This window comes from Eurosta solidaginis, chromosome 4 (assembly GCF_040869045.1).
Source record: "Eurosta solidaginis isolate ZX-2024a chromosome 4, ASM4086904v1, whole genome shotgun sequence".
NCBI lineage: Eukaryota > Metazoa > Arthropoda > Insecta > Diptera > Tephritidae > Eurosta > Eurosta solidaginis.
In genome coordinates, this window is record NC_090322.1 from 34,543,047 (window position 1) to 34,615,135 (window position 72,089).

At 36.0% G+C, this 72,089-nt stretch overlaps 3 protein-coding genes across 3 annotated transcripts in view; all 3 read left to right on the forward strand.

The window, feature by feature from the left end:
- Positions 1-7,364: 7,364 nt before the first annotated feature.
- Positions 7,365-25,421, forward strand: Npc2a (Niemann-Pick type C-2a). The gene is made up of 4 exons (XM_067781223.1): positions 7,365-7,584; positions 22,690-22,803; positions 22,869-23,044; positions 25,245-25,421. The coding sequence occupies exons 1-4, from the start codon at positions 7,503-7,505 to the stop codon at positions 25,326-25,328; spliced, it is 456 nt and encodes a 151-aa protein (XP_067637324.1). The 5' UTR covers positions 7,365-7,502; the 3' UTR covers positions 25,329-25,421.
- A 26,674-nt stretch (positions 25,422-52,095) lies between these two features.
- Positions 52,096-54,013, forward strand: LOC137248447 (piggyBac transposable element-derived protein 4-like). Its single transcript, XM_067779382.1, has 2 exons — positions 52,096-52,940; positions 53,126-54,013. Exons 1-2 carry the CDS (start codon positions 52,650-52,652, stop codon positions 54,011-54,013), a joined length of 1,179 nt encoding a protein of 392 aa, XP_067635483.1. The 5' UTR covers positions 52,096-52,649.
- Positions 54,014-70,783: 16,770 nt separating this feature from the next.
- LOC137249590 (uncharacterized) overlaps positions 70,784-72,089 on the forward strand; it is a 1,773-nt gene continuing 467 nt past the window's right edge. The window contains exons 1-5 of the mRNA XM_067781218.1: positions 70,784-70,794; positions 70,921-70,983; positions 71,468-71,680; positions 71,739-71,895; positions 71,963-72,089. The exon at positions 71,963-72,089 is cut by the window's right edge and continues 467 nt beyond it. Coding sequence (XP_067637319.1) covers positions 70,954-70,983; positions 71,468-71,680; positions 71,739-71,895; positions 71,963-72,089 — 527 coding nt within the window. The 5' untranslated portion in view covers positions 70,784-70,794; positions 70,921-70,953. The remainder of the gene's footprint in view (positions 70,795-70,920; positions 70,984-71,467; positions 71,681-71,738; positions 71,896-71,962) is intronic.

Genomic DNA, 72,089 nt, shown 5'->3' on the forward strand with positions numbered 1-72,089 from the left:
AGCTCTAAATATAACCTTTATCAGCTATCTATGGAATATTTCAATAATTTTTCTCACGAAATGTTAAGATTCTTCAGTTTTTACTCAAAAGTGATAAAAAAAAACGACAACAAAAAATCGAAGTGAATGAAGCAAACGCGACCCAGAAGCAAGTGAATATTTTGACAGCAAAAATGAGTGTTCGTGACACTTTGCGCCGCTATATAATACGAAAAAAACGTAAGACAATCACCTGCAGTCACCGATATTCACCGAGAATCACTGAAGTGAATGAATGCTCTTATATGATTCGAATTTGGTTTCACTAGGGTGAAAGCGACTCCTCGCGTCGCTTTGCGTTATACATAATAACGCCGTTAACTACCCGTTTATAATTTTCTAGGTTTGTCTCCCGTATTATTGTCCAGCAATAATCTTCCATCATTTCTTCATTTCAAAAACCTTGGTAACGCTTTTCAAAAATCATGAGGTCTTGGTGAAACCTTTCACCATGTTCATCACTTTCAGCACCTAGGTTTGCGGGAAAATTATCCAAATGTGAATGCAAAATGCATTTTGAGGGACACGTTGCATTTCATAGCACTGTAGTTTTTCAACAAGGCTTTGACCAGCTCTCTATAGTTGGGATCTTTCTTGTTGCCAAGAAATCCACTAACGACTTGCCTAAAGCTGCCCCAAGCCGCTGCTTATACTGATGATATATGATTCGCAAAATTTTCGTCTTTCAGCAACTTTCTAATTTGCGGACCAACAAATATACCTTCTTTTAATTTGGCTTGAGTTATTTTTGGGAAAAATTTCGTTAGGTACTGGAAGGATGGCGCGTCCTTATTTAAAGCCTTTACAAAATTTTGCATTAATCCTAATTTGATGTGAAGTGCTGGCAAAATAACTCGTTCGGGATTTACTAAAGGCGGGTTTGCGATATTGAACCTACAACATAGGAGGGCTAACTTTTTTTCGTCCATAGAATTTTTCCGATTTTAAAGTGGTTAAATCTGAAATTTTGTAAAAAATTTCGTTTTTTTCCAACAATTTTTGAACGTTTTTTGGCATAGTGGCCAAACTACTGAATTTACTGAAAGGAGGTGAAGGCAAGAAATGTTTATGGGAATTAGTATAATGTATAATTCAACAGTTTAATAAATGAAAACTACAAATTTTTGCCGTACCTATATGAAGTAGTGTTCTGCAAAAATGGGAATTTTCATATTTTCGCCGATATCTCGGAAACTAGATCTGCCACAGGAAAATGGAAGTCATATTCGGAATCAGGAGAAAGTTTTACTTTAGGAAAGGCCTATTTTACTTTTCGAGATTTTTTTGTCGAGTAGTGTAATAGGTGGAAACGATTGAGACACTGCAGGATTTCTGTGGCACACGCTTTCTTAAATTACTTAGAACTAACGTGATCAATGCGTTTTGCCCTTTTAAGGGATCGTCACTCGCTCATTGCCACAATGACCAACCCCTTGGATACCTCCAACAATTTCAGGCAAAGAATTTATGGGCTCCTTTGATGAGGCGAAGAGAACATTTATTTTTAGTAGATAAACAAAGATGTGGGTAAAGAAAACTCAACACCAACCATCTCAATTAACCGACGTCTGTCTTGAACAAGTATGTAAATAAATAATAAAGAGCTTTATTAAATTACAAGCATTCTCAGAATAAGTAAACCAAACTTGGGATTATGTCATAAGAACTCATGAGAAATAGAACATACGCATATGAGCATGTGTATGTGTCTAGTAAGAAGATTCACTCAACTGATACAATTTCCGTAATGACATGTCGTATAGACCGCGCTACCCAGCAGTTGGTCTGTGAGATACTAGAATTCCCGTGTTAGTCAAGATATGTCCTACCTCAGGTAACTCAAATGAGAAATTACATACTATCATCAAAAATAGCATTTTTGCTTTCAAACAAAAAAAAAAAAAACAAAAGAAGTCTGATGTTGAATGATTATTAAACGGGTAAAAATGTTGAAGTTCTTAATCGCTGAATCGGTGAGGGACTTCGGAATTCGGTATCTCTGCCTCTACACTTGATTGTATAAACGTTAAAGCACGTATAATGGCTCAGCTATTCTGCCATTCTTTTGCGATGTCCACAAGCTGTTTGTAAAGTGTTAAATAGGGAACACAATTAAAAAAAAAAAAAATTCATGGACGAGAATTGCATATAATATGCATGCGTCCTGTCAACCAACAGCGGGCACTGCAAAATATACCCGCGGTAGGTATGCCTGTCGTAAGAGGCGACTAAAATACCAGATTCAAGGGGTTGTGTAGCGCAACCCTTTAGGTTGCCAGCGCAATATATACCTTCTCCAAACCCCATTGTCAACCTCACCTATCCGCGGCGAATCCTGTTTCACTAACAGACGAGGCTCTGGCGACCCCAAGCTCCTCATGGAACTTGAGGGTGGGGAGGGAGGGATGGCCTGAAGGTTTAATGTGGCCACATAAATCGTTCCCGAGATGGTCGGGCTATCACATTAATGGTGCAACCTTATCGCTACAACAACAACAAAGCAGGGTGTTGACTATTCACCTTTGATTATTTTGTAAGACAAGCTAAGAAAGTTCTAACGGCCTTAAAGCGGAGTCATTGCTGCCGTTTGTCGTATCCCTAACGTAATCAGCTTTTTATCGTTACGGCGATAAACCAAAAACCAATTGGTTGGCTACGATACGGTTACGACCTTAGCGGCACGAATAATCGATTGCATTGATTCCCATAAGGTTGGTCGAATCAGCTGTTATAAGGTTACCGATACTGTTACCGATAACGCACTAATGTCTGCAGCTTTATGTTATACGCCAATTAAACGGCTCAAGTATCCTTGTGCCAATTACCAATTTGCACAAGTATTTGCCCGCTGTGTGCAATGGTTGCGCTATTTGCGCAGAGAATTGCGCTAAAATCAAAACGATTTTGATATTAACGCATGTCTGCAAATATTGCACATGCTTTTTTCTCCGTGTGTGGTGAATCTTACACAGTTTACCTGTGGTTCCTGATAATATAACATCAGAAATTATTGCTTAAAAATGTTAATATCGAAGGCGTAAGGACCATCTCTAGCTTGTAACAGGAATTCACACAAATTCAATAATACATAATAATTTTTTATGCAATTAGAACACTGTTTCATTTGTTGCGCTAGTTGAAAAATGAATATTGCGCAGTGCTGCAATGAGTTGAGTTGGTCTTGCAATTAAAATTTTTATTTTATAAATACAATGGAAAATAAACGCTTCTGGTGCGAGTTTTTCGACTTATACCGTGAATTACCAGCACTGTGGAAAGTAAATAGTGATTTTTTATACAATTAGTGCTTTTTTATACAATTAAAGCACATGTTTCATTTGTGCGCTACTTTAAAAATGAATATTGCGCAGTGTTTTTGAGCCATGTATGTCAAAATTATCATTTGCACAAATTCCGTCGTTTTATATTTGCGCATGACTTTTGTGCCATGTATGGGCCGTCTTATTATATCCTAGTGTTCCCATACCATGTTGTACTCGATACCTGTAGAATCGCGGAAAGTAATCGATAACAATAAAAGTAACAAGGGAGAGTATTCGATACTTACTCATATCGTACTATTTTAATGAGTACGTTAAAACTTATGAAAAATAATTCGTTACTTTCATATAAAAGCAACTCACTTAAATTAGCTTCGTAGCCATGGCAACCTCGCAATGAAATATTGTTTTTAAGATTTAATTTCCCTGCATAGCTTACAAAGGACTTTGACCAATACAGCCACAGTCCAAACAAAACGCGTCCTCAGATAAAGCGACCCTTTTAGATAATGCTGTAGTTATCAAACGCGCCATAAGTTCTATATTTTGTGGATTTAATAAAGAGGCATAAAGTATTTTGGTGAATTAGCAGAGGACGAAGTACACCAAGAAAGAATAGGCGCGTTGGCGCCTTTGAAGCCACGTCACGGTTGAATGATAGAAATCAAACGCAAAACATCTCTAGTTCTTTTTGGAGCATTTTGATATGGGAACACAAAATTGCCAAATGTACGAAATCTTAAAAAAATCATCCTTATCGCGAAGTTCACGCCTTCACTTCTTTTGTTCGGGTGACCTTTTCCGCATATCGGCTATTTCGGGCGAACAAAAGTTCAATTCGAAACAGCTGATGCTCTATTAGCAGTGAACAAATAATTTACATGTAATTGTGTAAACTTTGTAACCAAGCATATATTTCCTTAAAATACAACAAAAATAGAAATAAAAAATGTATAAAATAATGTTTAGTATTGCACTTAGGTTGGTATTGATTGCGCGCGAGGAGAACATAAATGTGAAAGCGATTCGGAGGCAATTAAGGGACAGTTCTAACCCTTTGGAGCAAAGTGATTCACTGTAAGCTAAAAATTACTATTTTCAGCACTTTTGAATAACAAGTTAATTTTTTTTCAATTAGCTTTGGCCAATATTACAGGCTAAACAATCCGGAATTCTAATATTTGCTAGATATGTTTACCAACTCCTTGCCACCATTCAAGCAAAAATTTGGAGTACCACTAATTGTAAAGTTGAGTACATGTCTTCGTTTTTCTCATAGGGAAAATGCTTTGGAAAGGACCATGAAGTGGGTTTTAGCCAATCTTGTTTCAGTGAGGTGCTCAACGTTTTTGAACCGTTGCTTTTTCAACAATGGATAACTTGACCGACTGACGCGTTGTCATAGAGAATAGAATTTACATACTTAGCAATACAAGAATTTCACTTTTTTCCACTCAGCTTCCGATTGTACATTATTTATTGATTTATTTCTAATAAAAAAGTACATATAATTATAAGACTATCAAGTTGCAAAACAACTTACATTTTGTTTTCCTCTTGTTCGCCTGTAAAATATGAGTGCACAAATTTGGGTTTCCCCGCTGTTCATTTCGCCCGAACAAAGAGTTGCCGATAGGGTGAAATCTTTTTCGAACACGAAAAATTGTTTCGCCACCCTCTGCGATAGGGTGAACAAAAACTGTGAATATTTTCGAGTGAAAAATAAAACTCGCAATAAGGGTGAATAATATTTGGCGGGAATTGTCTGAGCATAACTTACAATAATACCAGAGGCGTTATGCAACATGAGTAATCGATACCTCCACTACTGCGCCCTTGTATTTGATACCTTAAAAGGAACTTCTTAGGAGGTAATCGACTGGAAAAATACTCGGTACTTGAGCAAAGTAGTCGAGTATGTACTCGTAGATACTCGTATCGGAGCAACACTAATACCACCATAGGGTCACAATTGACCATCAACTAGAGCCTGATATCCATACTTATGTGTGATAGTTTGATACATTTTGCTTAAAAAGATCCTAATAGCGCTTTGCATATCAACTCACCCAACTTTCCGTCAAAAGTGCTCTGAAATGGCGGATCGGATTAATGACGCGTGTGAGCCAGCGACAAATAGAATTCGTTAGATCATAACTTGTTATAATTTTTAGAAATAGTTTGACAGGTCCATAGTTGTCGTTTAAGTGAAAATAGTTTGCACTCACTGATCGTAAAACGTAGTACGAGCGCAGTACAAAGGACTAGTGTTGTTCTCATTTGGACATATTTGTCACTAGTCATAATACAGCTCACAAGATTTCCTTTCTACATTCCAGCGTACAGTCGCCATGCCAATACATAAATACATACATACATGAGTATTAAATTAATAAATATATACATATATATACAAGATATATATTTGCTACGAAACAAACAAAAAATTTAAAACGGCATTGTCGCATGAAGAATCCATTGCAAAGACCGTTTTGAGCATTATCGTTCATCTCATTACTCAATCGTAATTGCTGCCGTTCAGACTAGAGATGTGCTTTGGATAGCATCTCGTTCGTAGTTTTTGATATGCTATTTGCTCTACTCTAAAACACGGCGTAGCTCATAGCAGAGCCTAAGAAATGCTATCACTTTTTTATGCTACGGCTCTGTTCATGTTCAGAGCCGGTGTAATAGCAAAAAATTTAACTCCACAGTGTCGATAGTATTTTCAATCGCTGGAGCATAAGATTTTATGGTAAAAAAACAGATGGTGAACCTATGGAAATTATCTCTTAGGCCCACTTGCAAAACGACAACTTATATTTTTAATTCAGAGTTAGCTGCTCATAATGTGTTAAACTCATACATTTTTGAAACAGTTAAAGATATCTTGCCGTTCTGCAATTGGCATTAAGGGCTAATTGAACTTCCTTAACCCTAACGCCATAGTTGTAACCATACCCATGTCCATAACCATCTGCAATGTGATCGATTAATGGTGCCTTAACTTAGGTTGGTGAAAATTTCATAAAAATGAAGAAAACGAAAAAAATTACAAACATATTCCACAAAAAATAAGTCTCTTAGTCATGACGTATACAAAACAATGAATAAAATCTACAAAAAGTTACTAAATTCACCAACTCAAATATTTTTAGGTTATGGATATGGCGAGAAACCAAAAACCAATTGGTTGGCTATGGTATGGTTATGGCGTTAGCGTTATAGTATCGCACCATTAATCGATTACATTGATTTCCATAAGTAGGTTCGATCAGCTGTTTTATCTGGTTATGGTTTTATGGTTATAACCCTTCAAAAAATCTGTATTCATACAAAAAATGTGCTCCAATTAACATTGCGATGTCATAGGAGAGGAGTAGGTGATCCCACTCTCGCTTTGTTTGTGAGTATTCCATAGAGTACATACGTGAGAGTACTCTCCAAAGTACTTTCACTGTAGTACTCCATTGAGCACCCACAGAGGATCATATGCCAAAGTACTAAAGAGGAATTGTGTCGGAAAGAATTATCGGAGTGAATTTAATTTAAAATGAAGGTAAATGAAGAGGGGCAATACAACTTTTATATTTTTTACTACGAATATTCTTATGTTATTTAGCATTTGCGTGAATAAAGAAACTAATATTTCTTTATACTATAGTTTGTATACATAAAACCAGTGCGCGGCTGCATTTTATCAGAGTTGCCATAGTAAAATTTTATTATCAGTTATTGTATGCAATATTTTACTTTTGGCAACTCTGTCATCGTGTCGTGATCACGGTCGTTAAAAAACGAGCAATGATCGGCTGATGGTGGTCCGCAAACGCACTGCAAAGGAGTATTGTTAGAGTACTCCAACACGTAATCCAACAATTTTTGTGTCCAAAATTACAAAATATCCAAATTCTAAATCGGGTTCGGGATTAAAAATTCAAACTCGCACCCATCACTAGTACATACCCTTCTTGTTTTTTCTTTGTTTCAAATGACATAGGCCCGTTGCTAATATTTTGCATTTTCACGCATTAAAAAAATCAGTAGATACTTAGCGGTGCTAGCGAGCAGTTCGATTTTGGAAAATATTCCAAAAAAAAAATAGGAAAAGAAATATATAGTAAGGAACAAAACTAGTGATTTGAGACTTTTAATTAAAAAAAAAAAAAAAAAACAAACAAAATGAAGCAGAACATTTTATTTTTGCTGTTCGCTATAACTATATCTTCGAGTGTCGTATACGGTCTACAGTTTACTGATTGCGGTAAATAGAATTTTGTAAAACCAAATTATCACAAAAATCTCTTTATTTTTATGTATTGGACGAACCCAATTTTTTGATTGGTTCATAAGCAAAAAAGTAATTTCCCCGTTTTTCGAAGATACCGTTCAAAATACAGATAATATATTTTATTTGTTTGTATCCTTAAAAATTAAAAAACAAATTTCGCAAGCTTACTTCGAATAATGGAGAAATTACTTACTGTTTTGCTATGTATTTATCTCTTGATGAAATTGGTTTGTTCCAATACCCATCCGAGTGTCGTACAGTGTTATCAAAGCAGACTTATTATGGCCATGCCCACGTAAAAATTAAAAGCAGAGTAATGGTACGCGGTGCTCCGTGTAGTGCCTGGCCGTATAGAAATTAAGGCCTTTCACGCATACATACATATATGTATGCCACATCGACGGAAGTGAAAAAATTACCCATGTTTGGTTGCGGTGCTGGTTGGACGCAGAGACCGGGCCCAAGTAGCACTCTAGGCGCCATTTTGATGCACTTTCTTCTGGAACCAATTGCGTAATGGGTAAAAGTGTAGTTGAGGGGTCGACTGCTAATACGCTACCAAAAATATCGAGTAATTTCTTATAAGCGCGGCCGAAGGCCGCCAACGCAGAAAGATGTTCTGCACAAAAATACTATGGATACCACCCCCGGTTTCGCAAGGACCCACGGGTAATTTTTCGTTTTTTCTTAAATATCTTTTGAAAGAGCTAACACTTTTCTTTTCCGCCTTCGAATTATTAATACTGATGCCAAGACGCGTCGTTTGACACCTCTCTCGATATATTTGGTAGCGTATTAGCAGTCGACCCCTCAACTAGACTATTACGTCGTAATGTACCATGTGTGTTTACTCAAGCCATTTGGTTAGATAAATATACTCTCTGATGCCTTTTATGGAGCACAAAAATTGCCTACAGTTCGGAATCTCATGTGCGCCTGGGCTGGGCACTCGCAGAGGTAACAACCTTACAACCGTCCACACTACAGCTCCTGCACTTTTCGTTTAAAGGGATTCTCATACTCTCCGCGTGTGGGCCAAATGGCCAGTGTGCTGTTTTACTGGATGTGATCCTGAATATCTCTTTCCTAGGCATATTCAGTAGACTTTGTTCTTATCTAGTTATAGTCAGGCAATGATTGCGATTTTCTTGAGATTGATAAGAACGTCACTCTTTATTGATGAAGTGGACGGTGCACGGTGACTGCCTAAGAGATGTCTTACAATGCACCGGCCTATGCCAGTTCATCCAGGTGTGTAACATGTTTAGCGCACCCTGTAGGAGTTCGTTCACCGTTGAGGGAAAAGAAACTGCAATTACTACGTCGTCTGCATATGCCAATACCTTTACTCTATTTCTATCGAGTTCATGTAGTATCTCGTTCAGTACTACAACCCAAAGTAGTAGGAAAAGAACCCTACCCTGGGTTGTTGCTTTTCCCACGTTTCTGGTCTTTGTCACCGATGCATGCTTTAATAATTCGGGTTTTCAGTATTGATTGCGTGCATTCACAAATGTGGTGCCCTTTGCAGAGATTTGACACTACCGCTGGTTTCAATTGTGCTGAAAGCTCCTTCTATATCCAGGAAGGCAGCAAGATTGTAATGTTTGCAGTGGATTGATGTACAGAAGCAAAGAGCTCATGAAAGGCAGTTTCAGTAGACCTGCCCTGATCGCAAAAGAACAGAAAAAGAAAACCATCCAGAGCGTAAGGAAAAAGCCACAACCCTAATATCTTCTACTGTTCACCTCCCCCCAGAACATCATATACACAGTGAGGCGAGAATACTCACCATAAAGCAGAGAAATTAAAAGCTGACCAAACACTTTCTGTTCAATACCTAGAAAGCTGGGCGTCCGAACAGACATTTTATTGAAGAGGCCCCGGCTCACAGGAACTTAAGGGTTCATTCCTTAAGCACTATGAGGAAATTCGGCACTTAAGGAGTCAGCCGATTGAAGAAAAGAAGCAAAAAAGGCCCTCAGAGACATCAAAAAAAAAAAAAAAGTCGCCAAACTGCTATACCAACAAATGCAAGGTAAACCTCGTTCCCAAAGCCAAATATCCTAAAGCTCATCTTCGATCTGGATACAGTACTAGGTTAAACTCTTAATGTATGTCCCGCTTGTAACGTGTCCCTACATGACACCAACCATGTTTTCAATTGCAATGTGGAACCAACGCCTCTAACACCCATATCTCTTTGGTCTACTTATGTTGAAACTGCAAGTTTCCTCGGACTCCCCTTAGAGAGAATTTGAGAGTGATCGCATCTATTGGATACGACGAAGCACTGCTACAACCACGTTTGGTATTTAAATAATATATAGTTAGAAATAATAAATTTACGCTGCTTTCTAGTTCTAAGTTTACAAAAACCGTTATATGTAAACGGTGAAAAAAGGGTGTTGTAGGAACCTCACTTGACCATCCCTGCATACATCATCAAAACAACTATGCTTTGTTATTTAGTCGGCAGATTTTCATTCATAATACGACTAGTTTTAAATGAGCTTAATTAAATTAAATTAGGTTAAATGTGTAAATATATGAGGCACGAAAGGAATACTAACATATGGATGAACGCCTAAAATGTAACAAGAAGTCGTTGCAAACGGAACTATGCTAAATAAATAATATTTTTTATTTTACTTTCCCGCTATTGGCGCTCAACCGTCTAGACGTTAGTAATGGAAACAAAGAATTAGTTCCATTGCTATACTGAAATAATGGACAGGAGCATCCTTTTACATTCGCATAATAGAAGAGTATCTGACGACAGAAAGTTCGTTATGAACGGTGAAAATGTCTGCAACCAGGTTAACGATCCATGGTTCAAAAATAAATATTAAGGTTTCAGGGGTTGTCGTGACTACATTAAATATCACGCACAGTACTCTGTTAGTATCCGAAGATGTTATTAGCCGATCCCACTGGACTTTGAAACCAACTTTCTGAGGGTGTTTTTTTTTTGTTGCCTTGCTTGAAGAGGATGATCACACTAAGAACTTTCTACGTTTGAACCACGCTGTATGCTCGGAGCCCTATAAGTGCCTCAGGCTTCCAAAACTGTAAAATTTTAAGATATTGTTCGCGAAAAGAACGAAAACGGCGACCTTGTAACTGATGTCCAGAGATTACTTAGATTATGGAGGGAACACTTCTCTGCTCCCCTAAATGGAGGCAACGATTTACCGCACAGAGATGACGAACCCGATCCCGCAATCGATGATTATGGAATAGATGTCCCCCCACCTGATTATGACGAAGTCAGAATAGCAATAACCAGATTGAAAAACAAGGCCGCGAGCGCTGATGGATTATCTGCGGAGCTGTTCAAATACGGCGGCGAGTTGGTAAGGCGCATGCATCAGCTTCTTCGCAAAAGTCTGCATGTCCGACGATTGGAATCTAAGTGTTCTTTGCCCAGTCCTCAAGAAGGGGGATACTGCAAACTGCACCAACTATCGCGAAATCAGCCTTCTTAATATAGCATATAAGGTCCTGTCAAGTGTATTGTGCGAAAGATTGAAGTCCACCGTGAATCAACTGATAGGACCTTATCAGTGCGGCTTCAGACCTGGTAAATCTACCATCGACCAGATTTTCACAATGCGCCAAATCTTGGAAAAAACGCGCAAAAAAAGAATCGACACACATCACCTTTTCGTCAATTTTAAAGCCGCCTTCGACAGCACGAAAAGGAGCTGCCTATATGCCTATGTCTGAATTTGGTTTCCTCGCAAAACTTATACGGCTGTGCAAAATGACGTTGAGAAACACCATCAGCTCAGTCAGAATTGGGAAGGACCTCTCCGAGCCGTTCGAAACTAAACGAGGTTTCAGACAGGGTGGCCCCCTATCGGGCGATTTCTTTAATTTGATGCTGGAGAAAATTATACTAGTTGCAGAACTTAACCGCTCTGGAATAATATTCTTTAAAAGCGTGCAATTACTGGCGTATGCTGATGACATTGATATCATCGGCCTAAACACCCGCGCCGTTAGTTCTGCTTACTCCAAACTGGAAAAAGAAGCGGTAAAGATGGGTTTGATCGTGAATGAGGACAAAACGAAGTACCTGCTGTCATCGAGCAAAGATTCAGCGCATATGCGCTTTGGCAACCACGTCACTGTTGGCAGCCATAATTTCGAAACAGTAAAAGACTTCGTTGGTCACCGTGGTGTGATGGTAGCGTGCTCCGCCTATCACACCCCGGGCAAATCAACATCAAAATTTTAGAAATAAGGTTTTTCAATTAGAAGAAAATTTTTCTAAGCGGGGTCGCCCCTCGGCAGTGTTTAGCAAGCGCTCCGGGTGTATTTCTGCCATGAAAAGCTCTCAGTGAAAACTCATCTGCCTTGGGGATGCCGCTCGGAGTCGGCATAAAACATGTAGGTCCCGTCCGGCCAATTTGTAGGGAAAATCAAGAGGAGCACGACGCAAATTGGAAGAGAAGCTCGGCCTTAGATCTCTTCGGAGGTTATCGCGCCTTACATTTATTTTTTTTTATTTAAAAGACTTCGTTTATTTGGGAACCAGCATCAACACTAGCAACAACATCAGCTCTGAAATACAGCGAAGAATCACTCTTGCCAATAAATGCTACTTTGGACTAGGTAGGCAATTGAAAAGTAAAGTCCTCTCTCGGCAAACGAAAATTATACTCTATAAGTCACTTATCGTACCCGTCCTGCTAAATGGGGCAAAAGCATGGACCATGACCAGCAGATGAAGCGGCTCTGGGAGTGTTCGAGAGAAAAGTTCTTCGAAACATTTATGGACCTCTACGCGTTGGCGATGGCGAGTACCGACGGAGATTTAACGCTGAGCTGTACGAGCTATACGCAGACATCAACATAGTCCAGCGAATTAAAACGCAGCGGCTGCGCTGGCTAGGCCATGTTATGCGAATGAAAGATGACGTTCCGGCCAAGAAAGTGTTTCTATCGGAACCCGCCTATGGAAGCAGAGGTAGAGGGCGGCTCCCACTCCGTTGGAAGGACCAGGTGGAAAACGATTTAAACTCCCTTGGTGTGACCAATTGGCAGAGAGGAGCGACTCGTACGCCTTGTTAGACGGCCATAACCGCTTAAACGGTTAAGCGTCAATTAAATAAGTAAGTAAGATTATCGCGTGTTTTTTGATTCGATATTAATGGGTATCTAATATTTGTGTTGAATACATACTGAACTCATACTTTTCATCCGATATCGTGATCCTACCAGCTTTGCCAATAACCAGCCATATTTGTTGGATAATCGTTATTCGAGAGTTCGGCAGCACTGAAGAATCTATATTTACATTTACAGCTGTCAAAGAGTGAAGACGTGTTTTTTACTGCTCTTATTCTTTTATTGTTTTTGCGTTTACTTTATCGTTTTGCTTGCTATAAGTGTAGGGTTATATTTATATTCAACTTTAAATGTACCTACTTTAAATAAATTGAATTTTTGGTTCTTGTTAATTTTTTTTTATATTTCAATTTTGAAATGATCGTTTCAAAAATTTTCATTCTGGTATAAAATTTTTAAAACGAATTGTTAGCATACATTTAGGAGTGATTATAATAAAGATATTTTATAAAAATAAAATAGTGCGTGTACAATAAATAGTGGTATATTTAACAACTACCACATTGGCGATCAGCCAGCCTTTTTAAAAACGTACAAAACAACCAAGCAAACATTAAATAATAACAACACCGTGCAAGAAAAACAAGCAGCAACAAAAGCAAAAGCAGTAGCAGCAACAGCAGTAGTAACAACAACAGCAAGAAAGAAAAAAAATACGCTCCTCGTTGATTAAAACAAAATAGTTGGAGCCGAAAAATATATATTGAGCTAAGTGCGTAATCCTTGTCCATTTTAAGCCAAAATTGTATTAAAAGGCAAAAATTAGATACACTCAATAAGCAGAGCGATTTATTATTATTATAACATCCTGTATATAATTACAATAACTCCAAACTACAATCTAAATTTAACTAAAGAATTCATTTGAAATAAAGAGCACTGAACTACAACAACTACAATAGAAAGCCGGAACACACAACAACAACAACAAATGTAATAGAAACAACAGCTCGCCGTGAGTACAGAGAACGTGTGGGAAGGAACTTTGTTACGAAGTTTTGGGTCTTCTGGACAAACACCTTATTTCAAAATCAGTAAAAAATATACAATTGCGACAACTATCAACAACAAATAAAGGAATTTGGTGAGCTGTATCTAACATTTAGTTTATTTAAATTTATATTATTTATATGTATATGTATCAAATTAGATTAAACATTTTTGTTTTGTAAACGCTCCTTTCCGGACATTTTTATTTCTTCCTATAATATAATTTTTGTAATTATTTTTATTAACAATGTTTCATTCAATACACATACATCTACACCACGAAATCAAGTAAACGATTCGCTTATTGATTTGGATAATGAAAATTATCAAAATGATTTACCAAATCCATATGCGAATCAAAATAACGAAATTTTTGCTACATCGATAAAACTTCACCAATTTTGGACTAATTGCCCTGAAGCATGGTTCATCCATGCTGAAATGCAATTTAGTCGAAAGAACATTACTCAGGAAGGGACAAAATATGAATATGTCATAACTGCACTTACGCAGGATGTAATTATGACAATTCTTGATTTTATTCAAAATCCTCCTGAAGATGACAAATTTTCTGCATTAAAGAAAATTTTAATTGAACGGCACTCATTAAGTGAGAATGCCAAGTTAGATCGAGTGTTATCCGATTCAGAAATGGGAGATCGTAAACCTTCTGAGTTTTATCGGTCTCTAGTGCTACTCTCTGGAAACAATTTTAGCAAGGAAATTCTTAAAAAGCTTTGCATAAGGAAGTTACCAAAAAATTTAAGTATTATTCTTGCTAGTTCGAATTCGACTGAAATAAGTGAATTAGTTAAATTAGCCGATAATATTTGGGAAGCTTATAATAAAAATGAAATAGCTTCTGTTAGTAATTTTCCAAATTCTAAAAGCGAAAATACAATTATTCCAAATTTGCAAAAATTTTGAAAAATTATCATTAGAGATCAGTGAAATTAAAAATCATATGAGTCAAAATTTTTCAAGGTCCCGATCTTTTAGTAGGAATCGCTTTAGAAGTCCCTCTAGATATCGATCAAAGTCTCGTGACAACCCAAATTGGCTCTGTAGGTATCATTATAAGTTTGGTAATCAGGCTTTGAAGTGTGAACAACCATGCGCTTTTAAAAATAACAATAGTTCGTCAAACTAAAGTCATATATCAGTCAGATATTTAGACACCTTTACAAGTCGCTTATTTATTTTTGATAAAAAAAAAACAAACTGAATTTTTTAATAGATAGTGGAGCAGAAATTTCAGTGCTTCCGGTTTCAAAATCTTCATGTTCGAAAAAGTCATCAGATATTATTCTAACGGCAGCTAACGGTTCAACGATTTCGACATATGGTAAAAAACTTTTAAGTATAAATTTAGGACTGCGTCGCGAATTTCCGTTCACGTTTTTAATAGCAGATATAGCTAAACCAATTATCGGTGCTGATTTTCTGTGTAAATATGGTCTCTTAATTGATGTTAAACGCAAATGCTTTGTAGATCCGGTAACAAGTCTTTCAGTTAACACAATTTCATGTGTTTGTAATGTTTCGCTACCAAAAGTTTTCGCCGTTGATAACAAATTTACAAAGTTATTGAAAGAATTTCCTTCTTTATTTTCTGAACCAGATTATTCACAACCAGTTAGACACACAACAGTTCACAGACTAGTCACTGAAGGAAATTTGCCATTTTCTAAACCAAGGCGTTTAGACCCTATTAAAATCAAAGTAGCTAAAACTGAATTCGATTTTTTAGTAAAGACAGGGATATGTAGGCCTTCTAATTCAGCGGTAGCATCTCCTTTGAATCTTGTATCCAAGAAGGAGTTAAATGACTGGCATCCTTGTGGAGATTTTAGAAGATTAAACGTTGTAACAGTCCCTGATCGTTATCCTTTGCCCCATGTTCATGACTTCAACATGAATCTCATAAATCAGAAAGTATTTTCGAAGCTAAATTTGGTAAGAGCTTATCACCAAATTCCAATGGCAGAAGAGGATATCTATAAAACTGCAATCACTACGCCTTTTGGCATGTTTGAATTTGTACGAATGCCTTTCGGGCTTAGAAACTCCGCGCAAACTTTTCAACGATTTATTAATGAAGTAGTTAATGATTTAGACTTTGTTTTTACATATATTGATGATCTCTTAGTGGCAAGCGAAAATGAGGAACAACATTTTTATTTTAATATAATTTCAAAGATCTTCGCGTACTATTTCAGCGCCTCACGGAGTACGGTTTAAATATAAAACCCAGTAAATGTACTTTTGGCGTAACAAATGTTGACTTTTTAGGACATAATATTTCTGAAACGGGAATTAGGTCCTCGGAAGAAAAAGTTTTAGCCATTCGAAATTTTGATCGTCCAAAATCTATTAAGCAGGCACAAAAATTTATTGGTATGGTTAATTATTGCCATCGATATATACCAAAATTAGCAGAGTTTACGACAGTTATCTATGACTTAATTAATAGAACAAATAAGAAGCGAGACAAGATTTTAATTTGGGATGATATATCTAATAAAGCTTTCGAATGCATTAAAGAAAAGTTTGCATGTGCGATATTGTTAAATCATTTTAACAAAGATGCAAAACTTTCTTTAAATGTAGATGCATCCAATACGGCAATAGGCGGTGTCATACATCAGACGTTTAATAATAAATCAGAACCACTTGCATTCTTTTCAAAGAAACTGTCTCCATCCGAAATTAAATATAGTGCATTTGATAGGGAACTGTTAGCTATTTATTTGAACATTAAACATTTTCGTTACCTTCTAGAAGGACGTCAATTTACAGTTTTCACAGATCACAAGCCTCTAGTATTTGCTTTAAATTCAAAAAACAAAACGCAGTCCAAGACAAACTAGGCATATGGAATTCATTGCACAATTTACGAATGACATTAGGTATATTAAAGGACAGGAAAATGTTGTAGCTGATACATTATCTCGTGCGTTTGAAGTAGAAGCGATTAATAATGCGGACATTAATTTAAAAATTTTACAAAGTGAACAACAACAAGATTGTGAATTAGACAAACTTGCCTCAGAGCAAACATTTTTAAATTTGAAACTAATAAAAATTCCTGTTCTTAACTTTAATATATGGTGCGAAGTGTCAGGAGAAAATCCTAGACCATTCATTCCAAACAATTTAAGAAAAATAATATTTGATATGTTACATGGGATTTCACATCCTGGTAGTAGAGCTACACGTCGTTTGATAGTTAAGAAATATTTTTGGCCAAAAATGAATAAAGACATCAATACTTGGTCCAAAGAATGTATAAGTTGTCAAAAATCGAAAGTACATCGTCATACAAAATCTCCAGTTGTTAAAATTCCAATTCCAAAAGCTAGATTTGAACACATTCACTTAGATATTGTCGGACCCTTGCCTGTTTCAAAGGGATATCGTTACATATTAACTATAATTGATAGATTTACACGTTGGCCAGAGGCATTTGCGCTAAGAGATATTTCTGCAGTTACGGTTGTAAATAAATTTTTTAAGGAATATATTTCACGTTTTGGGGTTCCATTGGAAATAACAACGGGTCAGGGATCTCAGTTTACTTCAAACTTGTTTTCAGAATTAACGAAACTTCTTCGAAGTCATCAAATAACGACTTCTTTCTATCATCCCCAAGCTAATGGAATGATAGAACATTTCAATAATGGCTAGGAATGGGTCCAGGGATTGGTATGAAGAGTTACCAATAGTGCTTATGGGTTTGCGATCGATTTTTAAGGAAGATATTTCGGCAACACCAGCTGAAATGGTTTATGGCCAAAATTTACGATTACCTGGTGAATTATTTGTTTCAACTACAGAGGAGGTAACTTCAGCGGATGTTTTAAGTAGTTTGCGTGAACATTTTAAAAATTTTAAATCAAATTTGGAACATCATCAAAATTCTAGCGGTATTTTTGTTCCAAAAGATTTAAAAGATTGTCATTTTGTTTTTGTACGTGTAATAAACAAACATTCATTGCAGCATCCGTATGAGGGTCCTTATAGAGTTATTGAAAAAGATATTAAAAACTTTAAAATTGAGATAAATCATGAAATTAAATCTATTCCTATTGATCGTTTAAAACCAGCAATGATTGATAAAATACAGATACCTAACACAAAAACAAAAAAGAAAGTTACTTTTAATTTATTTAACGCTAAATCTCCGGAAGGGGGAGTATTGTAGGGTTATATTTATATTCAACTTTAAATGTACCTACTTTAAATAAATTGAATTTTTGGTTGTTGTTAATTTTTTTTATATTTCAATTTTGAAATGATTGTTTCAAAAATTTTCATTCTGATATAAAATTTTTAAAACGAATTGTTAGCATACATTTAGGAGTGATTATAATAAAGATATTTTATAATATAAAATAGTGTGTGTACAATAAATAGTGGTATATTTAACAACTACCACAATAAACAATGGATGATTTCTGTGGAAAGTGCAAAAAAGGTTTCGGTAGATCTGATTCTTTGATTGTTCCATGTAGTGGCTATTGCAAACAGCTCTTTCATCGCGCCTGCTGTGCAGGGCCTATCACCGAATATGACGTGAAACTGATGAAATCTAACCATAATATTCGGTACCTGTGCCCAGACTGTGCTAATGCTCCTGAAAAACTCTGTAAACTATTTGAGTCTGTGATTGCTACACAAAAAAGTGGGTTAGAAACACGTATGACTGCCTTTGAAATTAAATTCAAAGATTTGGCCGCGCAAATTGATACTCTAAAAGCTAATATGAACATAGTGCCGTTGCATTACAACAACGAAACCAATAAAAGTAATGTGAACGACAATAATGGTGCAAAAAAAAGCAAAAAACACCAAAAAAAGAGCAAAACAACACGAAAATAATCTTAATACGGCTTTATTAGCCGCAGCAATAAACGCCCTAAAGACAGTTGTAGTTAGCTCTTGTACTTTTAGTGCTAAAAGCAATCATAATATTAATATTATTAATATTGTGATAGTTGTCGCTCTGCAGATGTCGATTTCTTGGCATTCTCGCCTTTGCCCAGTACCTCACGCACTCTCCCTACTGCACATCTGGCTACCACTCCTGCTAATAAACCTGTTAACACTGATCCTAAAATTAATGTTGCTACAAATACAGCCAATAATAATACTGCCGCGATCTGTAGTGCGCCGTCAATTAACCATGCTACTAATACGGTTGAATCTATTTCTGCTGCTCCGTCTGCAGGGCCTGTTGCTGTTTCTACTGACGGCTGCCCTGTTTCTTCTGCTCGGCCCGTAAAAGATGCTGCTAAACTCAGCAAAGTTGCCTATGCAAGTGCTTCTTTATTTGCTGCAGATAACATTGTGGATGAAAGTATTGTTGAAATCGAAACTTCTACGTATGGAGACACTGCTGCAGCCCCGCCTGCCGACTTGGGCGGTGATTCCGATTCTCCGGCTGCGTCCCGACGGATGGACTCTGCAAGCATCATTGGCCTCCATTTCAATACAGCCTGCTGTTTTTCAAAATGTTCGAAGATAAGTGACAGCCGTTCCGCCTCGTAAAGTGATCTTTGTATCAAGGCTGCATGCATCACTATCGGAAGATGACATTTCTAATTATATCTGCACTAAGCTTGGAGTTGAAAATAGTGGCATCAATGTCTTCAAGTTTACTTTTAAATATGCGAGAGACATATCTTCCTTCAGGTTCCTGATAAATATTTTGATAAGGTACTGGATACTTCCTTTTGGCCGACTCATTCTGTGGTTCATGTATACTCTAAAAAGCATGTCAATACGTCAAAAAACTAAGAGACCTGTGCTGTGAGAGCAGCACATACCTTGATAGCTGTCTACCGTCCTGTTCAAAAGGTCGGGGAGTTGATAATATTTCCATAAATGGCACCCAAAAGCAGTTGAGTATCTACTATCAAAATGTCTCCGGAATTCGAACTAAGTCTAACGTAATGTACAATATGAGTTCGCTTGCGGACTATGACGTGTTCGTTCTTATTGAAACCTAGCAAATCCTGAGTTTCTTGATGCTGAGTTTTTTGACTCTAACCTGTATACTGTCTATCGCAAGGATCGCGATTTTTCCAAAACTCGCCTCTCTAGAGGCGGTGGAGTTTTAATTGCCATACGCCGGCACATCAACTCGTCGCTTGTGGAGCTGAAGGATCAAAACTCACTTTTGGACCAACTGTGTGTCTCAGTTCGCGGCATCTCTGAAAATTTTAGTCTAGACTCACTTTATAAGTCTCATGTAGATAATATTACTGATTTAGTTCGTTCTTGTGATAGTGGTAACTTTTGCATATTGGGTGACTTTAATTTACCTAATATTGAATGGTCTTACGTCGATAATAACTACTCATTGGTTCCGAACAATGTAAACACCACTTCTGAGATTTACCTTATTGACAGTTTCTCAAGTGTTAGTCTTTCTCAGATCAACGGCTTCACCAATCAACTGTCGGGAATTCTTGATCTTGTCTTTCTTAATGATAATTTTAGCTGTACGGTCACTGAATGCCTGGAACCGTTGTCGTGTTCTGGTATGCACCACATTCCGCTTATCCTCGAAGTAGAATTCTATAACTTCGAAAGTATTGGAACTCTGAATGAGGATCCTAGTTTTTATTTAGACGTGGAAATTATGACTGTATATATCAGGAAGTCTCTTCCGTTGATTGGGAAGCCCTTTTTCTGGGATGTGATCTTGCTCGATGCTTCAGCTTATTTAAAAATGTTGTAAATCAAATCTGCATAAACAATACACCTCAGAAAATGAAGCGGTGTTACAGAATACCATGGTATACTAGAAAACTAAAGAGGCTTAAGAATCAGAGGAATAGGTTTTACAAAAATTTCAAGGCCACTGAGCTAATGGCGTATAAAGAAAAATACCTGCGTTATTCCAAATCATTCAAAGCGTTAGGGAAGAAGCTCCATGGTAACTATGTTCGTAATTTTGAATCCGACACCCTAGGGCATTCTGGACTTATGTAAATTCCAAAAAACGATGCTCAAGTATCCCGGCCTCAGTCATCTATAATTCTGAGCATGCTTCATCAGCAGCTGAAGCGGCCAATCTTTTTGCAGCCTTCTTCTGCTCCAATTTCGTTACGCCACCGGAAGACCCGCAGGAGTTGCCCACTGTGGTTGACATTCCCATTAACTTTGGTGTGCTGACTCTATCGATTGAAGATATGGTCGATGGAATCCAGAATATTAAATCATCTACCCATACTGATATTGACGGCTTATCGTCTTATCTTTTGAAAAATTGTTTGGCTCTGGCATTCCCCCTCCTTTTCATTTTCAACAAATCTTTAGAGTGCGGCGAATTTATTGATGCATGGAAGATAGCCTTCATCAGCCCTATTTTCAAGTGTTGTAACAAGAACAATTTCGCGAATTATAGGCCCATTGCAAAATTATCATCTGTTTCAAAATTATTCAAGTACATCGTGAAACAAAAAATGTACTTTGCTGTTAAACCTCTTATCACTGAAAATCAGCATGGTTTTATGGCCGGTAGATCCACTGTAACAAGCCTATCTATCTTCTCTGATTTTTGCATATCTTCTTTTAATGACCGTTGTCAAGTTGATACTGTGTACACCGATTTCTCAAAAGCATTTGATAAAGTTAGTCATTCAATCCTGATTTCTAAATTGACTCGCTTGGGCTTCCACTCGATGTTTTTATCATGGATTAAATCATACCTCCACCAGCGTAGCTGTGTTGTGGTTATAGACAATAACTCTTCAAACCCATTCACAGCCACCACAGGGGTGCTTCAAGGTAGCATACTTGGCCCGTTACTTTTTGTAATTTTTATAAACGATATTTCCACCTGCTTCCAGCACTCAAATTTTCTATTATACGCTGATGACCTAAAGATTTTTAATACCATCGCAAACTCAGACGACGTGATTAAAATGCAATCTGATTTAGATAACGTTGCTGTTTGGTGTCGTGCCAATAACTTGCCACTAAATGTTAGCAAATGCTTTCTTGTAAACTTTTCTAAATCACGTGGCCTCATTCCCCCTTCCTACTCTCTTAATGGTACCCACCTCTCAACTCTTAACGAGATAAAGGACTTGGGTGTTGTCTTCGATTCGAAATTTTCTTTCACGACTCATATAAATTCTACTATTGCTAAGGCGTATTCACTTCTGGCTTTTATTAGGCGTTCCTGCACAGACTTCACGGATCCCTACACCCTCAAGTTATTGTTCACTGCACTAGTTCGTTCGAAGCTGGAATATGCCCGTTTTATTTGGAGGCCATATCATGAATGCCATATTGTTAGGCTTGAACGTGGGCAGAAAGCGTTTGTTCGGTTCGCGCTGCACTCGATGAACTTTTCTGAACCGATTCCATCTTATAAATCCAGGTGCTCACTTATCAAATTAGAGTCCCTGGAACGCAGAAGAACTGTCCTATCGCTCACGTTTATTTATGACATCATTAATGGTGTAGCTGATGCGCCTTGTCTCCTCAGGAGTCTCCGATTCCATATCCCTATAAGGCCTCTTCGTAATATACCTATTTTCTATACGGATTGTGTCCGAACCCTCTATGCCTCAAACGCACCTTTGCTTAGAGCTATGACCGACTTTAATCGCATCTCTGATTCTTCAGCTATCGATTTTGCTCTTTCTAAGTTTACTTTTAAAACAATACTTACTGATATCTTTTCAAACAGATAAATGTTCTGGTCAATCTCTTCATAGCATGTAAGTTTTATTGTGTCTATGCTCAATTTATGTACTGTACTATTAAATAACTATCTAATTTTAATTTAATATTGTTATCTAGTCTGTAAGGGCTTTAAATGCCATAGACTGAAATAAAGAAATATATATAATAATATAGCGGAAAATATTTACAAATATAGCAAAACTCGATTTCTCACTTAATAACTTCAATTTTTTCTTTCTCCTCCTCTAGGTTCAAAGACGGGCAGTTTTAGCAAAGTGGCCATATCCGACTGTGATACAACAAAAAATGAATGTATACTCAAGCGTAATACAACTGCATCGATAACAATTATCTTTTCGTTAAGTACGTGGTTTAGTTATCGATTTAGTCAATGAACAAATATTCCATAATTAAAAATATTTTTACAGATGAAGTTGCCCAAAACATAACGACTGTGGTGCATGGCAAGGTTTTAGGCGTTGAGATGCCTTTCCATTTGCAGAATCCAGATGCCTGTGTTGATAGCGGACTCAAATGTCCGCTGGAGAAGGGCGAAACTTACGAATACAGGGCAACTTTACCGGTGTTGAAGGCCTATCCAAAGGTATGTAAAAATTTATAAAGAATTCGTTTTGTTTTGTGGTAGAATCTCACTTTTGCGAAGAAATTGGTTCGGGATCGTTAGGCACACTTCCGATCAGATACAATTACTAAATTTTTGGGGCGACGCTTCTTCTTCGTCTAATCAGCAAATTATTACTTAAATTACAAAACTTCTACTATCTTCGTATCAATTCAGAGGCATACAAACTTTATTACCTCAGATCACCAAACATAAGTCGCCATCTATAAGGTGGACTTAGGCGTCTTTTAAGAACTCCCAGAGAGGTTCTAACAACTTAAGTAGCTCTATACGACCGACCCCAGAAACCCTCAATAAAAAACCTGAACTGAAAATGTAAACAAATTTGTAGCATATCACAAGCGGACTTTTTGATAGGAACACCTATAGCTCCATAACTACTTTGCAGACATGGAAAAGCTATGGGTAAAATTGAAAGCGCTGCTCACCGGGGCATACCGACAAAGTATTTATGTAACCAAAAGCTATTGTTTGCCCGGCACCAATCAGAGATAAACATTGCCATATTCTGGCTGCCGCTCAACGCTTCGTCAAAATCTCTTATAGTATAACTTATGAGGAAGTGTCAAAATGGTTTTTTGATTGTGGACGCAATGCAAACTCGAATATTCCAACAGCACGGGAGATCTACATGGCATATCACATCACGCCATGTCATGCAATACTATGATTATATGGCATCATATGATGTGAAATCACATCACATCATACAACGCTAAATCAAATACAGTTCTTGAAAGCAAAAACTTCTGGACAGTAAGCGCGATATCATGCTTTTAGATGTTTACGTGATCCGAAATACTGCGGTACTGTCTTTAAATCTTGAATGGGAACTAAACCGTGTACTCGAGTTGAAAACAAACCGGGCCTGTCATACCTTCTTCGGGATAAATGAAACAAGCTTGAAAAATTACTTTCACAACCTTAACGAATCTTGAACTTTTCACGCCGAGATACAAGCATTGGCTGAAAAGGTTAAGTCGAATGCCGGTTCCTTATCAACAATGACGTGGCAAGGGACTTTCCATTCCACCTAGAACGGCCAATATCCAATTAAATTGTAGTTTGGTTTTTCGTTAACCAACACTGGTTCAGCGCATATTGCATAGCATATATTTTTTCTGTGCAGAAGTTATGTACCTATATTTTGTTATTTATATAGTTAACTACCTACGTTAAGATGAAATGGTTAGATGGCATTCATATTGCGCTATAAACTCGAGTTTTCCCCACCATTTTCCACCCTATGTTTACGCGTCTCAGGATCATACTCAACTGCTAATTAACTTTTAATTCTACCTAGTTAAAAGGAAGATACCCCCTCCTACCCCAGCGGGTTAGGGGGTCAGAATATACCCACGGTAGGTATGCGTGAGAGGCGACTAAAATACCAGATTCAAGGGGCTGTGTAGCGCAACCCTTTCAGGTTGCCAGCGCAATATATAGCTTATCCAAACCCAATTGTCAACCTCACCTATCCGCGGTGAATCCTGTTTCACTAACAGACGAGGCTCTGGCGACCCCAAGCTCCTCATGGAACTTGGGGGTGGAGAGGGGGATGGCCTGAAGGTTTAATGTGGCCATATAAATCGTTCCCGAGATGATCGGGCTAGCATCTTAATGGTGCTGTGTTACCGGAGCGTACCGGATCTGTATCCGGCGAAGGACTATCACATCGATAACACTCCGCAAAGCCTTCGGGGAGTAACCTTATCGCTACAACAACATACGCCCTCCTACACAGATAATGACAAATGAAAAAATATTGCCAGTTTTAAATTATAACTAAATTCCCGAAACTTAATTGCCTTACCTCTTATGTGTCGATATGTCTTCTCAGAAAGCAGTGCAGGCCATTGAAAAAATTCTAGAATAGTTAAATAAATTTGACAATGACACTATTACAAATTCCAAACACATAATTAAACGATGAGAATGTTTACACTTGTCCTGTCCTTCTCTGCATCCGATTATCACCAGTTCGTAGGTAGGTATTAAACCTTTAATGCTAAACTGTCACTTTGCGTGACTTTATCTCATATTCGCAGCAGGGCATTGTCTCATTTCTTGGGAGGTGTGAACGAGGCTTTAGTTATAATGTTTAAGCCAAGATTTCATTGGCGTAAATTTGAATTTTTTAACCATCTCATTTTATTTTCAGGTGAAAGTTCTTGTCAAATGGGAATTACAAGATCAAAACAGCGAAGATATAATTTGCGTTGAAATACCAGCTAAAATACAATAAAAACGTATAAAAAAAAATTTATTAAAAAATTAACAAATTGTTCATATAAAAATTTACCTTTGATGGAAAAATAAATTTCGTCTTCAAAATTAATATTTGTCTATGCATTGATTGGAGATGAAGTGAATGTTTGAATAATTAACAACTTTCAGACTTTCTGTGGATATCGATTGACTTCTTCAGTGCCGAATTTTTTCATAGTCCTTACGTAGCTGAATTCCTAAGGGCGGGCTCTCTTCAATCAGATGTCTAGAGGGAAGCCTAGGTTTCTGGGTATTCAGCAGAAACTGTTGTTCAGCAATTAATTTCTCTTTTATGGGGAGTGTTTTCGCCTCGCTGTGTAAATAATGTTCTAGAGACATAAGAAAACATCCCGTGGCAATTCTGAGTGCGGTGTTTTGACCCCAAGTGCTGTCGCCAAGGGACTTGAGGTTTTCGTTACGGTTCGGACTTTGGGAACAATTGCGGCTGCATTCCCGCCAAAATGTAAGCCCTGATCAAATGTCACACCTATATTTTTGGTTGTAGGACAGTCGATAGCGCATAGCCATCGACGGGAACCTCCAATATTGTGACATTGGCTTTGTCTACGTTGTTAACAAGGTTGATGAAGATTTGATAGGTGACAGTACCAAATTTCGCGATGTGAAAAAACTGGAAGACTGGAGACAATCGTTAATTTTATATAATACCTTATCAAGGGGTGCGCCAGGATCTGTTGCCGTTATAGTGCAGTCATCGTAAATGTTATACAAAAGTGGCTGAAGGACACCACCCTGTTTAGTTTTTCTTTTTCATGTTACGTTCCTGAACTGCACCGATGCCTGCCGACAAACAGATAATTTCCAGTCCACCTTTTTAAACTGGGAGGAAGGGTAGACCCGGTACCACCACATTTTCAATTTCTGAGGGATGGCGAAAGTGGCCAGAGACAGGTTGAATACGAGCGCAAGGTATTTAATTTCCTTATAGCCAAGGCTTTTAAGCATCAGAACGGCATTCCCGTCCGGGTCTATTGCTTTAGATAGTTTAGCATGTTCGATGGTTTCTTCAAAGTATGTGGCAGTGATAGTAAGCGGAGAAGCGCTGTTAATGCTTTTGTGTAACAAAAGGTCCGTCAAGCTGGACCCCCCCCCCCCACGATGGATTCGAAACTTGGTAGGCCAGGTATTATGTGCTATTTATGTGCTAATTTGTTCCCAAAATAAAAAATTTTGTGCTCAAAATTTAAGTACTTTTCTTTTAACCTCAAAATGGGGGGGATCCAGCTGGACGTCCAGCTAGACCCCCCCTCGTAAGCACTAGGCCAAACAAAACAATTTAAATGTGGGAATTATGTGCTATTTACGTGCTCAATAGTGCCAAAAAGAATTCGGGTTTTTGACAACTTTTAATGATTTTTTTAAAACTTCAATCGTTTTTGGAACTATCGAGCCCATAAATAGGACAAAATTCTGCACCTATCCCGTTTCGATTTTTCCTCTGGGTTTATATGCCCCCGCTCCCCCCTTGCCAACCCCCCTGTTTTTCTGGACAGACCGTAGCTTATGTTGGAGCACATAAATAGCACATAATTCCCACGTTTAAATTTTTTTGTTTGACCTAGTCCTTATGAGGGGAGGTCTAGCTGGACCCCCACTTTTGAAGTTTTAAAAAAATCATTAAAATTTGTCAAAAACCCGAATTCTTTTTGGCACTATTGAGCACGTAAATAGCACATAATTCCCACATTTAAATTGTTTTGTTTGGCCTAGTGCTTACGAGGGGTGTCTAGCTGGACGTCCAGCTGGACCACCACTTTTGAAGTTTAAAAAAATCTTTAAAAATTGTCAAAAAACCGAATTCTTTTTGGCACTATTGAGCACGTAAATAGCACATAATTCCCACATTTAAATTGTTTTGTTTGGCTTAGTGCTTACGAGGGGGGGTCTAGCTGGACCCACCACTTTGCTTACGAGGGGGGGTCTAGCTGGACGTCCAGCTGGACCCCCCACTTTAGAAGTTTTAAAAAAATTATTAAAAGTTGTCAAAAAACCGAATTCTTTTTGGCACTATTGAGCACGTAAATAGCACATAATTCCCACATTTAAATTGTTTTGTTTGGCCTAGTGCTTACGAGGGGGGGTGTCTAGCTGGACGTCCAGCTGGACCCCCACTTTTGAAGTTTTAAAAAAATCATTAAAAGTTGTCAAAAAACCGAATTCTTTTTGGCACTATTGAGCACGTAAATAGCACATAATTCCCACATTTAAATTGTTTTGTTTGGCCTAGTGCTTACGAGGGGGGGTCTAGCTGGAACCCCCACTTTTCAAGTTTTAAAAAAAATCTTTAAAAGTTGTCACAAAACCGAATTCTTTTTTTGGCACTATTGAGCACGTAAATAGCACATAATTCCCACATTTAAATTGTTTTGTTTGGCTTAGTGCTTACGAGGGGGGGTCTAGCTGGACCCACCACTTTGCTTACGAGGGGGGGTCTAGCTGGACGTCCAGCTGGACCCCCCACTTTAGAAGTTTTAAAAAAATCATTAAAAGTTGTCAAAAAACCGAATTCTTTTTGGCACTATTGAGCACGTAAATAGCACATAATTCCCACATTTAAATTGTTTTGTTTGGCCTAGTGCTTACGAGGGGGGGGGTGTCTAGCTGGACGTCCAGCTGGACCCCCACTTTTGAAGTTTTAAAAAAATCATTAAAAGTTGTCAAAAAACCGAATTCTTTTTGGCACTATTGAGCACGTAAATAGCACATAATTCCCACATTTAAATTGTTTTGTTTGGCCTAGTGCTTACGAGGGGGGGGTCTAGCTGGAACCCCCACTTTAGAAGTTTTAAAAAAATCATTAAAAGTTGTCAAAAAACCGAATTCTTTTTGGCACTATTGAGCACGTAAATAGCACATAATTCCCACATTTAAATTGTTTTGTTTGGCCTAGGGCTTACGAGGGGGGGTCTAGCTGGACCCACCACTTTTATGTTTTAAAAAAAAACATTAAAAGTTGTCAAAAAAACGAATCGTTTTTGGAACTATCGAGCCCATAAATAGCACAAAATTCTGCACCTATCCCGTTTCGATTTTCCGTCTGGGGTTATATGCCCCCGCTCCCCCTTGTCACCCCTCTGTTTTTCTGTACAGACCGTAGCTTATCTTGGAGCACATAGATAGCACATAATTCCCACATTTATATTTTTTTGTTTGACCTAGTGCTTATGAGGGGGGGGGGGGGGGTCTAGCTGGACCCCCCATTTTGAGGTTAAACAAAAGTACTTAAATTTTGAGCACAAAATTTTTTATTTTGGGAACAAATTAGCACATAAATAGCACATAATACCTGGCCTCTACCAAATTTCGAATCCATCGTGGGGGGGTCCAGCTTGACGGACCTTGTAACAAAGGCGATGGATATTTCGTTATTGTACTTAGTCGCGTTTGAGAGGAGCCTTCCTAAACCGGCAGAGGTTACAGTTCTTTAGATGTTCCTGCCATTTCGCCCGCTTATGTTTGTCTACAAGTTGCCGAATGCGCAGGTTTATGTCGCTGGTTTGAGGGTCGCCAAGGACGTGCTGTCCCACAAGGAGACGGTCTCTAGCTAATGTTGCGACTGCTATATAACACCTTGGCATTCTTCCTCCAGATTAAGGGTGGCTTCAACAACGTTCAAACGGCACTTGGGCACGGTTTTTCGATAGTCTGGCGAAGGTTGATCTTTCACTCCTACTTAAGTTCTTCACAGAAAGCAAGTAATTCGTTGAGAACCATTAGGAAGTAATCTGGTTGATTGAATGTAACGCGGCACTTACTGAGGGCAATCACAATGGACAAAAATGCTGCCGAGGGGAAAAAAGAACAAAAGCATGGCTTTGGCTGAATGTGTTTGTAATAGTTCAACCATCGGAGGAGCGCGGATTCGAATCCCCTTTAGGGAGAAAATGCTTTGAAGAGATTTACAAAGTATAATCGATACAGCTGTCGCCTTGTCCGTCCTATGTCCAGTTGTTTCAAGTTTTCCCAAATTAATCAATAGTTCTAATAAAATTTTAATACTTACCAGCAGCATTTAAAATGAAAAATAAAGTAATTTAGTTTTTACAAATAGTCCCACGTAAAAAAGTACATTTTTAATAGCGATTACACACCCACGCATACAATTGTTTAATATATAAAGTAGTATTACAAATTGACTTATGTATCCCTAAACATATTTATACATTTTTTTACTATAAATACTCACCAATTGAAACATTAAATAAACAGTTAATATTGAATTTGAAAAAAGTCATTATTCAAAATTATTTTTAATACAAAATTTTCCAAAAAGTTACATTTTTACTTTGTTTTTTAATACTCAATTTTCAAAAACTTAAAGTATTAAATTTTTGTCTTAAACTTTTAAAATTAAGATTTTTAAACCTTAAAATATTTTTTTAAACTCAGTTACTCCAACTCAAAAATGAAAACTATATTTTAAAAATTGAGTATTCGAAAATTCTAAAAATTATTTTCTCGATTTCAAATTTATTTTTGGAAATTCTAAAAGAGTAATACATTTTTTTTTGAGTTCAGCTTTTATTTATTTATTTTTTTTGAATTTTAGTTATTTTTAATACCGAACAATTCAATTTATTTCTCAAATTGTTTTTTATTGGATTTCCAAAACTTTTAATGAATATCTAATTTTTCAAAATTGAACATAGAAATTTTAATCTTTAAATCTCAATTTTTTGCAATCCCTAGCCGTTTTGTTTCAAAAACAATTTTTCAAAACCTTCAAAAGAAAGTAAATTAGAATCTACCACAAATTAATTTTGGATTTCTTTTTTATGCCGGCACTAAACATTTTTAAAATACATTTTTGCGTATAAAACATATAAATTTTTTTATATTGCAAAATTTAAATGTTTTTTAAATTCTTAAAGATGAGTTATTTTATCAAACATCTTTATTTCATTTTCTCGAAACTTTGTTTTATTTACTTAAAAATAATATAAAAATTTGTTGAAAATATTTCAAATGTATCAACTTTTTAAATTATATTCATTACAAATTAGTTTTTCAAACTTAAGCATAACACATAGTGCTAAAGTACATTATACAAGATTTTTTTTTTATTTGTTATATAATAACATTTTTTACATTTGGTTGGTTTGGAACAGAAAATGAAGGTTCTGTAGTCTCACTGAAAGAAAGCAGCTAATAAAATCAACAAAATTAAGCGTCAAATTCCACCGATCTTTCTGTCAAATTGTATGCAAAGCGAATAGCTATTGAATCAACTTCGCAAAGATTGTTGATTCTGATTTGAGTGTTACAACAGTCAAATCAACACAAAAAGTTAGCTTTTTACAGGCTTTGAAGCCAGGATTTTCGCTTTGATAGGCGTAGTACGACCATAACAATACTGTAGCCGCCTAGCTCTGCTTTGCTAACTAACAATTATTAATGCTATCCTAAGAATACTAAAGAAAACTGTGAAAATAACAGATTTCCGTCGACATTAGAATAACAGTGGTTGTTGATATGACAAACACTTCTGTCCACTATAGTCATAAGGACAAATTAGTGGGCGCCGCCGTGAGCGTAAGTTTCTCTTTAAAATTAGCTGATAGGGATGTGTGGAATAGCGGTATAACTCAAAAATCAACCTTTTGCGAAAAGTGAAAAAAACTTAACAATACAGGAAAAATAAATTTATAATAATCCTACTTGGTAAGATTTTAGACAGTATGATTCTTTGATAAGAAAGAGTAATAAATTTTATATATACATAATTTTATTAGAAAATGGATGATTTATTTTTTTTTTTGAGTTATACTGTTATTCCATAGATCGAATATCAAATATTTTGTTGAGATACTTTATTAAACAAAATAGTAGATACATTAATAACCATTGCTAAATACATTATATTCTATTATTAATTATTTTTGTTGTTTACGGCCTTTGAATTATAACTTTTTAAATATAAACGAGCTCTAGGCCAAATATTTGTATATTCTTAATAAAACACAATACGTGAATTTTTGATATACAATTATATTATTTAATTTGTCGACATATTGCATTCAAAAATTCCTGATGATGACTTCAGACTGAAGTCGAAATATCGACAAATTAAATAATATAATTGTATATCAAAAATTCACGTATTGTGTTTTATTAAGAATATACAAATATTTGGCCTAGAGCTCGTTTATATTTAAAAAATTCTATTATTAAGAAATGCTTATAACTATTTGTTATTTTTAGCAATCTTTTTTCACTACTTTTATCATTTTTAAACTTTTTTCTATTTTTAACAATGGAGTGTTCTGTCTGCTTAGTCGTTTTTGAAACCACTTCAATTCTTTTATTTTTCAGTCCTTTCTGGTCTACGACATTGAATATATTTTCATACCATTTCGATGCTTCACTACTGCAAAATTTTATTAGAGTTATACAGTTTTTCCATAAATGAAGCTAAAATCTTTGTTTAAATACCACTGTTATTTTCTAAGATTAATATGGTATGTGTATGTCATCGTGCTCTTTTTATTTAGTTGATTTATGGAAAAACGGTGTAACTCGACTTATACCACTATTCCACACATCCCGCAATTGTTTGCTGTTGAAATTACCAATGAAATCAGTTCTTTAACAGAGAAATCAGTTAGATTGATTGATAATCTATAATTTTTACAGAATATTGTTAACTTGAGACAAACAGCTTTTCTTCTGTTGAAATAACTAAACAAGTTGATTTTCTTGACAATAATGCGGTCAATTTCACTGAATGTCTGTTAAATCAAGAACAGCAATCCAGATTTGTTAATTTTAGTTAGCTTCGTTTCCTTCGGTGCTTTAGCTTAGTTTTCACAGTATATTCAATGGAAAGTTTACTGCTCTTTCACGTTTTAATAAAAATATTTACCGACTAAAAGATATGTATTCAAATCTTTCAATAACATTTCATAAGGGGTATTCATTCTCTCTATTTAGAATACACATAAAACATAGAAAGTTTACCATTTTACTGTGAAAAAGTTTTCTACACGCAACAGCAATACATTTGGGAAAATTTTTACTCAATGTAAACAGTTTTTGCAATAGAAAATTCTTTTATTGATTTTATTGTATATATAGCTTTTACATGTAAACGGGCTTAAACATAACTAGAAATGCCGACTTCAATGAAAATACATAAAAATAAAATACATAATAATTAAAAAAAAAAAAACATTTACCATCAAATATTTTGTGTGATTTAACAATTTATACTGAACTAGTGGAAAAAACAAATGGAGCTAGTCTATTGTCTTCCACAAATAATCGCATTTAAAAAATTTATTCTGAATTATACATTTGTTAAACATTCACACTTAATGGCGATTTTACCATCGTCGATGTGTCATTTATTTATAAGTAATGGAAACAGAAGTTTTCGACATGTTAACTAATAGGCTATTCAAGCTGAGCCATCATTTCGCATTTTCCTCGCATTTTAGAATTTAACCCAAAATGCAACATTTATTTTTGCATTTTCCATATACATAAATTTATTCACCAAAAAGCACTAAATGCAACATTTTTCTAGCATTAGCATTCTAAATGCTAAATTCAACCCTGTTATCTTCGAAAATAATTGTGATTCGAATGGCAATGCTGGTTGAGGTTTTTGACGTTTCCTCACATTTTCTGACATTCTTTGACGTTGAACAAATTGTTTGTCATATTAATTTTGCAAAATTTCACGCGTTTGGTATTTTTGTTAATGAAACGGCAAAAATCTTTGATTTGTTTCCTTTCAAACAAAAACGTTTATATATATTTATTTAATTATTTATTTATTGCGGAACGGGTAATATTTGTTGGCCAAGGTAATTCTTCGCTGAATTTTACATCTGAAATTGATGTTGGTGTATAGCCACAAAAAAATTACTGTGACTGTGTTATCATTTATTTGCAAGGGAAATTCTTCGCTGGATTAATGTTGGTTCCTAGGTAAACGAAGTCCTTTAATAATTCGAACTCCTTGCAGCCAACAGTGGCGTAGCAATCAAGGCGCGAGTGCACTGACTCTTTGCATGATGGCGGAAGGTGCTTCGTTTTGTCCAAGGTTAACCTCCAAACTCACTAATTTCGAGTTGGCAAAGCTTATGTGGCGATTGGCTATGCCAATGATGTCAAAACTGTCAGTTTTTACTAGGACATTTTTGATGAAAATTAGGTAGTGCACCATAAAGTAAAACGTTATCGAAGTAGTTTTTGAAATTTTATTATTTATTTTTATTGATCATTATTCATAAATTTTTTCAACAGTTGGCCATACTAATCATGAAAAGAGCAAGAAGGTTGTGGACCGCAGATGCAGAGGAGGTTTTCATCATGTTGTGGGAACAAAAATTAGATGAGTTAAGGAGACACAGGAAAAACAGCCATGTATACCCAGAGATGGCAGCAGAAATGCGAACTACATATGATTCGAACTTTGATAAATGCATTTATCAAATGCCGCAGCATGAACTCTCTTCGAATTCTATGCTCGAAAATGCCAAATGCTGCTTTTAAAAATTGAGCATGAACACCATATAACATACATTTTGCAAAGTTGTATTATAACTTAAACATATGTACGCGATGTAACATGTACTTCAGAGTCGATTGTTATTTCACATCGTTTAATAGCTCAGGTATGAGGGCGAATGCAAAAATTGTATCTTAATTAAATTTTAATAAATATCAGACACTTGTTTGAACTGAAGTAATCTACGAGAAACAGAAGATAATTAAGAAAAAGCTAAATATTATAAAGTAACGAGTCAAATTGAAATGGCGTCGAGAGAACACGTGAAGGCGGCATTAGCAGACATGGGTGTAAAATTTCCGGACTGCAAAATTTCAGAACTAAAATCTTTGTTAAATGACGTGGTGGCATGGTGACAAATTTACTTCTTAAATAGAAAAATACTCCATTTCAAGCTACAGTGATTCATTCCGGAGATCAACCGTAGATGAACGTAACAAGGAAAAAAGGACTCTCTAGAGGAATTAACACAACGAGATACGTCCCACATAGGTCCAAGTTAACTGCATTGCTATTGAATCTTTGGTTATGACCAGGGCCCGGATTCTGTTGACTTGTCAATTTTTTTTTTGGTGCACGGAAGACGTCTCTGGAAAATCCAGAAATCTCTCTCATCTTATCTAGATTTTAAAAGCGAAAAGTTTTAGGTCTCTGTTTTTTTGCTTATGGGTAATTTTTCTTTATTTTAGCGACATTTTTAACCATTTTCTTTAACTTGGGCAACTTCGATTTATTTTTGTAACATTGCCAAGTTCTGAAAGTTTATTTTGCAACATAGGATAAAATTGGCAAACAAAAAAATATGGCAACTTTGCACCTTTTTGTAGTTTACCTTGTTATCTCTTTCTATCTAATTTTACTTCAATTGGTAACCCGGAAATGCTTAAATGTTTGTTTTGGTGTGCGGTGTTGTTCTCTGCTGCCGATTAATGTACCGTTTTTCGAATGCATTTGAAACTCTAATCGCGTTTTCTTTTCTGAAATAAATTGTTGCCTAAGTAAATGGTGAAGCCTTAATAGAGTTACTCCTACCCCATAAAATGTTCAACATTTATAGTGCATACAAAGAACATTTCAACTCACCATATTCACTCATATTGACAGAGTATATGTGGAACTTAAGAGCGAATTGAGAGTTTCACAGAGTTGCACTGCCACACCGCCATTTTATACAGGGTAAAAGTGTAACGCTTTTACGTTGCGAGCAGGCAACAATTTTCACAAGAGAACGAAATACCCCGTAAAGGCGTTGCCTGTTTTTTAGAATAGAACAACCCTTGCGCGGCGTACAAAAAGCGTAACACTTTGGCCAGAAAAGAAAACGCTATAAGAAAAATATCAAAATAAGAAACCATTTTGCGCCATTAATAAATTGGTTGAAAAGTTTGTTCGCGATATTTCAATTAGCGGCTCGTGGTTCTTTTGTGGTTTGCGTACTTGAAGTTCGAAATAAAATATGCCAAACCAGAACCCATCGAAAGCCAGTCACATAAAAAAATTGGTTGATGAATTTGGCTGTGAAATATTTTCTACTGACGGCGCAATATTATTTTGTAAAGTTTGTGAAGTTAAAGTTTTGGCCGATAAGAGATTTACAGTTCAGCAACATATAGGTCGCGAAAAGCACAAGCGTGGATTGGAGCTCATGGATAAAAAAAAATCCAAGCAAATGCTCTTGATCGACGCTGCATCAAAAAGTACCAGAAACAAGGCTTTTTCAGCGACGCATTGGTTTCATCTGACATCCCAATTGGTAAACTAAATAACGATCCTTTAAAAAATTTTTTGGAAGCTTACACAGGACGTAAGGTACCAGACGAATCTACTTTGCGCAAAAACTACTTACCGCTCTGCTATGAGTCAACAATAAATAATATAAGAGAGTGCATTGCTGGAAGAAAAATATTCATATCAATGGACGAAAGCAGGCATGCTTAACCAACGAACGAATATCATTTTTTTATGATAATTAACGTTAATAAACGAAACAAAGTCATTTCGTTTCGTTTATTAACGTTAAGAGCGTCAAATTAACGAAATGATTTTGTTTCGTTTTCTGCCATATCAAAACGAAATCAAATCGTTTATGTTGATTATTAATTTCAAACTATGCTGGCAAAGCTGATTGATGGCGGAGTCATTAAAGGTAAAAGAATTTGTTACGGTCTACTGTTACGGCCTACTTGAGAGAGTAGGCGTGCGAACACGCCTAGTGATTAGTGATGGGACCTAAAAGTTGCGATGAAATGTATTGAGGCGAAGGAATCGAAAAAAGGCGATCGCGAAGAAAAAAACCACGAGTTTCCGGAAGAAAAAGAGATGGCTTCTTCCTTGTTCTTTAGTTGCTGAAAAACGAACACATTTTTCTCTTTGGATCTTGCCGGAAATCGCACTGGCTATTGATTTTTCAATTAACTTGCTGAAAGCCCAAAAAACTGCCTCAAATTGAGTAAGAGTGGAAAGAAATGAAAATTTGAAAGAATTTTTAAAATGGAATATTAAGTGTTGGAATCATGTGGCATTGAGTGGGATTACTTTTGTCGTTGTAAGTAATACGTACTCGAGATGCAAATTCATTAAAAATGTGCTAAAGTATCGCCGCCGTCCCCAAAACTACGCACTTCGCATGTACTTCCTGCAGTAACTAAATTACTTATACATATAGGTGTGCCTTTAATCATTTTTGAGGCAAAGGAGTGCACATACAAATCCCATAGTTTCGGGTGCATATATTTTCTAAAACCAGCGAGAAATCAACAAAAACACAAGAAAAAAATACGAGCTACTGGAGTATTTTCACTACCAGTTTATCGCGATGCTAAACCAGAAAACCTTTCAATATATGGTCAACAGTAGGAAACAGGGAGCAACAATTAACGGCAACTGCAAAAGCCATCCACATCATCAGCCACCACCGGTAGCCGGCATCAATGCTTAACCACCAGCTAGCGCAACCATCACCAATCTCGGATCAAACACATAACCGCAAGAGCACTTACCAGCAATATCGATTACCGGCAAGAACCTCATTTACCGGCAATCAAACACAAAATTTAGAAAACCCGGTGAGTCTGTTCCAATTCGCTAAACCACAAGTTTTTTTAAAGCAACCAATAAAAGAGTATATTTTGTGTTGGGTATTAAGGGTTTTGATGTGCTAAAACTCGAAAACAATAGCCACATTTAATACCTACATAACAAAATATACCCTTTTCAGTAAATTTGTATACCTGCCGCTCTAAATTCCGATGTTTGTATACGTATATACTTTTATACTTTTCAATGTTGTATAATACACCTGCGAGAAAGAAAAGAGCAGCAAAAGAAAGATTTTATTAGTTATATTCTACAGTTCGGTTTTGTCATGTAAAAAAACAAAAAAAAACCAAGTTTAGCAGGTATAATGTAACTCATCGTTCTGGAACAACAAAGACCCACTTAATATGTAGTACATATACATGCAAATGTGTTTAATATCAAACATACAGAAATTAGTGCCATTTGAAAAATTTTGAACATAAGTTTTGTAAGTTAAGGAAAACTAAATTACAATTTCTGATTCACGTGTGAATTAGTGACATATTGGTTTCTAATGGCGATCTATGACGCACGTTTATATAAGCGAGCTTCATACTATTGCAGCCATCCCTACTTAGGTCCACGGTGAAAAGAAGGATAGTAAGCGAGGCAAAGGTTCAAGGAACAAACGGTACGGCAGTTTCCGTGATAAGAAGAATGAATCCGGAGAGCGAGATCGCTTCAATGAGTTATGCAATAAATGGTCCATCTTAGATTCAGATCAGAAAGCAGCAGAAGCATTAATAGTTGACCAATCAAAATCATACCCAAATGAAACAGTCGCTATTAAGTGCAATGAGATGGTAATAAAGATTGTTGATGCGACCTGTCGTTACATAGAGGGAAGGAAAATAGTACTTCCTCAAGATGCCCGTACGGTGATGGCAAAGGTTTTGAAACTACAGATAAACGCCAAGGCGGTGAAACAGAGGGTGATAGCCCAAAAAATTATAAAAGGGAAAAACCCTGCATTATAAAAAAGTGAAGAGGCTGATAGCCCCATCACGGTTGCCGAACTTGGTTATTAGTCACCAAACTTGGTTTTTTTTTTCGCCGTTGGTTACTTGGTTACTTTCAGACGCGTTTGGTTACTTTTTTTCGAGATTTTTGCTGCACAAGGAAGTATAGAAATAATTGTCCTACAATACTAATATAAAACATTTTTCAACACTGGCTAACCAATTACCGGTTATGTGAATATGCAGAAATAAACAGTCTATTCACTTACTCCAATAAACAGTCAGAAGCTGTCAGCACTAACCTATTTCTTGAATGAAACCCGTCAGCTTTTAGCAGTTTTGCTGACCCATTCTGACTGTTTCTGATTATACGGGAACAGGCTTTATGATGAATACATCTTAGCTTCAAATAATAACGACTATGTTGTTTCGATAACACAAATATAAATAAGCACTGTCATTACTAGCAACGAGCGTTTTTTCAATTGAATTTGTGCGAGAAAAATGTAAAAAATTTGGCTGTGCAAATGGATAAGTAAGTTATATTTTGCAAATTATCATAATTAGTTACTTATATTAAAATTTTATTAGATTCGTTGTTCGACAGAAAAAAGCAGAAAGTAGTAGCTGCCGGAATGATGATTGTGTCGAAAAAGAAGAGCCGGTCCCAAATCAAAGGTTTGTATTGTAGTATCACAGTAGTGTTTAAATAGCTTAGCCAGCAATTGTATTCTATTAATTGTAATTTCAAACAAGTGCAACAAAGAAATCATAATTCAATAAAAACTTATCAAGTTTTTTTCAACTTTTTAGTGAGAAAACTACACTGCGGCGTAAATTTCGAGTAGAGTGGGCTGAAAAGTTTTCTTGGCTCCAGGAAAAACAGGAAAAGTCATATTGCAAAATATGTGAAAAATTTTTGATGAACCATTTTAGCTATTTGACAAAACATAGTAAAAAGCAGTCACATATTCAACTGGGGCAACAAAAAAAGAAGCACTTAAAAATAGATTCGTATAAAGGTGGTGAGCAAGTAAATCTTTGTAGACAAGTAGGCAATGCCGAGCAAATTTTAGCTATGTTTATTGTTAAGCACAACCTTCCATTTTTGCTGATGGATTCTTTGCCAAATTTATTAAGGGAATGTTGTCCAGATTCCAGTATAGCCAAAGCTTTGAGGTGCGGGCGGACAAAAACCATTCAAATAGTTGAACAATTAGGTAGCAAGGCAATAAACCAAATAAGGTGTGCAATGCGATGTTCAAAGTTTTCTCTAATCGTTGATGAGACAACGGATATTTCAACTAGAAAGTGTTTGGTTTTAGTAGTACGGTGTTTTGATAGGATATCTCGAACAATAAATGACAGATTTTTAACGTTGATCGAATTGGTACAAGCAGATGCTGAACCTATTTATCAAAGTATAAAATCGTTTCTTGATGACAACAATATCCCATTAGAAAATCTTATTGGACTAGCAACAGATGGTGCAAGTACAATGGCTGGAGAATTAAATGGCTTAAAGGCCAAGTTTGGAAAAGACACAAAATTTGCAAAACTTAACAAACCTTGATTTCTGTGATCAAAATAGATTTTTACCTGTAAAAGATATATTTATTGGAGTTAAGGCGGAAAGTTACCTACAGTGTAAGAAGTTTTCAGAGATGGAATATTTAAAATAAAGAATGCCATACGTGAGTTTTATATTGAAGTGCTGAAACAGCTTAAAATGCGCTTTGATTTTAATAGACAAGATATTAAGGATTTGTCAATTATTATTCCTAAAAATGCGCTATGTCAAACGAATACAGCAATTATGCAACTTGTAAATAATTTCTCCTATGTATTGTGCTCAGATGCAGAATCAGTTATAACGGAATGGAACCTATTAAAACTATCCAAAAATCATTTAAAAGGTGGCCTGGATTTAGTTGCTTTTTGGGATCAGGTTAGTCTATTTAAAAATGGTCTTAATGAAAAAGCGGAAATATGGACACCGTAAGGAAGGCATCGGATACGGCTTTACGCCATACTTCAAGTTTGACAACTAATGTTAAAGTATTAAAAAGTTAAGGGTTACTTAACATTTCGTTTCGCTTTGAAGTCGAAAGATTCATTCTACTAACCTTCAAAAAATGTGTATACTTGAAGTTTTTGTCAAAGTTGAAGTCTAACGTAAAGCCACCGTAACATCAGTCGAACACTTAAAAAAGTACAACTTTTTAAAAACCGCACTACGTCATTTATTTTTAATGTTCATATGTATAACTTTATTTATATAGCAAATGAACTGGTGTTTTGTTTGTTTTTTGAGTGAGTTGAATGCTTATACCTATGTAACACATGATTTTTGTTTTTGTTAAATCAATAAAAACTGCTTTTTGGATCGTTGGTTACTTTTTGGTTATTTTTTTTGGGCTCGTTGGTTATTTTTTTGTTCATCGTTGTGGCAACCGTGAGCCCAATGCAAAACAATGGAAGCTCTACAGACCACCGTCACCAATTTAACGGGTGCGGTTAACGCACACCTGGAACAGGTGAACAACGTCGATAGGCGGGTATCTGCCTTGGACAATCTGCAACCCCGGCTCGCCCTTTTAGAAGGAGCTAGCCAATATATTTAGTACTACTTGCACTCAGAAAAAGGCACTTACCTAAAATGAGGAAATCACTTCCTAAAACAAATTTCTATAGATTGAAGAAATATTCTATGAATTGAGTAAAATTTTTCTATTGCCTATTTCAATCATCTATTGTGGATCAAGTACAAAGATTATATGTGTGATGATATTTTGTATCAAATACGGAACAGAATGGGAAATCCCAATATACAAATCAGTGAAGAAATTTACAACGAAACATTGATTTCAATTGAGGACATGTGCTTGATGATGTCAAACAAATTATTAATTGAATTCCAAGAGTTGTATCGAGAAAACTGTATGATATCAACACTTTGAAAGAATTAATTCAAACAAATCTTCCACTTTTGAATGAACAACAGAAGTATGTATTTGATACTCTTATGAAAGTAATAAATGATGAAACTGGAGGGATTTACTTCTTAGATGCACCTGGTGGTACAGGAAAAACTTTTTTGGTTTCATTGATATTAGCAACAATTCGCTCACAAAATAAAATTGCATTTGCACTCGCTTCGTCGAGAATCGCAGCAACTTTGCTTGAAGGTGGTCGAACAGCCCATTCAGCACTGAAATTGCCATTAAATATGCAAAGCAATGAAACTCCAACCTGCAACATTTCTAAGAACTCGGCAATGTCAAAGGTTTTGCAGCAATGTAAATTGATTGTTTGGGATGAATGCACGATGGCACATAAAAAATCTTTGGAGGCTTTAGACAGAACCTTAGAAGATCTACGAGCAATCATCACCGATTTGGTGGTGCGATGATTTTATTAGCAGGAGATTTTCGTCAAACATTGCCCGTGATTCCACGATCAACACAAGCTGATGAACTCAACGCATGTCTAAAGTCCTCCAATTTCTGGAAACATGTTAAAGTACTTCATTTAAGCAAGAATATGCGTGTGGAGTTGCAAAATGACCAATCTGGAAACATATTCTCTAAACAGCTCATTGACATTGGCAATGGCAAATTTCCTATAGATATCTTGACTGGCTGCATTAACTTTCCTCAAAGTTTTTGTCAGTTAACTCGGTCAAAAGATGAACTTATTCAGAAAGTGTTTCCAGATGTTTCTCAAAATTACAGAAACCATGATTAGTTGAGCGAACGAGCTATATTGGCTGCAAAAACATAGATGTAAATGAATTAAATTTCAAAATTCAAGATCAAATTACTGGCGAATCGAGAATATATAAATCAGTAGATTCGGCTACTAGCCAAGATGATGTAGTCAAATATCCACCGGAATTTTTAAACTCGCTGGATTTTCCAGGATTGCCACCTCACAATCTTCAATTAAAGGTTGGATCGGTAGTTATAATGTTGCGAAATATCAACCAACCGCGTCTTTGCAACGGCACACGGTTAACGATAAAAAAGTTACTAAACAAAGTGATAGAAGCAACTATACTGAAGGGAAAGTATAAAGGAGAAGATGTTCTCATACCCCATGATTCCGACCGATGTTCCATTCGAGTTTAAACGACTGCAGTTTCCAGTGCGGCTTGCTTTTGCTATGACCATAAACAAGTCCCAGGGGCAATCTTTAAGTGTTTGTGGTATTAATCAGGAAAACCTATGTTTCTCACACGGTCAATTGTATGTTGCCTGTTCCCGTGTTGAAAAACCATCAAATTTGTTTGTATATGCGCCAGGTAATCAAACAAAAAACATCGTATATTACAAAGAACTACAATAATAATAAAACTGATTTTTGTTAATCATTATGATTCACATGATTAACAATAAAGCGATTACTTATAAATGTTTATATCTGTTTATTTAATTATTTTTTATTCACAACGCCCTATAACCACGGTAACGTTATGTACAGGAGAGTTTTTTGGCCCGACTATAAAGTAGGTAGGAACAAAAAACTGCCTCATTACAAATATTTTTGACAGAACGAAGTCAGTCGGGTCCGCTAGTTATTATTAAAAAATAATCATTGAAAATTCAGCGTTACAGTTATTTAAACTAAACAAAATGTAACTCTCTTTTTAAGTTTTGTTTGAATATTGTTAAAATTATTCTCTATAAATGCTGGTTTAATTCTGTCAATTGATATATTTTTGTAAGTGTTGTATATTTGTATTTTAAAATATTTTGGGTGCTTCTCAACGACTTCGTATGGTTCTTCATATGGAGGTTTAAATCCTGCTTTATTGTTATCAGCTCGTACAAAAACTTGTTTACATGATTTGAAACCCTTTGGTACATAAATTTTATTTGAATTTTTATGTTGTGATATACCCGAATGAAAATTTTGAAAATGATGTCTAATATTTGTAAGAAACTCGTTAAAATTAAAATTGTCTTCAGACTGTACTACTATTTCACTAGGTAAACGTAAATTTTGTCCATAAACTAATTCAGCTGCTGTAGATTTAATATCCTCTTTAAATGTAGATCTTAAACCCAACAAAACTATAGGAAGTTCATCAGACCAATTTATAGAATTTCCCCTTGCTAAAATAGAAGCTTTCAACTGTCTATGCAAACGTTCAATCATGCTATTAGCTTGAGGATGATATGCAGTTGTTGTGACCAATTGACATCCTACAAATTTAGTTAACTCTTTAAATATATTGCATGTAAACTGAACACCCTGATCACTTGTAATTTGTAAAGGTACTCCAAAACGGTGAATGTATTCTTTAAAGAAAACAGAAGCAACTGATTTAGCCGTTGCTTCTTTAAGAGGGTAAGCTTCTGGCCAGCGAGTATTTCTATCAATTATAGTTAAAATGTACCTGTAACCATTTGAAATCGGCAAAGGTCCAACAATATCTGTATGAAGATGTTCAAATCTACCTTTTGGAATGGCTATTTTACTAATAGGGGCTTTGGTGTGTCTAAATATTTTGGATTTTTGATAACTTGTGCAAAGCTTTACCCATTCATTTATTGTTTTGTTCATAGATGGCGGAAAATATTTTGATGTTATTAAATTTCGTGTAGCTCTAGTTCCAGGATGAGCTACGTTATGTAATTTAGAAAATGCTTCTCTACGGAGACTTTGCGGTATATATGACCTAGTAATTCCTTTCGATTCATCACAAAATATTTTTAAGTTGAGGATCGGAACATCTATTTCTTTTAATTTATAAATGCCATCTGGGTTTTTTAAAAAATCTTTTAAAAATGCATCTTTTTTCTGCTCTTCAATATTTTAAGATTAAACTCACCAGTATCTAAAGGTTCTATTTCTGGAATGCGCGAAAGCATATCAGCTACAATATTTCCTTTGTCTGAAATATGTTTTATGTCACTGGTGAATTGAGAAATATATTCAAGCTGTCTTGTCTGACGAGGACTACGCTCGACTTTTGAATCTAAAACATACGTTAAAGGTTTATGATCTGTATAAACTCTAAATTTTCGGCCTTCTAAAATGTATCTAAAATGTTTAATAGTTGCATATATTGCTAATAATTCTCTATCAAAAGCACTGTATTTAGCTTCAGAAGCTGTTAATTTCTTTGAGTAAATAGCTAAAGGTTCTGTTTTACTTCCAACATGTTGTTCTAGAAGATCTGCTTTCTTATCAAAATGATTTAAGAGTATATTTGATGCAAAAATTTCTTTGACCTTTTCAAAATTTTGTATCGAATCACTGTTCCAATTCAAACTATGACTCTTTTGTTTCAAAGCAAATGTTACCATTGTGTGTATCGGGCTTAAGTATTCTGCTAATCTAGGTATGTAGTGATGGTAATAATTCACCATTCCTATAAACTTTTGCATTTGCTTAGCTGTTTTCGGACGTTCAAACTCACGAATGACTTTGACTTTTTCGTTAGTTGGCTTAATGCCTTCATTAGAAATGTTGTATCCTAGAAAATCTATTTGTGACGCACCAAAAATGCATTTGTTAGGCTTGATGTTTAAGCCGTATTCATCTAAAGTTTGAAATACTATTTTTAGATGTTGCTTATTGTATATTGTAGTCAGGATCAGATATTAGTGATGGAAACATTTGAGTAATTTTGTATATTTGTCGTCTACCGGAAATATTTTAGAAACACCTGATATTGCATATTGTCTTTTTAAATTTATTTAACAAGGTCACAGAGGCGTGGAGGCCCCACAAACACATTAAAAAGTGTATAAATAGTATAAGACCTCGGAGAGGCACACATAGCGATTTTACATAAGCGAATATTTGGGATAATTTTTATTAGGCAGATGTACTTATACTATTAAAGGTCAGTCAACCATCCCCTAGTTAAAACCCAAAAAGATATCAGAGCGAAAATGTCTCGATATGGTTTCAATAACATGCGACGAGGAGGAAGCAATAGTAACAACGATTACTGGCGCGACGCCCCTTATTATCAAGACCAGCCGCCGATGCGGCCACAGCAACAGCAACAGTTTTATCAACAACCACCACAGTATGGTGCGCAAAATAATCAACCCCCTCCTTCTAGAGGTAGAGGTGGTTATCGGAAGGGTGGCATATCAACAAAGCCAAAAGAGAACGTCCGCACGCCCATTGAGGCGAAAGAGGTCGGCATGCCGACTGGGCAACATTTGTCCAAAACTAATTCAGAATTAAAGAATGATCCATTGTATTTAGAAGCGTTCTCTCCTAGCTTAATGGAGGAGCTAGTTCCCGTAGCCGAAGAGTTAAACCATTTTCCGGGTTTTGATGGTTTAAATTTCAAAAGGTCTATTTCGTTGTCCGGTTATTCATATTACATTGCAGTTTTGGCATGGGCGCGAATTTTATATATAAAATGCCTTAATAAATATAAATTGACAACTGCTGAAAATGAGTTTGTCAACATGATTTTACACACATGGTAATTACGTATTACCAAAAAGTATAGCGATTTATTTATCTGGATTTCGTAATTTCACCATACCCTCCGGTCCAGAATCAAAATTCAATACTAAACAGTATGAATATGATAGGTATGGGTATTTTAGAGACTTTGTTGAGTTATATTATTTATGTGCTTCATACCCAATTATTTCTATCTTCGCGGAACGAATTATGCGCGATTTGTTTTTCACTGATCATCCAGAAACAGGTGAAGCGTGGTCACCTAATGACCTGATACACGAATGGAACACTCGTTGTATTGGCCAGGCATGCTTAACGAACGAAACGATGGTATTGGCTATGCCCCCGCTGTTTCGTTGCCTGCTATGTAGAGGTGTAATTGAACGTTGTTCAATCACCGATTCAAGATTTCCGACAGACTGTGAAGTCTTGTTAATAAATGTCCGTCTGATGAATGCAATACAGAAGTATCTCCTTGAGATACCCACTTTTGAGTCCGGTCCCATTCCAACAAATTTGACTGGTTCTATAGGACAGTTCCTAATAGAACATTCAGTAAACACTTCAGCACAGAGTGCTTTAATGGACGATATAGGTTCAATTTCTTTTGTATCCCGTTCCCCTTTGTCTTGCCCTGGATTGTTATCGTTTTTTGGTGCCACTTTCATGTATATAGTAGACAAAGATCTTCAACATAGCGGTCGTCGACGGTTCTTCTATCCGTACGCTATGGATAATGAAACTCCAAACGACATTAGATTTTTAAATTACTTAAATAGTGGTTGGTCCCCAATATTTCATGAAATTTATCACTATCAGAAGATTCCAGGTTCGGCTCCTGGCAGGATCGCCAAAATGAAGCTCAATAAGCTTCAATAAGGTCAAATTTATTTTCTTTTATAAAGATTTTTTTCAACAATTTGATTTTAAACAGATAACTTCTAAATTATTTTATATATTTTTAGCAAGTTTTAAATTGAACAAGTTATAAAGAAAATATGAACCTACAATCCTGTCTGATTTTAAAATAGTGAACAATAAGCCTATATATAGGGCTATTCTGCAGCACATACGCAACAAGGTGCGAGGGGCAGTCGATTGCGCCCTAATATCATATAATATTTTCGATACAAATTGGGCTGCTACAAAGGAGTGCTTATCACTCCACTACGCGGACAAACGCGATGTCCGCACTTTGGAGTACCAACTCCACCAATTATCCCAAAAGGATTCACGGCTCGACGAATTCTATGCTGCCGTGAATCGCCATTTTCGTTAATCATTAATAAAATTAAAACGGAGTCCTACTCCCAGGAAACAATAAAGGTCATGATTAGGCTTGCCAGATGTACGGGTTTCACCCGGATTCTCCGGGTTTCGAGCGAAATCTCCGGGCTCCGGGTTAACCATCAATTTCTCCGGGAATGCAATAAAAACTCCGGGAATCTCAGGGAAATTTTTCTACTTTTTGTATTATTAATTTTTATAGGCCAAGAGTATTCATGATAGAAGGTTTGTAAATTAAAGACGTATCTACTTTTGGTAGATTTGCACAACCCTATATTTATCGAAGCTATTAAAGACGTCTCTAGTTTTGGTACATTACCACCCTATCGTTATCGAAGCTATTATCGATTCGATAGGCAACACCATTCCCTAAGCAAAACAGCTGTTTTACAAAAATTTGCAATAATTTGCGCGTGTTTATAAATTGATTTAATTTATCGAAAAATTACCTTGATATTGGGAATGTTAGTTCTTATTCAGCAGATAATGCTGCAGTAAATTACGGTCAACACAAATCAGTTTATCAAAAACTTACAACGCTAAATTCCAATATCGTTAAAAGTAACTGCAATGCTCACGTAATTCATAATGCTGCCAGAAATACATGCAAGCTTTTATCTTTCGATGTTGAAAATTTGGTTCTAAAAATATTCGCGGAGTTTTCGAATAGTTCAAAAAAAGTAGAGAAATTAAAAGAATGTTTTGAGTTCTTAGAAATGAAGTACGAAACTGTATTGCGCCATGTCGTCACGAGGTGGTTATCACTTTTCCCTGCAGTTGAAAGAATAATTAATTGTTGGCCCGCTATAAAAACATACTTCCGCCAGCAGGGACAAGATGACACAAATAAGATAATTTGGAGTTTTGTAGAGGACCAAATCGATGCTAATTTAAATCTATTAACTGAGACTGCTACCTTGCCTCCCATCACTTTATGCAAATTTTTGAAAGAGCCATTAAACCACCCGAGTCAAAGTCGGTATTGAGTTCAGATGTTCATTTAATAATGTCTTCAGTGCGGGATAACCTTAAGAGTAGGCTACGAGACAAATACTTCGGTTATAAAGTCAATGCTAGTTTGCCTCATCTTGACCCCGAAAAAAGACACGCGTTTGAAGTTGAAGTTACTAAGGTATATTCCAAAGCTTTTTCGTACCTAGAGAAATGGTATAACTTTGAGAGCAGCTCATTTCAACATTTCGCTGTAATTAATTTAAAAAATGAATTGGGTTCATATGATGATTTTTTAAAAGCGGCATGCGCAGTAAAACTTGATATAAACCAAGAAAACTTGTATGACGAATTACAGATGCTCTCAAAAATTTATTCATCAGTTCAAGGTCTTGATATCCCATTAGATATGAAATGGGTAAAAATATTTGCACCATCTCCGGAATTCAAAGAACTGCCGAAACTAATTGGCAAAATCCTCTCTATACCAGTAAGCAACGCATATTGCGAAAGGGTATTTGCTTTAATGGCAAACATATAGACCGATTCGAGAAATAGGATGAGAGTCGAACTTGTAAAAGCAGAATTATTTACGAAGTTAAATTATGAAATGTCATGTGATGAATTCGAAAAATTTTTACACGAGCCTCAACAACGCAAATTGCTGAAAAAAGTATCTAATAACGAAAAGTACTCATGATATGGATTTAAAAAAAATGTAAGTTAATTAAATGAATTCATTTCATAATATATTTATATATCGTTACCTTAATTCACAAAGGCCCTATTTACAGTACAAATTCCAATATGCACATATATGTTCTAATTTTCTAACATACTATTAATTTATGTTTTTCTTTTGTTTATTTACTTTTCTATTCTGTTTTATAAAAAATGGAAGTTAATTGAATTTATGTAATTGATTTAATAGATGTTCTACATTCCTAACATACTATTAGTTTATGTTTCCCTTTTGTTTATTTATTTTATTACACTGTTTTATAAAAACACGAATACGCTATATGGTACAAATTTATGATCTCAATATGAAATAACTATGTAACAAATAAAAATAAAAATAATAAATGTACATACATATATTCATTTTACTAGTGGATCAGTAGTAGAAATGGGGCCCCTTAACAAGAAAAAATCTCCGGGTCTGCTGTCGTTCCAATCTGGCAACCCTAGTCATGATTGATACCTACCGTAATCGCGCTTTGGCCGTTTTCATCCGCGGCCTGAATGGGGAGCTGGCCAAGATGCTCCTTATTCAACGCCCCAAAACTCTGTCTGAGCCATACTCAGCATGCCTCGAAATGCAAAACACAAATTTTCGAAACTTCACGATTCATAGCGCGCCCAAACAATTGCGTTGTTGCACCCCTTAATGCTATTCCTGATCGTATGCACGGCTTCCACGCCGCTAAAGCACCACCTCTGCCACCAAGGACAACGTGGCGTCCTGAAGAAGGACGACGACATTTTGAAAAGCGAGATCGGCAGTTTGCCCCAAAACCATCAACGCCACAACCACATGTAGAGAAAATGGACGTGAATCAGTCGGTACAATCGCGTAAGTTAAATTACATGAACCGACCGAATCCAATCAAACGGGGCGCTATATCCGAAATCCTTCCCCGCAAACAACAGAAGTTATTCAATATCGAAACGGATGCTAACAATGCTGAAACTGCGGCGTACTTAGAGACTGCACAGGAAGAAAATTTTTTATCCAACGGCCATCTAGCGTACCATACGTAGAGTACGTTCTTCCCGACGGCCGCACATTAGACTTCCTTGTCGGCACAGGAGCTAATAAAAATTTCATAAAACAGGCGGTCGTCAAACAAGGCAAACAGGTCGACAGATCCTTTATTGTACGATCGGCGGACAGAAATATTCCAATAAAGGGGAAAGTTAATTTAAATTTATTTAAAGACATCGGTGTCGGCTCCCAAATTTCGTTTTTTGTTCTGCCAGGGTTAAGCTCCTTTGATGGAATCATAGGCGACGATACCTTGAAGGATATCGGAGCCATAGTTGATAGGAAATCCAATGTTTTGATGGTGCAAAAATTTAAGATACCCCTTAAGGCACGAAGATCCAGTGAAGTAAATTATACAATGTCTAAGGACCTTCCATTAGAAGCGAAAAGGGTAGGCGAAATAATTGAAAAATATGGCGATTTCAACCGATTAGTGGAAACGAATTGGTAGACAGTAGTGTGCGTGCGGAGATAAGGACATCGACATCCGACCCAATTTACAGCAAAAGTTATCCTTATCCCATGCATGAGAGAAGAGTTCGATAGACAGGTGAATGAATTACTTGAGGAATATGTTATCCGGCCATCGAAAAGTCTCTACAATTCCCCAATATGGGTAGTTCCTAAAAAACCTAAACCTGATGGCGAGAAACAATACCGCATGGTAATCGATTACAAAAGATTGAATGCCGTCCCGATCTCAGATACCTACCCAATTCCTGACACAAACGCAACTTTGTGCAGTTTAGGCCAATCCAAATACTATACAACTATTGATCTGACATCTGGTTTCCACTAGATACTTATGAAAGAGCCTGACATCCCCAAAACTGCGTTCTCGACGCTGAACGGGAAATACGAATTTTTGCGGCTTCCCTTTAGGTTGAAAAACGCCCCGACAATCTTGCAACGAATTGCCGACGATGTGCTCAAGCAATATATTGGTAAAATTTGCTATGTGCACATCGACGACATCATTGTGTTTGGAATGGGACATGGAAGCACATATACAAAACATAGAAAAAGTATTTTCAAGATTGCGCGAGGTTAACCTATAGGTTAACTTGGAGAAGACGTGTGTCCTCCAAACTAAAGTGGAGTTCCTCGGATATATTATTACACACGAAGGTGTTCGCCCAACCCAACAAAGGTTGAGGCCATGAATTTAATTTTACCACCATGTAATTTGAAAGATTTAAAGAGTTTCCTAGGAATGACATCCTACTATCGAAAATTCATTCGCGACTATGCGAAAATAACCCAGCCTTTGACGAATCTAATCCGTGGAGAAAATGCACAGATTAAAAGGTACCGATAACACTTAACTCTTCAGCTTTGCAAGCCTCAAGGATTTGAAGAGGATGCTTACTTCTGCTGATGTCCTCGCATGTTTCGGTTGGCGAGCAATTCTGGTAAAGTAAATGTAGACTTCACCTTATAAGGAATTGTTGGTGGAAGCAGGGTAAAGTATGCGATATATAAATACGATATGGATGTATCGTATTGTAGTATAACAGAAACAACGCCAAACCAAACATAAAAAGGAAAAATTTTCTCAACAATGTCTAATTTATATATTTCCAAACATTTATAGCATTTTTTTTTGATTACTAACTACTTAGTTTCTCAAAATAAATGTCTATGTCATGCTTTTCCATATGTGAAACATGTGGCCTTACGGATGATTGATGTGTCAACACCCTCATGCTACCGTACTAGTGTACCGATTTTTGCAATATCAATACATTGCATATTTCACTAACTTCCGTCGTGAATTAATAGAAAACGTAAAGAAAAAAAGTGTCGTGTGTGATTTTTTCGTTGTAATCGTGGTTTTCGTTAATTCGCGCGAGTTATGTGGAATGCCCCATATAAAAAAAAAATAAAAAATAAAAAAAAACTTGGAACATAGTTGTTTTAAGTAATGCTTGCTCAGCAGTCCACATCAGGCCACCCACACAATAAATAAAGTAAATAAGATACTTTGTTGCAACCAGCAAAACTGGGCTTTGTGTATGGTTCCACTTTGGAAGCATACAAATGTACAAACATACATTACCTTAATATAAAACCAATTCAGTTAATGCCTCTGCCTATGTTGTTCTACAGAGGCATTCAAATATACAAACTGACATACCCCAATAAGCATAATAAATAATAATGCTGACTGCAACTATGTTGCAGCCAAAGTACATATGTGGAAATATGTGAATTTTTGGGTGAGCTTGGTAAATAAGTAATTATGTACATATGTGCATCGGAAAGATGCCTCATGTATTTAGGTTAAGCAAAAGATTGAGAAATATTGAAGAGGCAGTTGTTGCCCGGACATCAAAACGACCTGTCGGTCTTAACCTTTATGTCAACAGCAGAACTTTTTTACGCACGTCAACAGCAACACACCCGGGTATGTACATACGTTTTGTATGGCAAATGGCATGCCGTTATAACCCGGCAGGTACACATCTCTGAAAAAATCGATAGTACCTGCGTTAATCACTTGCGCTAAAAAGTATAAAATAGGGTTTACCAGTATTCGGATTTTATCATGCACGTATGATTCGAAGTGAAAGGACGTTTCTGTTTATTTTGTGGAAATAAAAAAATAAAATCAAAGTGAAATGGCACATGGTAAATGGTTTACTCCACGACAACTAAGCGCACTTTCGTACGAAGAACAGCAAGCATATATTCGTCAAACGCTTGAAGAGAGCCAAGAAGAAATAAGTGACCACGATTCAGTAGTTGGTGACGAGGCTTTAGATGAATGGTAGGTGATATTGGTAGTGATGACTCAGACTTAGAAGAGCCCACGTTACCAGAATATGACCCAGAGGACGGCAGTGATTCAGATGAAGAACTTGAAGATGCACCAACTGAAACTGGGGAATATTTTACTGCCAGAGATGGTAATGTTTGGTCTTCGATACAACCACAACCTGTAAGATTCCGTACGCACAACATTCTAAGAAGTGCACAATCTGGACCAGTACGGGCAACGCAAGGTTTGACCATTTCAGAAACGTTCAAATTGATAACGTCAGACGAAATATGCGACATAATTATTCGTGAATCAAATCGAAAGGCAAGGCAATTCTTTGATGATGACAATGCAAAACATCCAACAAGAGAACCGAGATCATGGATTCCCATAACAGAAAGTGAATTTGATGCATATTTGGGCGTACTTTTGCTAAGTGGCGTTGCGTTACACATTCTGGTTACGTGAATACGAAAGATTTGTGGAATACTAAATCACATCCATTATATCGTGCTGCAATGAGTTTACGACGATTTTGGGAAATTAGCCGCTTCATTCGTTTTGATAATGGAAACACACGCCAGCAACGCAAACAAACTGACAAAGCAGCAGCAATATCGGACGTTTTTTTGATGCTAAACAACTGTCTTCGTAGATATTACGTGGCAGGAGCCAACGTCACCGTAGATGAACAATTGTATGCATATCGTGGTGGAACTGGCTTCACGCAATACATACCATCAAAACCTGCCAAATATGGGATAAAAGTGTGGTGGGTGTGCGACTCCATTTCGTTCTATCCATTGCAGGTACTATCAATATTGTTGAAAATTGTTGAAAGTATAAATAACTAAATTGAATTTATGATTTTAATAATCGGGGATTGCCCATATTGCTTTTTCAAATGTATGAAAACATTTATTTGAAGCAATTTTTTAATTTTTATAATTTTTCCCAAATTATTAAATAAATTGAATTTAATTTTTCAATGCAGGGACAAATCTATACAGGAATGGCACCGTCTGGTGAACGTGAAAGAAACGTTGGTGAAAGAATAGTCAAAGATTTATGTATCAACCTTTTTGATGGAAGTGGAAGAAATATTGTATGTGACAACTTTTTCACTAGCTACAACTTGGCAAAATCTTTGATGATAGACAATAATTTATCTATATTGGGTACTTGCAACAAAAGGCGTACATTCGTGCCAGCAGCATTTGCCAACCCCAAGGGACGTGAAGCTGAATCGTCAATGTTTGGGTTCTATAATCACGTTACGATGTGCTCGTACGTGCCCAAGAAAAACAAGGCAGTTGTATTATTGTCCACTTCTCATTATACAACAGAAACGTCCGGTCCTAAGAAGAAGCCATTGCTTATATTGGACTACAACAAAACCAAAGGTGGAGTTGATAGCATGGACATGTGCTTGTCCGAATATAGTACCAAGCGGCGCACAAATAGATGGCCTTCGGCTTTCTTTTATAATATTGTGGACGTTGCTGCGTTTGCTGCATACATAATATACGTTGACAACAACACTCACCTGAAGTCATATACAAGCCGCCGTAGGATGTTTCTCCATCAGCTAAGTGAGCAACTATGCATGCCAGAAATAGAGATAAGGGCGAATAACAGCAGAATATCCAGAGTTTTTTCAACGCGCAACGCCATCGAAGCCATGATAGGTAGGACCATCCGAGTTGTGGATGCTGGAGCACATGAAGCGGAGGAGCGTGATAGTACGGGACGCCTAAAAGTAAAGGGGAATTGCTACATCTGCTCCAAACGACGCCCTACTCGTAAAGCATGCACATTATGCAACAAACCAGTGTGCGCAGAGCATTCCAAAGACTTGCCGCAATGCGATAAATGTAATTGAATTTCAATAATTTTAAATTTTTTCGTAGTTTTTTTAATATTTTTTTCATAAGTATTTTATAATTTATAATAATTTTTATGCCATAAGTATTTTTTTCACTCAAAATAAACTATACTTTTCAAATATTATCATATTTGCATGCGATTTACTATACATATGGTATGGTATACCCAGGTATGTATGCTGTTGACGTAAGGGTGCAACTTTGTAAATGGGCTTTATCTACCAAACGGATGATCCAATCCTAACCAAAATTGGGACTATTGCGTAAAACAGTTTTCGCTAGGATATCACGAAATTTCAAGTCGATCCGATTATCCAGTTCAGAGCTACAGCGTTTTGAAAACGCAAAACATACCCAGGTATGTTGCCGTTGACATAAGGGTTAATCGGTAGTTAGTAAAAATCAATGAATAAAGAATTTTTTAATATTGTAATAAACCAAGTAAAAGTCTTCTCTCTTAAGTGCGGTTACGAAACGTAAGTAGTACCCGCCCAACGTCTAACGTAACGACGTAACTCGCGCGAGTGAATAGTGTAAAACGCGGGCATTTAACGTTTTCGTCGTTAATTTGTGATTAGTGTAGTGTTTTAGTGAAACCATAAAATATGCATATACATACATATGTGTACGTATATATATTGCATATGAAAAGAGAGGAAAAAAATGTGTTAATGAAAACCTATGAAAGGTCACACAAAAAATCCTTCACCAAAGCAGAGCAACAATTATAGTGAAAATTGTGTCATTGTATTTTTTGTTACGATTCGCAATAAAATCATACGATCGTATGGTGTGGCAACATAGTAGGGTGTGCAGTGATTTTTTTTTATTGTGGGAAAAAAGAAAAATTTTTTTGTTATGTGGTTTTGTTTGTTGGTTTTTTGCCTCGAAGAGCAAAAACTTAATTGCAATATGTTGCATTAGGGTGTCTCCATCAGTCTGAAATTTCTTATTTTTTTTTGTTAGAAAAATATTTTTTTTGTGTAGATACTCTTTTACTTCGAAAAGTAAAAGGGAATTGTGCTATGTGCCATGTGTTATATTAGGGTGTTCTCAATTGGAACATTTTTCATTTCCGTGTTTTTGTTTTTTACTTATTTTATTTTTATTTTGATAAAAATGGGTGGATGCAATGGAATTGACAGCGATTTTGTTTAATTTAAGTAACGCTGCCTTTGCCATTGTACTATCCTTTTTTTCGTTTCTTCGTAACAAAAATAAAAAATTATATTTATGTGAGCACCCTCATATATAATGCATTAGGCAAAAAGAACAAAGGAAATATTTATTTGAGGGATATTTCATGATTTAATATGTGGTTTGCGAAACCACGAATTTTATGATTGCCTAAGGCAGACCCAAAAATATTTTATTTTTTTGATTTCCATGCAGTCCAATGCACATAGCTATTTTATACATGTTTAAGTGAGTTGCGCTCACTTAAATAATATTCCGTTCCGTAGGTTACTATGCGTTCCGTAAGTGACTTTCGGTCACCTAACCACCCATCTGTGACTTGCGATCACTTTTCCAGTGACTTGCGTTCATGTCACTAGTTATGACTTGCGTTAATACAACCCTGGCTGTAGAGTAGACTGGAGTTGCCATCCAGTGCTTCCAGTCAACATTGTTGGAGTTACCTTCCATCAATATTTTTCTTCCTATAAATACAAGTGCTATGCATTCTCATTCTCACTCTCTTTTTTACGTGGGATATCAACCAAATATCATCAACCAATATCATCTACAGTTACCAATTTTTTATCAACAACTACGGATCGATTACTAACATCATCATCTCCACCACATCTAATCCAGGGAAAACGAAAAGGAAGTATCCATCCACAACCGTAAGTTATATTGTACATATAAATCATCCGAGGTAGCACTTGCGCTGCATTAGTCCCCTAATGCTACCTAACCCTTGCGCGGGCACCATAGTATTCGCGTTATATTAGTATTCTAATCCCACCTAGCCCTTGCGCGGTCGCAAGAAGTATCACATCGTTCAAACCATCAATTTTTTGGCGTAATTAATTAACTTTCATGTAAACAAACTTTTCGTTCCATTGTGGACATATTTATCATTTAAATTGTCACACTTGAATTTCCCATTGTTAGTTTTAAGTGTTAAACTAAATAAATGAATTGCTTTAATTTGAAATACGCATTCACGTCATTGCGTTAGACATTTGGTCCTTGCGAGCCAAATTTGAAACAGTGGCAACGCAAAAAGGTACAACACTGTTTGTACATCGCCATCGCCCCATCCCTAGATTTTCCATTCGAATTTTCAACTCTGCGCGTGTGCTACAGAAAAATAAAAGTTCTCATTAAAACCTTATATATTCCTCAAAATAGCAAAATAGTGCGAAAATTATTAAAGAAGAGGGTTTAAAAGAAAAATCTAGTGCAGTTGTGAAAAACAAAAAAAAATTCATATCGTTATTAAACGCAACATAACCATCATCGCCGCACAAACCAAACAGCCTTGTGCACAAAGCATTTTCATTCAAGAACCCTACCGTGGTCTAACAAAAGACAGGAAAAGGAGCATAGTATTTCAACCACGATGAGAACTGTCCGCATACGCACGTAAGTGCGTATAAATAGCGGCATTTAAGCCCGTTAGATTTAAAGAGAACCGCTACTCCCCACATACGCACATACATATAAATATATCGTTCCAATCTGCTATTTTTCGAATAGCGGGACTAACCCAACAATCGCTTCCATTTGTCGTTCCTAGCTTGCGCTTGCGCTAGCAGCGACGGCAGCCTATCTCCCTTTCTGGCTGTTCATCACATATACGCATGTACATATGTACATTTATTTATTAATAAAGTGCATACTAATTTTCGAAATTTTCAATAGCACACCAAACAACCTCTTTTCCTTATAATTAGCTTGCGTCTAAGAAATGTGACATCAAATTGAATATATTACACATTGTAGCTCGATGGCCAGGATTTGTGCATGACTCGAGAATTTGTCGGAATTTGCGCATTTGCTACCGGTTAGAAAATAGGGAGTTTTATAATGGACTAATTGTTGCTTATACAAAGGTTCTGAATAACTAGGACACTAGCCTAGTGCGAACCTATGAACACGCTAATGTGCCTTTCATTGAGCTCTATAGTTAGCGCTAATTCTAATGAAAGTTTGAATCTAGGGTTTGCCAACTCAAAAAGAACTCGAAACATTATATTTATGTTAATCGTGCTCCACTTTTGTTCAAATTAACTTGTTATTACATAAGTGTTCGATTAAATATGAAAGAAGAAAGGATTTTAAGGAGAATGCTAGCTCTCTCTCTTTAAAAAATTCTCCTACTTAAAAATTGTTCTTAAACATTGATTAACAGGATTTAAGTTTGGCTACTAAACTTTTATATTGATTTCCACGGTGCCAACAATAGGACACACACACATATATTATATATATTAAAAATATCAATTTTATTCATGCGACTGCAACGCAACCATCATTAGTTGATATTTTCAACATCATCGTTGTGAGTAATAGAAGTGGTGTTACTATGTAGTTAATATCAGCGCCCATCAGCAACCACGTATATTCCGGGTATTCGTTCATCGAAAAAATTTTAACTTAGCTTCTCTAACTTCATTTCGAAATTCTAAAATTTTACTTAATAAATTTTCATTTTTACTTATACTCAATTTTGGACAAGAAGAAGGCGGTAGAATTGATCACCCTGCCAACTTCTTCTTTTCCAAAAGAAGAGTGATGTAATGGCACCTATGAACACCTTAATATCAATCAAACAGAATTTCACCACATCAAATTAGTCAGCTGATGTTTCATTTCGTCAACATTCCTATCGTTCATAATGCGACCATGCACGCAAAATAGATATACATGCATAAATTATCCACTTTTCGAGCGAGCAGTCGAGATTTAATAAAACCTTAAGAATTAAAATATATGGGTAATTCTCACTAAATCTTGAAATTCGTGTTCTTTCAGGTTTTACAAAAATCTAACCGACATACGATGGTAACTTTTTTTCCTTGAAAAGAAGGGTATTAAGCCTAATTCTTTTGTGTATAATTTTTGATCCATGTGGATATCTTTAAAGAATAACAAAAATACAGTACCCTCAACATCATTCCCTCACTATGTCCCAAACCCCAGATTATAACACCTCCGAATTTTTAGATCAAAATCTTCTCAAAAATTCTGTTTGCAGCTTTGACTAATTGATTAAAAATACAATAAATTTTCAAACATTTTTTGTATTTTGAATAAAATGTAAAGAACGAGTTTTTGACAATGGTTTTACCTGTGTCCCACAAAAAAAAAATCATTCCCTCACACCTTTACCGACAGTCGATAAGTGAATGTATTTTTAAGAATTCAAACATTACCCCCTTGGTTTTTGATAGTTGGCAATACTGTCAATTATTCGAAGCAGTGAATTCATCTTGTGGTTGCTACAGAATTTGTTTCAACAATTTTTCATTAAAATTTGAAATAATTACATTTTTGGTCGTCATTCCATCACATAAAAAAAAACAGGTAATTACAATATCTAAATATTAATTATTCAGTGAAGTAGGTTGTGAAAGATAGAAAGCATATACACAAATTTAGACGCGGCAAATTGTTATGGTGCAAGATTTGTTTGGTTATGTTTGATTTCGTCATTCCCTCATTTCGATTTGAAATGAGGGAATGACGATTTATGGGAATGAGTACTAACTTGAATTTTTTATTTTTTTGCTAATGTAAATCTTAAATTCATCGTTTCTCTTTTGATTTAGTGTCAAATAATGGCGAAAAAAAAATGTCTGATGCAGAAGCTAAATTAAAAAAAGGAATACGATAGGAAGCGCCGGGAAAACATGAAATCCAGTTCTGAAAAATTAAAAAGACTTCGCAAAAAAGAGAGAGCTAAATATTTACAGAAAAAAGAGAAAGGTCAATTGAAATCTATATCTACTATGAGTTCCAGAGAAAGAAGAATTAAAAAAAGTTCTATGAGATCTTAAAACCAGATCTTTTAAAAAAGCACAAATTACTGCATTTATCAAAACCGTTTTTTACTCATCAAACCTACAAAAAAATGGGGTTTAGAAAAATAAATGATCGACTGATAAAAATTAAAAAAGAAGTAATCGATTTTTTTAGAAAGTGATGAAAATTCTAGGATGTGTCCAGGAAAAAAAACATTTTATCAGATCAAAGGGAAGTGTTAAACAAAAACGTTTGTTAACTGACACTATGAAAAATTTGCACAAAAAATTTCTGACTACAGTCGAATATAAATTAAGCTTAGCAACTTTCTGTAGATTTCGACCTTTCTGGGTGACATGGGCGAACGTAAAAGACCGAAATACTTGTCAATGTGGGATCCATGCAAATGTTCAACTGATGATTTTGAAGTTATATGAAAATAAAGCATTGCCTAGTTACGACTTGACAACATGCAACGTCCATTCAACCAAATGTTTATTAAGAGATTGTGAAGGTTGTAAACATAAAACGGTAGTCCACAGCCAAACCGAATAGTGGTGGTATTTCATCAGTGTACGCATGAAACCACTTCTTTTGAAAAGGACGGAAAAATGAAAACAGTGCGTAAAGCTGGTAAAAAAAGAGATGAAGGTTTCAATTAGAATGCTAGTCGAAAAATTGGAAGAAACATTACCTTTATTCTTTCAGCACGTTGCCACGATAACTCACCAATATCAACCCATTTCAGAACTTAAAAAAAACTTGACTAAGAATGAAGTTCTTATTCATATAGACTTCAGTGAAAATTATTGCTCTAAATACAATGAAGAGATACAAGCAGTCCATTTTGGCGGGGCCAGACAGCAAATCACTCTTCATACGGGTGTATTATATTTACGTGTCAATGATGTTATTAGAGCTCAAACTTTTTGCTCTCTATCTGAGAATACAGACACGATTCAATGGCGGTTTGGGCTCACTTAGTACCAGTTTTTGACTGGCTTAAACGTGAGAGTTCGAATATTCACAGAATCCACATACTAAGCGATCGTCCAGTCAATCAGTACAAAAACAAGTTTATATATATTCCACACTGTATATCATCATATAAATGATTTATTTCCGGGAACGACATTCTTTTCATGGCACTATTCAGAACCAGGCCACGGTAAAGGTGCACCTGACGGCGTGGGTGGTACATCAAAAAGATCTGCTGATAAAGCAGTGGCTGAAGGACAAGATATCGTGGACTTGAGCACACTAAAAAAAATTTTGATGTCTAGATGTCCTTCGATTATTTTGTTTGAAATTACCACTGCTAATATCGAAAAAATAGAAGATTTAGTCAAGTCAAACACTATCATTGCATTTTCGGGAACTCAAAAAATTCGCCAGTTTGTGTTTACTGGTGACGTGATGGAGTTCAGAAGCTTTTCTTGCTCTCAATGTGTGGAAAAATGTAGTCATTTTCACTTGGGATATTACTCATCTCCGGAAAAACCCCGTATTTCAACAAGACGTACTAAAATACAAACGCGATCTCGTGGCGGACATTCTTCGAATGATAATTTTTCGGCCGATAACAATTCTTTGTGATTAAGTGCCATATAATAAAAGTAAGTTTTGCTGTAAGTACTTAATATCATTTTCAGAATGCAATATTAGTATTACTTAATAATTCTCCAGTTAATGTTTCTTAGTAATGTTATACAAATATTTTAAAAAGCAATAAAGATAGGGCTGCCAGACGTCCCGGTTTTAGGCCATTTGTCCCGGTGTCCCGGTCCAACCCTAAAATGTCCCGGTTTTCGTTTACGTGTCCCGGTTTTTAAATCTAAATAAAGAGTCATGAAATCTACCAACTATTCGGTTTGCTTATAATGTGCGCTCCAACTAGTCTGAATACAAGTACCAACGACCGACTTTAATTGTAAAATTGGGTGTATATTTCTTGAATTTTCAAAGTGTCCCGGTTTTGCCCCAGGGGAACCTGGTAGCCCTAAATAAAGAGATTTATCATCAATTAATTGTGTATAAAAATCATTCCCTCATTTCAGTCGTCATTGCCTCATTCTTAAGTTTTTAAAGGGCTCGTATAATTTGGTTAAAACACGTGTATTCTGGGGACCACTATGCTGTTAAAATCTAATAACATAAGTACTACAAAAGTGTCAATAAAAAAATAAAAATTAATAAAAATATTTTTTATTAATTTATTTATATCTTATTTCAAGATTTCGTGAGAATCACCCATATATTGCATTATATTGGAGAAAAAGCCCCATTGAAAACCCAATAAGCCAGTGGAAATTTGTGACGTTATAACTTCTAAACGTATTTAAATATACAATTTTGATTAAAAACAAACCAAAACTCCTTCAATGTGGCAATGGCGTCAGTACCTACACACAGCGACTAGTTCGCAACATTTTCCAGCAATTAAAGGTAAAACCACGCATCTGCTCCTGAAAACTACCGTGCATCTTCTCCTGCACGCCCGCAACTCCTGGTTGGTAAGAACATACAATTCATCATCAAGGCATTATCAATGGGCGTGCTTAATTTGGCAGAAATTGAAATGCATTTTTTAGATTTCCGTAAAATTGAGATTGAATGAAATATTTCTTATCTTCTTTTGTCTGCTTGTCTAGCGGAAAATGTAAATAATAAATAAGTGAGTTTTGCTTTTTCCGCTTATTGGCGCAGATATGCCATGGTTTGTGAATAAAATAGTTGAAACATGGTGACCTTGCAAAACATGAAAAAATTCTTCATATCACCAACCAACTTCATTTTTTTTTTCATAAAAGTTCCGGAACACACCTAATATGTCGTTTCAGTTATGCAAAATCAGAGCTACACTTTGACCGTGTCGCTAGAAGCAGATAGCGCATTTGCCAAAAATTTTTGAATATAAAGATATTGCATGCGCGAACTTCTGTGGAAAGCAGCGGAGCGTAACAAATTCTAGTAGGTCACTTTCACCACACCAAAAACTTTAACACAATTTTTAACATAATTTAAGCACAGAAATACACTGATTGGAGTTTTAGTGAGTAAAAGTTAAAATTCTGAACACATTAGGTGAATAAAAAGTGTACAAATAATTATTAAATAACAAATACAGATAGTGGTAGTTTAACAAATTCTGCTGTGGTAAGTGGTGAATGTGACCTACTAGAATTTTGTGAAGCTTGCCTCACACGATTTTTCGTCTATGCAATGTCTCTATATTGTATCGTTTCTGCATTTGCCCTGTCGTTTCTATGCTACACACAAATATATGTACATATATACGCAATGTATGACAACAATGCTGCATACACAACTATACATAAGTTTGCACTTGTTAAGCCAACAGTAAAATAGATTTTTGAATTTTGATTGGCAGTTGTCTTTCGTCCGCGTCCTGGCGGAGTTGAAATAAAGGGAAACTTGCTTTTAAATCGCCTACTAACACTTTTATTTGTATTACAGTCGTTCCGAAATGGTATGTTTGATTGTTCTTATATATTCAATTCACAGAGATTTTCATAGCCAATTTGGGTTTATTTTCTAACACCCAATTTGGGTTTGCCAGTATCTCAAATTAGGTCAAGTCTTCAAAAAAACCTAATTTGGTTTCAAAAACTGTGGAACTTCAGATTTGAATTGGGCGTTTATTAAGATATCAAATATTGAGGGAATGAATCAGATAAATGATATGTATGAAAACCATTCGACATGTTTTGTTTTTAGGATGATGATTCAGTGAGAAGAAACAACAAAAGACCAGCTGTATTGATTCGTATTTTTTTAAGCTTCCAAACTTGCAAAATACAGTTAATGAAGAAACTAATGTCAGATGTGCAGATGGGCAGATAGCTAAACGTGACTCGCACTGATGTCAATTGGCACCTAACACACAGTTTACGCGACCACACGTCCCAGCCGAACAGTCATCAAGTTTATTAATTAATATAACACTTTTATATACATATTAATGAAATCATTGTATACATTCCTTTTTTATACGCATATACTGTGAGCGCGACTTATGAAACCGTAAAAGTCCCCTCTAAAGCGTAGTATCATTCCATGCTTTTGATGGTAACCCTACTGCATCGTTTGTGAAGTTTATCAACTTGACAGGGGAGAGAGCTTGTTTATTTTTTAAGTTGATGTTGGAGCAGATCGGTTGGTGCGAAGTTAGTTTAAGTGAATAGACAAAAGGTCTAGAACATTTAAAATAATATAAAAAGTAATAAAGTGGAAATGTTTTAAACAAAGAAACCAAAAACTTAACAAAAAGTGCTAAGTATATAGACGGCAAACCAAAAAAATGAAAAAAAATCTTTAAAAATAAAATTTAATATTGGGAAGAATTTTTTTACTTTCCAAATAACTCCCAACAAAGCACAAAGGGGTCGACCTGTTCACAAAGTGAAAAAAAGATAATAATATCATAATAATAATAATATCATAATATATCATAATAACAAATAACAACATAAAAAACATAATAATATCATAATAACAAATATCTCCCAAAAATAACTATTATTGGGACCATAAAATAGTTGGGGTTTAAATATTTTGGTGCAAACGAGCACCTGTATGCCTAGTGGTAGGCGGTAGCGTGGTTGACGGCCAGATAAACCGGCGACCAAACATGCATTTTTTAAAAGGATAAAACATTAATACACATCAACCTCTCGCATAAATTGCCATTCCAACCGCATCTCCAAATCTTTGGTGATGTCCTAGAAATCAGCAGATTTAGCAACCAAACCCAGGATCGAGGAGGCGAGGTAGCAGCTCAGAGGGTTATTCGGTGCCGGACCATGTTTTCTTTGCCCAATAACTAATTTAAATTATTTTTAGTTCATTAAATTTCTTTTAATTGACACAAATTATAACGGCGAGAAGATAGGAAGAAAGACATACATTTTTGTAAAAAAAAAAAAACAAAAAATAAAAAAAAATAGTATCTCTTAGCATAGAATAGGTAACATATAATTTACATATGGATGCTCTAATCTAGACATACAAATTCATATAATGTAGTACGTACAAATATACATATATGTATACATAAATATGCACGTACACACATATTTATACATGCGTACGAAAGCATAAATAAATTAAATCATGTGTATACATTGAAAGGTATCAACTTAGATATATTTGAATTAATTTTCTAAGTTTGGGAATATAATTACCCAATGTTTCCCTCTTATATATAAATTTCACTATGCCACTGGCGTGCGTAAAATCTAATTGGAATAGCGTAAAATATAATTTACAAATCCCTACAAGACGCGTGAGCAGAACGCTGATGTGTTCACCAACACATTCACACAAAAGTATTGCGATTACTAATACATACAAACTTGGTGTTGTTAATTTTTTTTTCATGTTTGCCCGAAACTGTGCGTACCTGTCCATAAATAACTCAATTTGTGTTCCCTTGCATTATTTTCGGTCAGTTTTGCCAACACGAGGACGATATTTGGAGAATATCAGAACAAAGCTATTATTTTCTAAAACGCAAAAGACTTAAAATTTTCAGAGCGCGACGGGATTTTTAAATTAATTAATTAATTAATAAAATAAAGGTTAATATAATAAAAAAAAATATGAAAAGAAGGCATTTTGCTAATTGCTTATCGAAAGAGAAAAAGCTCTTTGACGATAACGTTAAAATGTTTAAAGAACTTGAGAAGTCCTCTCAAGATAAAGTGCAAAGTGTTGCTAATTCTTTGGAAAGTGTTGCTAATCCTTTGGAAAGTGAGGCTAATCCTTTGAGTAGTGAGATTTTGCAAAGTCAGTGTTTGCCAGTTGATAGTGTTCGAAGTAATTGTGATGAAAGCGTAGAAGAGTGTTTAGGTGCCCAAAGTTATTATGTAGAATAGGGTGCAGGTACGGATCTGAACGACTTGCTAAGAAGTTGGGCCATAGATTTTAAAGTTGCTCATAATATTATAGACGGACTTCTTCAGGCACTCCAAAAGGGTGGGATAAAGGATGTACCGTTGTGTGCCAAAACTCTTTTAGACACCTTTCGAGAAAAAGTCTGTGTAGAATCTATGTCAAATGGTGAATTTTTGTACTTTGGTATACAAGACCAACTAGTTTCTAAACAATTTTCATTTTTGGAGGCACAAGAAGAGGTTTAATTGATGTGGGAGTAGATGGTCTCAAACTTTTTAACAGTTCAAGTCGAGTTTTATGGCCTATTCTTGGAGCACTAGTACATTTTCCTAGTGTTGATCCTTTTGTTATAGCTAGCTTCTCAGGTTTTAAAAAGCCTGAAAATATTAATGATTTTATGGCTAAGTTCGCTTCAGAGGCGCTATGCCTTGGTGCATGCATTGGATGACTATATATTTGTCGTCCACCAACAGTGCCCGCATCAGTTCTTCATTGACGGTGGACGTTGGAGGACGTCGTAGGATTTTAAAATCTCTTCGCTTTTATAATACCTTTTCTAAAGTAGCTTGATTATATGTTAAAGTGGTGGTACACTCATAAACCAATAGTGCAACAAGTACGTAAAAAACCAATAAGAAAAGTTAAAAAAATACCTACGTATCATTACCTTGCATGTCAGTGCTACTTTTGTGCGACAATTACGAAGAAAACAATAGCAATGGAAGAAACCAATACAACTCAGAGCCAAGCAGTACCTCTGACACAGATACCGAATACACCCACTCAAGATATAATAGAAAGCGACAACGAATCGAATCATTCTCATCACAGTCTACAGAAACGGAAAGCAGCACGAGCTCTAGTGATATCAGAAGCATCCGAAAGCGAGTCAGAAGAAGACGAAGAAAAACAAGAAAACAGCGAACCAGCCCACAGCAGCGACGAAAATCAAGAAGAATTATACACACCGAAACAGTTGAGGAACAAAATCCAACAGCTTTCCAAATATATTGCGACTACATCCAGTCAAAAGAAACTAGAAAAAGCATATCTCGATCTGAAATATTACAAGAATCAATTGAACAATTACAATTATCCGAAAGAGAAGAAAATGAAAATTGGGAAATCATCGACAACACAAGAGACAAAAATAACGAAATTAGACCAAGAAAAACTGACAGGAACATTCCTCTCATTTCTATTAATAATATGGGACAATCATCAAACAATGAACATCATCGAAAAAGTTTTACAGAAAGCAGGACAAATAGCAATAGAACAGAAACTATGGGATTTCAAAAAGATGATATACATGTATCAGCACACGATCGAGCAAATATCAGCACGCTACAAAAAAGCAATAAATTATACAAATTGTTCTTTCATGCATTTCAAGAAACTCCTCCAAGACAGAGGATACTACACGATATTTACCAACGAAAAACTGACGGAACAACAGACAGAATTATTAGTAAATGCTTGGCAACAGCATACCACGGAAGCATCTTCATCGTCGCACAACACGAAGATCACTACCACGTCGTCCACGATTGCCAATACCGAGGAAGTCACTGCAGATGCACAAGAATTGAATCTATTTCAGACGAAATCCATAGATATAAACGACGATCTATTCCAACCATCCACTTCAGTATCGCACATTGGCTCAATCTCACAAACTATCTCGAAAAAGATGAACGATCAATTGATTTCATACAAATCGCAGGGAGAAGTGGGTTGGAGCACGCATAATAAAATACGTGTGGCAACCATGTGAAGGTTTAAAAAATTGTAATAAAAAACCATATCCTTTATCATTATATCATTTATTCAAAAAATTTAATATTTTATAAATAAAAATTATAATCAATACAAATTACATTATTTATTTCTTAAACCTATCAAATCCCGTAACCCTTGCTGCAATCTGTCTTATCCTATCCAATTCTTCACTTGTCGCTGATACCAAATTACCACTAGCAAAATCGGCATCACCAAAACGCTCATACGGTTGTGAATAATTCTTCTTATTCCATGGAGTAAAAATAGCTGCTCTAGATTGCTGTCGGTCCCAATAAAGAGTTGTTAAGATTTGATGTGCGTGTGTTCATTTGCGACTCCCCAGCTAGGGCGTTTGTTAGTGGTGTTATGTCATTTAATGCCAAACATGGATGCCCCAGGTGTCATATAGGGGGTGACTGGGATGGGAAAGTATATTTACCCACAACGTCTGGTATACCCAGGACGGATATAAGTTTTGAGAAAAGAGATCATGTGTCTCACCACAGTCCTCAATTCAGGCAACAGAAAACCGTTTTAGAAGATGCCGGCTTTAAAATGGTTTCTCAGTTTCCACTAGACTGTATGCATTTGGTAGATTTAGGTGTCGTAAAAAGGTTTTTAAAAAGTTTGAATAGCGATGCAAATATCCGAAAGATAAATGAAAATATTAAATTTATTTCGAATTACTTTCCGTCTGAATTCTGTCGTACTGCGAGAAGTTTAGATGAAGTTAGTCGGTGGAAAGCAACGGAATTCAGACAGTTCCTGCTATACACAGGCATTTTTGTTTTAAAAGACTGCATAAGTAGTGAGTTGTACTTCCTTTTCCTACTACTACATACCGGCATTCGACTTCTTTCAAGTGAAAGGTCGTTTAGGTCTGAGGCTGATGTTGCCCAAGATATATTAGAGCATTTCGTCACGCAGTTCAGTATAATGTTTGGGAAGGAAAGCGTTACTTTCAACATTCATGGTTTATTACACTTGTCAGAATGTGTCAAAGACCTTGGTCCTTTAGATTCCTTTTCTGCTTACAGGTTTGAAAATTTTATGCAATTTTTAAAAAAGATAGTAAGAAAACCAAATCAAATATTGCAACAGCTGTTTTTAAGGTTGAAAGAAAGGCAGGATGTAAGTTCATCGATTCACAAACCTTCCAAGCTATGCTCTTTCGATATTGATTTAAAGAAAGATAAAGACTGTTTTTTTTATAGCAAAAAAGTCGGCCCTATAAAGGTAGTAGAACTTGTAGGGTCAGGAGAATTGGAAATAGTGCAATGTACTGTTTTTCGGAAAACGCAAAATTTTTTCGATGTACCTGTTAGCTCCTCCGATAGTTTAGGTATTGTTGTTGCAAGTGAGCCAAGCTTAAATTTGGTTGATTTAAAGAGAGAAGATCTTGATTACAAGTACTTCTGTATCCCTCAGGAAAGCAAATTTTTGCTTATACCCCTTCTTCACCACCTATTCCATGAGTTTTCCAATTAAGCCACTTTTTCCTAACCCTTGTTTCATAAACTTTCAATAAAGTAACACTTTCCACACTTTCGAATAAATAAATCTTAAAAATATAATTAAAACGTATCCTTTAGCTTTTGATTCTAAAGTTTTTGAAGAGTCCAGTTACAAGAAGTGCAGTTATGGAATCTACAAATAATGGTAAGAAAATCTCTTGTACATGATTTGTACATAAGTTAACTTTCAATAATTTTCAGCGAATTCTTTCAATAAAGTGTTTGCAACGAATATACGTTTTAATGAGGCTACATCTGAAGCCGAAGGTGCTGCCATTTCCTCAGCAGGAATGGTAGTCGATCAGGCTGAAGGACTGCTACAAGGAGATCAGGCTGAAGATGTTGGAACCAACCAAATTGAAGTCAACCTGGCAGGACCTAATGGTGGTAAATTTTTTAAATTTTCATTTGGTTGTTTTAAACCCCCCTTCTAGAGTACTACCTTTCGTTTATACACAAATCATTTGCCCACATATAGTTAAAAATCAAATATCCCCATGTTATTTGTATGTGAAAACAAAAATCGTGATAAACACCACTTAACTTTAAAATTAAAAGCTTAAATGTTGATAGACCATCTCTTTGAATGTCCTTAACCATATTTTCACTATACCAAAAGAGAAAGCTTTATATTTATTCAGTCCGCCCTAATACATTTGCACATCGATTGCTGCCCTATCGCAGAATGGGATTGCACACCGACCTATTTCAGACTTATTTTTTAGAAAACAGATAATCCAGATGTAATGTTTCTATATTTTTCCATTGTCCAAGCAAAGAAATGATTGCCAAGATGAAAGCTCCATGTAATATCATGCCAGAAGTTACATTTAAAAGTATAGATGCACCCTTTAATACAAAGACGGGTATAATATTCAGGTGTAACATGATAATTAAATTTAATAGCGCAGGATTGAATAAAGGGCCCTCTGGTTTAGCAAAAGAATTCCCACATTGCAACAAGTCATAACTGGAAACATTCCCCGACATAACGTCGCTGCACTTTCCACCACTATTAAAGCAGAACCAGATATAGTAATCACAAAGAAATTTGCTATGTAGAGCACCCCATTGCGGTAATTCTTTACTTTAGCTCACAACTGCTACAACTCGACCGCGTTTTGATCCCAGGACCATGAATCCGAAAGCGGAAATTCAAAATTTTATTTCTGTCAAAAGATATTTCCAAAAAACCAAAAAATGGCCCCGAAGCACTGCGAACCCGGGGGTGGGATCCATATTTTGGTAGTAGTGCAGTTTACGGTACCCACCCTAAAGTTGGGCTAAGATTTTCGAGTGAGGTATTAATCTCGAGAACAATAATCCGAAGGCGGAAAAGAAAAATTTTATCTCTGTCCGGAGATATTTGCAGTTGAAGTTGGCGATTTTAATGTGGTTGTTGTTGTGTTTATACCCACAAAAAAAATTGTGTTTCACCGTGGCGGTAGCCACGGTTATACCACACACCCGGACTTGGCATGGCGTAGCCCAAGGTTATTTATTATAAGCGCGGCCGAAGGCCGCCAACGCAGAAATGTGTTCTGCGCAAAAATACTATGGATCCCACCCCGGTTTCGGAGGGGCCCGGGGTCTTTTTTTGGTTTTTCGTTAATATCTTTTGAATGGATAAAAAAAAGTTAACTTCCGCTTTCGGATTCTTGATCTAGACGTGAATACGCGTCTTTTGATACCTCACTCGAAAATTTTGGCCCAAATTTCGGTGGGTATCGTAAACTGCACTATTACCCATATTTTTTGCGCAGAACACCTTTCTGCATTGGCGGCCTTTGGCCGCGCTTTTAAAAAACTACTCTGGGTGGGTCCAACACCGGTTTGGAGACCACAACTATATCCGCGCAAAACACTTTTACCCACAGTTTTTCTTGTGGGTACCACAAAATCATCAAAACAACAATCACATGAAAATTTTCAAATTTGTTTGCAAATATCTCAAACGAAATAAACTTTTGAATTTACGCTTTTGGATTCGTGATCCTGGATCCAAAGCGCGTCTTTTAACACCTCTCCTGATATTTTTGGACGAGTTTTAGCAGTTCTGAGCTAAAGTAAAGAATTACCGCCCTTGCTATCAATTCACTGCACTATTTATTTATTTTGCATTATAACAAAAGTTTTTTGGGCTTGAGAACTGTCTCACATCCAGTTTGATATGGGTTAGAGTTATTTAGTTACTCTATACACCAAGTTAATCACCAGTAAAGTTTTTTTCATTCCTAAGTGTCTTTTAAACTTGCACGAATATTTTAGCCAAAGGTAGATATGTGCAACAAAATTAGCTTGATCAGCTGACTTCTATCGTTTTCAATGCCCCAACAAGAAAGCTATCAGTTAGGTAGCTGTGATGTATATTACATATTGCGGTACATAAAGTTAGTTGAAGCTTTTTCGACAGATAGCCAATAGAAAATTATGTCAAAAAGCTGTAACTAACTTTTAGTTCTTAACTAAGTTTGACTATGAATACGCCCCATTGTTTTGTATAAGATATTAAACATATATTATTCTTTTTATAGATGTGCTGAGAGTTTTGATGGAGATTATTTATAAGATATCAAATTGAACAGAATGTAAGAAGTAGGGTAATAGGAGACGGAGGAAAAATAGCATTAAAATTCAGAATGATTTTGTATTTAACTAGATATTTGTATTTTACAATATTCATGCAAAGTACTTTTTGTATTCTTTAAACTTAGCAACGTACACTCAGCTATAATCAAAGCGTACTAATGAAAATGGTGGAGGAAATAAAGCAAGATGTAAGTATTGTTTTTATTCAATTAATTTTACTTTTCGCTTCAATTATTCTCTAATGGCTTAGGATTTTTTGTGTATATACAAATCTTTGCTATGCAGAATATTAGTTTCATTCGCCTAACGATAGATTACTTACTTCCTACTTAATTGGCGCTTAACCGTCTAAACGGTTATGGGCGTCCAACAACGATAGATTATTATTTTAAATATACAGCCCAATTCTCAATCCTTTTCCCGGGGAGATTTCTCCCGTTCTCCATACAAAAATTTGCCATTCTCAACCATTTTTGTATGGAGAACGGGCAAAATCTCTCCGGGAAAACATTGAGAATTGGGCTGATAACGAAAAAAGGTACCGACCATATCTCAACCAAACTACTTTGTTGCTAAAGCTCACATCTGAGCATATAATATTTTGTAACACCGATTTTCAACTCGTTTCTTGTTAATATATATACTTCAACAATAAACCTTCATTTTAAACAGGCGGTACCGAAGAGTGAAGTTTTGGCGCAACAGCACTTAATGCGAGAGTGCAAGGTGACGCTGAAGAAGGTGGAAAGCTCTGTGTGCAAAATTACTGGGGAAGTCAGAGACAAGTACATGGATGAAGTTGCCAGCGCATTGCCTCTCCAGAATGTATTAGAGGTTCTAAGGGTAGAAGAAAGATTGAAGGTAGAGGAGTATGCTGTAGCAATGGTAATTTGACCCAAAAAGTTATCTTTTACCATAATTTAATTTCGCTTTCATACTTTAGAAGGCTCATATGTTCAAAATTAAGGGCATTTCAGAGGACATACCCCGAGTAGTTAAAGAAATTTTTAGTGACACGTTGATGGAAGAGTACAACTGGGCGGGAGCAGCTGGAAAGAAAAGTCTCCAAAAGCTTTCCTTGTTCGAGACATTTCTTCGCGGTAAGATGTTATAAAGAGAGATGTATTATAGATTGTATTCCTATATTGATTTTTGGTACGTTTTTAGATGTATTCATACACCAAGGACATGCATCGTATGAAAAAGGAATGAGAAAGGCGGTTGAACTCAGCCACCACAGGATGACACAAAGGAAATTCGGCAAAAAGCAAAAATTAGTTACTGCACAGACAAG

What these genes read in the sequence shown, in the direction of transcription:
- Npc2a (XM_067781223.1), top strand. Translation starts at nt 7,503, where the DNA reads ATGAAGCAGAACATTTTATTTTTGCTGTTCGCTATAACTATATCTTCG. An exon ending in TCTACAGTTTACTGATTGCG is followed by an intron (nt 7,585 to 22,689) that starts GTAAATAGAATT and finishes CTCCTCCTCTAG; the next exon opens with GTTCAAAGACGGGCAGTTTT. An exon ending in AACAATTATCTTTTCGTTAA is followed by an intron (nt 22,804 to 22,868) that starts GTACGTGGTTTA and finishes ATATTTTTACAG; the next exon opens with ATGAAGTTGCCCAAAACATA.
- LOC137248447 (XM_067779382.1), top strand. Translation starts at nt 52,650, where the DNA reads ATGAGTTTACGACGATTTTGGGAAATTAGCCGCTTCATTCGTTTTGAT. An exon ending in TTTCGTTCTATCCATTGCAG is followed by an intron (nt 52,941 to 53,125) that starts GTACTATCAATA and finishes TTTTCAATGCAG; the next exon opens with GGACAAATCTATACAGGAAT.